Source organism: Coptis chinensis, chromosome 2 (genome assembly GCF_015680905.1).
Source record: "Coptis chinensis isolate HL-2020 chromosome 2, ASM1568090v1, whole genome shotgun sequence".
NCBI classification, from domain to species: domain Eukaryota; kingdom Viridiplantae; phylum Streptophyta; class Magnoliopsida; order Ranunculales; family Ranunculaceae; genus Coptis; species Coptis chinensis.
In genome coordinates, this window is record NC_141457.1 from 6,290,841 (window position 1) to 6,362,929 (window position 72,089).

The following is a 72,089-nucleotide window of genomic DNA, read 5'->3' on the forward strand; positions in this document are numbered from 1 at the left end:
AAAAATGAATTTGCACAAATCCATTAAAATATGAATGAGTAGTTTGTCTCCTAAGTTACCCCACTTGAGATGAAATGGGTTTTTCTTGAAACAGTACGTAAAGTGAGAAAAACCTTTTCAAAAGGATGCACTTGTTCGAAACAGTGCATTATGCCAAAAAGGTGCGACCTTTCGAAATGTGCACTGGTTCGAAACAGTGCATCATGCCGAAAAGGTATGACCTTTCGAAATAGGCATTGGTTCGAAACAGTGTTTTATGCCGAAATGGTGTGTCTTTTCGAAACATGTGGCTTTTCAAAGAGTTGCTTACTTTTTCCCAAGAGTTACTGTGTTGTTTCGAAGAGGCACCACTCACCTATAAATAGTGGATGAATTTGGAGAGAAAGACACATCAGATCACACAGAGTTCTGATCTTTCTCTCCTCCTCCTGTTCTTAGTCAAATACTATGTTGTGTTCACTGATTCTATAGAATTGAAGTGCTAGCTTTCTATAGAAGGAAATATGTTCTATTTTGGGAGACAGTTTTCCATAAACCTTCAAGCACCGTGAAGGGGAAAATCTGTCTTAAGGACATAGTGTATCTACACTAGGCTCAGATTTAACTAAGAAGTACAAGACACGTACAAGACAAAAGATTTATATAGTTTGGTAATTGGTAAAGAGTAAGTACAATTAAGTTGTATATTCCTAACAGAAATATTATACCAATAATTACTGTTTGATGCATCATTTTAAGCCATATAACACTGCTGAAAATAAGTACCTTTAATGTTTTGACTTGTTTTGGTTGAAAGCTAATATATGAACCAATAAAGCACGCAGTTGAGGTGTTTTATGGAAGTAGCAATTAGCAGGTCAATCAGTAGAGTTCGTTATTGTTAAGTTGACATTGATACGCCTGAAACTTCACAACATCCCACTAATAAGTTTAATTTTGAACATCATCTTTCGTGGTTCATATCTTCACGAAAAAATCTTAAAAAACTTAATGTTGTGTTTCCTAGAGTGGATCATCCCACTTAGTGTATGTGCTTCCATATGTTTTAGTAAATGGCCATAATCTATTAATCCATTGATATATATCTCCCATGCGTGTTCATCATTTAAGGTTCTCAAAGTGAAATTTATATGAATATAATTAAAGTTCTTTTTTTTATCAGATTGAAGTTGGTCCTTGAAAGAATCAAAATAGTGCGTGATATGAGCCTCGTCTGATTTAGATGAATACGCACATTACTTTGAACTCTTACCACAACTTAATTAAGAGTGTGAAATCCATACATAATTTTAAATACTACAAAAAAAGTTAAATGCTAGATTTTTTAACCCTTTTACAAACTGCACTAACAGAAAGCTGAACATGGCCTTACAATTTTTTTTGGTTGTTTGAAATTAAATCTACATATATTGCTCATAATTTCGTTAACATTAATTCCTAACTAATTAATTCATTAGTTGTCCATAATAATTCTTGTATTAGAGATCTTAATTATAAATATTTTCCATCCTAATATATAGCACTCTATCGAAATTTTGGAGTAAATACAGTTATTAGTTTCCTAATTTTTTGCTCCTTCAATTAGAGAAGATTACCCATAACTGAGGACTTTTAAACAAAAACTATTTAGATCTTCATAACTTCACTAAGAATTTTGTTACAAATCACATGTTTTTTAGTAATGGATCTTCATAGCTAAATTTTTTGTTACAAATCACCTATTTTTTAGCAAATTTTTTTATTTGGTAAAATATATATGAAGTTGAAATATATATACTCAAATTTTTCAAAGAAGTCCCACGTGACATTGTAGGCTATTAGAAAAGTCTATCTCTCGTTAGAGTGCTACCTAATAGAGAGAAAAATCACTATTAGAGACGGATATATTTCATCTTTAACAAAACTAATTGTTGAATTTCTTTTATAAAAAGAATTCGTAGCCCTGCTACTCTGTCTCTTTCCACCTAAGCTACCAAGAGCAAAAAAAAAAACCTAAAAACGATCAACTCATTTAGGATTTGAGGATCGACTACGATGAGTGTGCTCGATCAGCAAAAAAACCCGGATGATGGCATGGGGGATTATACGGAAGATGACGAAGTGAGGAGGTTGGATGAGCCATCTATATACAATAAGGATGGACTGCTTGAGAAGCATGAAGATATAAGGTGGCTAGATGTTGTTGAGTGGATTCATAAGTTGACCATTTATGTCATCAACCAAGGCAACATGTACGTCAACTATGACCTTGCTCGTAAACTGGCCTTCTACAACCTGGGTTTACAAGGAACCAGGAAGGCATTTGAAAAGCTTGAGAAATTATTGGGGCGACTTCCTTTTCTGAGGCCTTGTGACTATTATGCTGAGATCGTTAAGACAGACACTCAAATGGAGAAGGTTAAAACCCGTTTGTTAGTGGAGAAGAAAAATATAGAGAAAGCTAAGGAGAGGAGGAAAGCTAGAGAGGCTAAGAAGATATCCGTACAGTTAGTCACACATCTAAGTTGTCATTGCTCATGTTCTCTTGGCTCTTGCTCAAGTTACAGATAACAAACTTTGGAATTTCCTATGTGGGATTTAGTGGAGAATTTGGAAGTTTTCACAAATGTATTAGTTGCACGTCTCACAGAAGACCAAATTGTGCTTACAGAACTCACTCAATTTTGGTCTTAGAGGTTCCAGCCTCCAAAACCTCATGAGTACCACAACATAATAAAACATCAATCAAACAATTTTTGTTAATCATCAGCATATTAATAACTTATTGGCTACCAAAGAGTTGAGAAACGAAACAACACTCCAATGAATAAAGAAAAACCCCAGCAGTATGATTGTGCAATTTGCTGAAAAGTATTAACTCACAAACAACAAAAGTATGATTCTTACAATTCAACGGGTATCCAATAATTCATTAGCAAAAATTCTGTTTAGCAATACTAGTCTTTGTCCACTTCTGCACAAAAGCAATTCAGTAGTGCAACATGGTTCTGTACCTTCTCAAATATCAAATCAACAGATCGATTTGTTGACAACATATTCACATTAGAATGAGTTGGAGTAGGATCAGGTCCAGACCAAACACCTGAATATTAAACAAAAAAACCCATATCAGAACAACATTCCGTGAAGTAATATTTTCACCCTTAACTCTAGAATAGAAATTCCGCGCACGTAGAAATTGCTAAAACCATTACAAAAATCATAGGCTATGCCATTAGGAACAAAACATAATTGCACGCTAAACGGCACGAGGCCTGCAATTACATGTTTTTCATGCCAAAAACATACAAGAACCTGCAAATGAGCATCCAACAGTCCAACACTGATGGTGTTTACTCGTTTTTATATAAGATACAAGCCTAAGCCTAACTATGAATTTGTTCCAACCTTTAGAGCACTATTGAGCATCCAACAGTCCAACACTGGTGGTGTTTACTCGTTATGTCGGCATGTGCTGTGTGGCTCTGTTTTCCTGCAAAATCGTGTTCTATAGTCTTAATAGAGCATTATTCTTAGGTACTAAAAACGTGTTCGTATGCCTTATGGAAAAGACCACACCATGGTAGAACGCAGTCCAAAATTTGATTAAAAAGAGTGCTCTATTACAATTGACCACAGTTTAAAAACGTGTTCTATCGACCTTTATGTGTAGTAGTGCAGGTTGCTGGTACTATCTGACCTCAGTCATTTCTGTATTTGCGCAGGAACCCAATTATGAGGATCCTCATAATCATAATGCAGCTGCAGTCTTGAGGGACAACCCAAATGTTAGAAGGGCAATGAGTGGTGAATATGTAGGATAGACACGCTTCACCCGGTGCACGTGTTTAGCAGCAGTCAGTTCCCATTTTCCTGTGTTTCAAGGTCTAAATGCTGGGAAAATGGTTAAAGGTCAACTTTTGGGTTTCTTTCTGCATTCAGGACCCTGTGAATTTCTTCAGAAAAATTTATGGGAGAAAGCGGTGTCTGTATACTGGTGTAACTTCAAACTTATTTGTGATGTTGGTTGGAAAGACTGTTCTTATGTCAAACAAGGATCCGTTCAGAGAATGACTTATGTTATTGCATCATATCAATATTTTAGTCCATTCTCATACAGCAGGATCAGAACTATTTGCTGCATTTTGAAATTGTACTTTTTTTAGCCTATAAGTCGATCTAAAATCCCATTTTCCGAGTCATGGAACAAAGTGGGTGACAAATTCACAATGACCATAAAATTCAGCTTTGGTGTGCATGCTGTACAACGTTATAGCAGCACATTCCAGCAGAAATACTTTGTAAAAACCTGATTTTATGTTTTGTCTCGTACTGGGAGGAAGTATAAATAGCAGCACGGAAGGGAGGCAATATTGAATTTCTGACGATGAAATAGTCTCTGAGGTTTATGCGTGACACAATTTAGGAGAACTGCAATTAATGCTACAAGATAATTGTGCATTAGGACACAATATTCTTGCATAGTTGGAAAACAAACCTTGTTTTAGTATCGCTCCTTTCGCACATTCACTTCCACTTCCAGGGTGGCTCATGGATACTTGGTGTTGACATCACGCAAAAAGGTCTGCCAGGAACTTTGCTCTAACCAAAGCAATTGGTGAATGAGTACATAGCCATACGACTTATCATTCCCTACAAGCTAGTTGCGTCCTAGCACCTAGTGAATAAAACAATCGAGAACTTGCATCTAGCAATAGGCGAACAAGCAAATAAGCTAGGATGCATATCATCCATCGCAACTAAAGACACAAAATGTGTAACCATAGCTCTAATATAAGACTTTTGCCCTGATCCCGAGCAACCAAGGACCTAACATAAATTCTTTTGATCGCATAATATAAAGATGACAGTATCTTTAATCAACAACTAGGATGCTAGTCATTAAGTCAGTTTATTATATTTCAATTTACAGCTCCACCTCACAAGTCACAAGTTACAAAAACTAAAAAAAATTCCATCGGTGGTTTGCTAAACACGTACCTTTACAACAATTACCCCGAGAGAAGGTAAAGCAAACTCTTAAGCAGAAAAAGAAAAAGAAGAAAAGAAACTTGAACATAAAATTCTGCCATTAACAACTCGTCTACAAAATAGGCTTTTCCAGTGGAAAGAAAGAATCACCTTGTATCATAAATCGTCTTGAAGTTTTTAGCTATACTAGTTGCAGTCAATTTCACCGTTAGGTACTTGCATCCCTATCAGAAAGACAAAGTCTCTGGCTAACATACATTACAGAACATACAGATCTTCTTTGGATAATAGTCATGTTGGTTAGACGAGGGAGCAATGCAGAAAGACCGAGCTCTAGATTTAACTAAGACTTCTCCGCCATCTCTTGCTCTTTCAAACTTGCCAGTCGAGCACTCTCTCGGTCTCGTTTAAATGTAAGATACAATGGGCTATAGAACAGGCTGCACAAGCCAAATGGCAGGGCCATCACAGAGAAAAGACCTCTTGAAAGTGCAAAAGCCTCCTGTTTGGACCCAAACAGTGGATTCACAGACTTCGGATCATAGCCATAAATCTTCTCTGAAAGAATCCCAACTATGGGGGCTGCAAATGATGAGAAGGATCCTTCGAAGGCACGATCAAATGCATATATCATCGTCCGATGCTTAGTAGGAACCACCTCAGCGAAGATTGGATTATTTGCACATGTGGCACACCAACTAATCATAAGTCCCATGAAGAAGAGGGTTATGGCAAAGGTGAACCAGCTATTTATTGTCTGTGGAATAACAATCAGAAGGAACCATGAAAATGGTATGCCCATGAAGGCACTAAACTGAGCACACATGATGCGACCTGAGTGTGGATAAATGCGAGACATCTTATCTGCTATTACTCCACCAAGAAAAGATCCCATAGCACATCCAATTGCGAACAAGCTGAGGAGGCCAGCCGCATTGTTATTGTTAAAACCTGCAATTGGTAAAAAGTAGTATTTTATCAGGTTGGATTAACAGTACAGACTATTGTAGACAGAAGAAGTCACATGATGATATTTCAGCAAAAATCCTACACACCATACTATTAATTAATCCCTGTTATTCCTCAAAAGATCAATGGCACCAAACAGTTCTTGCATGTAGTTTTTTCATTTTTATTTTTTATTTATTTTATTTAAAAAAAAAACAAGAGGCAACCTTAAACGAGTATAGAAGGACTCCAAATAGAATATTAAAGGTAACATATTTTGTTTAACACGTGTAAATGTTAAAGAAATTGATAAAAAGAAAGAAATTGGATAAATCTTAATTCAATATCACCTATTTAATTTCTGATAAATCTACAGTTTCAACATTGCATACTATAAAGTTAGACAAATTGTAACAGAGTTCGGTTGAGAATGTTGTTTCCTGTAAAGGTAATATCCCTTATAGTGGGTTTTCCATGCAAGTAACTTTTTTTTTTCCTACTGCAGTTGACAAAACAAAGAAAACATGTCCAGTATTTCTGTGGAAACCGATATAAACATTTTCCTAGTGTATGGAAAACCAACAAAAGCCTACCTACCTCAGCTCATTTCCTCCCCCTCGAAACAATGTGTGACTCTATATGGGTGGAAAAGATATGCTCACTGGTTTCCATAAACCAAACAGAACCTACTTATTTGAATTTACATATATGCTCACCAATTAGTTCGAACCACATTGTAAAGAACACCATGGCAGTCCATGGTAGTGACCCAACAATGCCTTGCAAGACAATAATCTGAAAGGTTTGCACTCTTATTACAGCTTTCATGGCTATCCAGGAATCCATCCAAACGGATGGTGAACCAGCATGTTCCTTCTCTAGAAACTCATCTCTGCAAGCGGAAGAAAAAGATAAATATCTACATACTAGGAAGGAGAAAAAAAACAAACGTTGCAGCCCAAGATGATAATATTGGTAAACTGGTCATAGTCAATCTGTTTCATTTATTTGGGAAGTCAAAAAATTGGGAAACAACCTACTGCATCAAGATATAGACAACTACTAGACCAAGAGACTTGGTAGGTCATAAAAACAATAAAAAGTAAATTGGTACCTCTCAAAGCTCTCATTTACTGCACGATTAGCATGTAGACTTCTCGGGTCAACAACAAACAGGAAGACAAGAAGCCCAATCAGGGAACTTAATAATGCCATCAAAATAAAGGCACAGCGCCATCCAGGTATTCCCCAATACTCCTGACCTGCCATAATTGTAGCCAGAACAGATCCTCCAATTCCACCAACAGAACCAACAAGGTTTAACATCCCAAATCCTGCCCCTCGTGCACCATCCAAATAGCTATCAGCTATGAAGGACTGCAGTGCTGGTATCACGATGGCCAGCCCAAAACCGTTTATGGCTCTCCAGAACATAACTTGCATGAAATGATGACTTGCGCCCACTGCGGCTGTTGATATGGCCCAGCACATAGTGCCCATTGCAAGAACTGTAGGGCGATCATAGTGAAGAACTAGTATCCCCGCCAAGGGTGATGAAAGTGCCTGAACAAAGTTTCTTGTGAACGTGAGATATCCCAAATCAGTAGGCCCAGCATTGAAAGCTTCACTGACTTCTTTGTAAACAGCCGGAAGGAGATTCTCATCAGAACGTTCCATTATAGCAGCCATGTTGATGAGTATGAGAGACAGAGAAATCCCAAAGATTTTCCTTGTTCTGTGAGTTAGAATGACAATAGAATCATATTCAAGCAGACAGTTATTGGACAAACAAGAAAAATGCTCTTCTTGGATGATAAAATGAGAATTGAGAAAAGGCACAAATTCCATGTCAACATTCTCATGAGAATCATTTAGTCTGTAAGTGCCAGTTTGATGGGTAAAACTAAGAGATGGTCACTAGAAATCCTTTAGTGCCCATAGTTTTTCTTAACTTCCAGAATTAAACTAAAAATCCCCAGAACTTGTGATTGAGCGCCTCATCAGTATCAGTTTTTGGTCTAAATTAGATATATTAGTGCCAATATTATAATTCGTCAATTTGCCAATTTCTCCATAAGCTCAAACTTATGTACAGTAGAGGGGCAAATTCTACAACTATGAGAGGAGGCTCGGGGAGAGAACAAGGTGAGACATACCTAGAAATTGGGGTGGAATAATCTCAAACATTATTAGTTGTCGTCGTACACAGTTACATGTACTTTGCATTTCTTTATGTACCTTGTCATTTTCACGGCTTCCAACTATGCCCAGATCGAAAATTAATTAACCATTCGAGCAACGGTACATACCCCTCTTTTTAGGCTGAGTCCTATCCCCTTAAAAATAGAGTTAAAGTCAACAAATTTTACTCTCTATCATTAATTTCCTCAATCACGTACATATTAGGCTCGGGGAGAGAACAAGGGAGCCATTGGACTCAGCCTTATAGGTGTTCAACACCTTATCCCTTAGCTTCGTGACATAAATCGAAACCAAGAATTCAATCACGTCGAAAAAACCTACCAACAAATATCACTATATATATTTTGGTTTTAAAGTACAGTGCACTGACATAGACATGGTATAGTTATTCAGAGAATACATGAACATGCCACTAAGCAAAAGTTCCTGAAGAGAATATTAAATATTTAAATCTATGATTGGATTAATATTTGGAAGCAATATATAAATACTCACTTCATATTTGCAAGACTTTTTGAACTTTGATTAACCGTAGGAGTTCTACGAAGGTTCATGAACAGGTAAACAGATCATTCACTATCAAGTACAAGGTGGTGGATCGAGAGATGTTGAAGTAGTGATGAGTGGATAAGAACTAGGAAGAAGATGAAGGGGGACACATATGGAAGTTATTATGGCAAAGCAAAGAAAGAAAGAAGATGCATCAAACAAAGATAGAATCAACAATAGCGAAATGAAAGTTGAATATTCAAGTCACTCCTCCACTTAATTTTTTTTTTTTTTTTTTTTTTTTTTTTTAATGTTTAGAAAGAAGAGACTAAGAGAGAGGAAAAACAAAGAGTTGGGGTGTTCAAACGTGGGCGCCAGTTGATGACGTGGACGCTTTGGAGTTAGAGCTAGATCCGAATCCTCTGCTCTCACGAACACACTCTTTACTTTTTCTGTTGGCAGTTTGCTTCCGAAGTTTACTTGTGTAGTTTGGTTCCGAAGGGAATGGGGGAATTTGTCAAAATATCGAAAGTAAACTCGTTTCCTTATTATTTTCCTTATGGCTGTTAGTTGTTTACACCAAGGTTCAAAATATCGATATCGATGAATATATCGGTGTACCCAAAAACCGATATATATCGGATATATCTATTTTTTTGGTGATCAGTTCAAACTATTTAAAATATCGGAAATATAATATCGGAAATATCGAAAATATATCGGAAATATATTGGAAATATCGGATTTATATTAAAAAATGGTCAAAAAGTCAAACGATATATATCGTAAATATCGGATATATTGATTATATCGGCGATATAAACTTTTATATTAGAAATTTCGATATATATCGAAAAAAAAGAATACTATATTCGGTGGATATATATCGAAAATATCGATATCGGTGTACCAAAATACCGATATATATCGGTGATATATCGGATATATCGTCGATATTTTGGTCCATGGTTTACACTCCCAATCTATATCTATGGAACTTATCCATCATGCACATATGATGCCCAGAGCAGAGGTGATTTAAGGTGAACATGTAGACTTGTGCTAGTCGACTGACCTAAGCTGTCAATTGAAAGTCTAGGTACTACTAATTGACCTTGTTATGTCGCGGGCCCATTCTGAGTTTTTAATGCCCTGTGCAAACGGCGAAATGTGGCATTTTTCCTGTTTTCCTTCAACCCAAAATAGATCATCGAAATATTTATCTTATCGCATTTTTAGGTGCAAAATTATCAATGAAACTTTCAAAGTTAATGTTCTTTAAAAATTCATTTTCAATAGATATTAAGTTATTAATGCTAGCCCATTTAATTTGTAATGCCTACAATTAATATATATATATATATATATATATATATATATATATATATATATATATATAGTATAGATACGGGCTGACTACATCGACATACTATTCTAAATTTCTAACATACTATCTTGACATACCCAACCGACCCTCAGATCAAACAAAATCTAATGGCTAAATCTACTTCTAGAAAACCAAGCAAATAAAAGAAAATGGGCCACAAATAATGGGGGCAAAAATATCATTTTCTTTTAGAAAAAAAATAGAAAAACCTTTTCATCTTCTTCATTCACGTTACGTTTTTCACAAAAACCAATGGGTCTTCTTTTTCAAAACTTACAACGGTTCATTGACACTCTAGTTGACTTAGAAGCATATTTATCATTATCATAACCACTGCTTTTTCCCATTGCCCTCCGCTTTTAGGTAATTCACTGGAAAAGATGTCAGAGTTTCTTAGCCAGGTGAATGGGTCATGGACTCGTGTGTGACAACTGAGAGAAAATTCTTTTGGTCTTGTTATTCCACGTTATGGGTTGGGTGAGTGGCCCGGCCGAGCACCCATATGTAATTCCAAACTTAAGTTTAAACACACAAAACTAGTCCAACCCTGAATATCACAATATTTGCTTTGTAAAAACTTTGATACTGGAGCTCAGAAGATGGAATTCGTGATAGGAAAGCAGCTCTGAAGTTCCTACCATCATATAATACACTTCAAGTCTTCAATGATACTTGTCGCCCTAGCAATTTCAAACTTTGTTTCTAATAGAATGTTTTGTTTTTAATACAAAACGTAACCATACGTTGGATCTATGGGCAGTAGGCAGGACGGTGATTAAACAATGCCGATATGCATATCGTATTTTGATATTTTCAACTAAAAGCAAGAGAGCCAATACCAGATATTCAAGTAGCTAGAACAGTAATAAGATATTAAGATCTAACATTGAAATAGCCATTAGGCAAATCTGTCTTTACAAAAACCAACATATAGTCTGGTCGCAACCCCACATTAGCTCCGAGTATCTGGTTTCATTTTTAACGTATATCGCCCTAAAAGAATCAACAAAATGTGTGGGCACTGTAAGAAATGAAAAAAGTGATATCGCAAAGACAACATACTACTGCACTTATACAAAATATCAAAGGATCCTCATAGAGACCATAGACTGATCATGATAATGATAAATATGCTTCTAAGTCAACTAGGGTGTCAATGAACCGTTGTAAGTTTTGAAGAAGAAGACTAAGGGTGGAATTCGAGCTAAACAAGCCGAGCTTTACCATGCTCAAGCTCGGCTCGCTAATTACATGAGCTTTAAATTGAGCTCAAGCTCGGCTCATATATAAACTTGGCGAGCTCGAAATGAGCTTAACGAGCCAAGCCCAAGCCGAAGCTCGAGCCCCTCGGTTATTTTACACTATAAATATGCTATTTGAACTAAACGAGCCGAGCTTCATCAAGCTCATTTGTTACACGAGCTTTTATTTGAGCTCGAGCTCGGCTCATATAGTAAACGAGCGAGCTCGAACTGAGCTTAAACGAGCCAAGCCCAAGCCGAGCTCCGAGCCCTCGGCTCAAATTCCACCCTTAAAGAAGACCCATTGGTTTTTGTGAAAAAGCAACGTGAATGAAGAAGAAGAAAGGGGTTTTCTTCTTTTTTTCTAAAAGAAAATGACATTTTTACCCCCATTATTTGTGGCCCATTTTCTTTTATTTGCTTGGTTTTCTAGAAGTAGATATGGCCATTAAATTTTGTTTGATCTGAGGGTCGGCTGGGTATGTCAAGATAGTATGTTAGAATAGTATGTCGATGTAGCCGGCCCGATATATATATAAACTAAATTAGATTAGATTGCTTTGGAATTAAATTGAGTTATTGAAATAAGAAAGGGAAAATTTATTTCAATCTTTAATAAGAAGAATCAAAAGTTAGGTGAATAAGTAATTGAGATTGATCCAAGTGAAAACTAATACAATAAAAAAAAATATTGAAAACGAAAGGATACTAGGTGAATTAGGGTTTTTTTTTTTTTTTTAAGTGAAAATTTTATTGATAACTGATAAGGATTTTTACAAATAATTAGGACAAGCATGCAACAAGCTGCGCTGCAAGTCCTTTCGGAATAGCAAATCATATTCTTCTAAAAACAAACTCGTTAGAACCAGCTGTCATAACGTTACTGTCCATAACCTTCTGAAGTCTCTTGAGAAGCTCAACCGACTGTTGTTCCAAGAAACCGAAAGTGTCAAAACTAAACGGAATGAAACAATGCTGGTTAGCCGTGCAAGCTTCCTCATGCTTCTCTATCTTCCTTGCCGCTGCTCTCTTAGCTGCTTCTCCCACCTCAAAGACTCCATTTCCAAGCCCTACCAATGGAGAGGCTCCAGTTACATCAACACACGCATGTCTCCCCTCAGACCAACTGTAGATCAATACATCCGTAGGCCGAAGTGTAGATCTTCTCTCATTCGGATCAGTGAGAAAATTAACGGGAGCCTCCTTTTTCATTGTACCCCAGCCCTCCAGACTGCATCACATAAAATATCTCTGACATGATCATGTCGGTATTTGAAACTTGAAAAATGTCTATAATGTGCTGCATAGTCCCCGAAAGCATCTAGTCTACTCTTTTTGCAAACAGTGCATAGACCACCATCAGAGAACAAAAGAATCATGAGATGGTACCGGAGAATAGAACGATACTCCACCAGCGACATACGCTGTCCAAGTCCCTCCATCGGAATAGCAAATAGAAAATTCTTTGCGTGTTTGGACTGCAAGCATCCAATGACTGCTTTCTGACGAGCAGATAACACAAACTCCCTCTCAAGCAATTAATTGGAATGATTTTTTTTTAAAAAAAACTATTAATTAGGAAGAGAGAGAGATATATATCTAGTCGTTGAGAGAATCTATTATATCTATTATTCTTTTTTTTACTAAAAAAATTAATGAGGAAAGAGAATATTTTGTCTTTAATATTATTTTTCGATTTTTTGGGTTTTTGGTCACTTTGGGCTTTTGTTTTGCCAAATAGGCCCTTCGGTAAAACTAATTTTTGGGGCCTTGTATATTGGGGGCATGTGCAGTCACCCACATGGTACCTACTGAGGGTCAGGCCTAGTTATGTCTACAATATATATATATATATATATAATTGCAAACTTTAGACATCCAAAATGAGATATAATCTCAACAATGTAATGCTTGACGAGGATAACTGACAAATCTATGAATCAATTTTTTTTAAAAAAAAAAAAAAATAGTGTTGGCACAATCTGATAAAAGAAAAAAAAACAAAGTAGCCTAATATCCAAAATTCAAAACCATGGTAAAAGAAGTACAATTCTTCTTTGAGAATAGTAACTTAAGAACAAAAGATAACCTCAAGAAAATGATTCACATAATAATAAGTCTTTTTTCCTTCGATAATAAGAACTATATATATCAGAATAATTGATCGATAAGGGAAATTAGTTAAGATCTAACGAATCGTTTGTTTATTGTTTTTTTTAATCAACATTATATGTATATATTTCGGCAATAACCTGCTTCAACACAACGAGAGCAAATGATAAAGAACGCACTAAGAAACAGAGAAATTTGATGTTGGGGGAGATGAAATTGAACCAAGATAATGGCTGCCTACGTACCCAAGATCTATTCTCTAGGGATCAAGTTTCAACATAGTTCACATTATGAGAAAAAATAGTTTTTATATGAATGAAGAGATTGAGTCCTACGAGAACTGTGTTTGTTTGTGTCAAAAGAATTGTTATCTCTTTGAACTTCTATCCTTATCTTCCGCAATAATGAACCTGGACATATTCATCAATAGACCAGTAATTGGATGGGCTAGGGTTAAGCACGTGGGCTTAACTGCTGGACTAGGCATAGTATTGGGTTGGATTCGTGGGCTTAATGCGGCACAAAGTGGGGGTCTATACACCGCTCTCTCTTTGGTGGATGGGAAAAACCCATGTGACAAAGAAGTTAATATAGAAAAAAGAATGGAAGAACATCAATTTAAAATAAAAAAATAAAATAGAATAAATGTTACCAAGTATTGGCGTACGTGATCTCATTATTAAAGACGACACTGGGCGGTGACAGGAGGCAAAAATTATGAGCGACAAATGACGGATATAATTAGCAAAAATTATTGGTAGAAAGAATTATTGAAAATTATTGGTGGAAATTATTAGTGGAAATAATTAGCGGAAGTAATTAGCGAAAATTATTAACGAAAGTTAGTGGCGGAAGGGCGGAAGTTATTGGCGGAAATAATTTGTGAAAATTATTGGCTGAAGTTAGTAGCGAAAATTATTGGCGGAAGGGCGGAAATAATTAGTGAAAATTATTGGCGAAAGGGCGGAAGTTAGTGGCGGAATGGCGGAAGTTAGTAGCGAAAATTATTTGCGAAAATTATTAGCGGAAGTTAGTGGCGAAAATTATTGGCGGAAGTTATTGGCAGAATTAATTGGCGAAAGGGCGGAAGTTAGTGGCGGAAATTATTGGCGAAATTGCGGAAGTTTATTGGTGGAAATAATTGGCGGAAGTTATTAGTGAAAATAGTTGGCGGAAATAATTAGTGAAACTTTGTATATGGATACTGTTAAAAGTTGCTCCGAAAGGTGTGCCTTTTCTAGAGGGAAAGTAATAGAACAATGATTGTGTAATAAAAGTAGGAAAAATAATACCAACCTTTACTGGAAATGCAACATCACTTCTTGTTTTTGATCTTGTGTTATTCGCTGCATGTTGATAGGTAATATTGATAGAAAAATATGATGGCGATATAATGGAGGAATACAGACACCCCCAATATAAAATCAGTGTAAGAAAGTGTAAGTCTCACCCCCATTGTTGTCATTGAAAAAACTAAGGCAAAGGGGCCATGGTGGTCCTTAATGACCTTAGCTATTTTGGTGTAACAACACATGTACCAAACGTGAGGCAAGGTCTGGAATTTTCCGCAGGTGCAAGGTTGTCATTCTTGCACTTGGGCCAAACACAACGTCGTTGCCTTAGTAGTGGCATTAACATGGATATTAAAATTTGAGAGTATTCCAATAACCGTACCGAGCAAGAATAACCATCTTATTGACTCGGATTTCCTTCAAGCAGGCATGAATGCGACATACTTGGACCTAAGAAGGCATAATATGGATGACCTCTTTGGAATTAATGCTAATGAATGACAATATTGTTGAAAGGAAGAGTACAAAATAATAGGGTAATGTAATAAAGGACAACCAAACATATAAGAACGGAAATTGAATGTCTTTATTGATGGATAAAATGTAAAAATGTAAAAAAAAACTTTGTAACTGTACAGTAAAAATGTCGTTTACCCAATTCCCCTTGTGATATGACACAACTCTTCATGCCCATGACCATTATTTATGGAAGTTATATCAAAGGGACTTCGTGTTAAGCGGGGTGAAATCCATTTTATCCAGAAGATTTAAACAGACAAATAACGCCCTCGGTAGAGCCTATGTGGAGGATGACACCTGCCATTATCTCTTAAAAGGGTTGGAGATTTTAGGCGGTACACACGTTCGGGTCCAACTGGAGATTGTCTTTTTCTTTGAGTGTAACCAGCCTATCTAGGCTAGTAGCTTGTCTGGGTTCGTGGTCTTCCCTCTAGTTGCTTCTGTGACACCTTCCTTCCCTATCGGATCAAACCTGTCTAGGATGGCGATTTTCCTCAGGTAAAAAAGGTCGGCCTTCCCTATCAGGTCGGTCTCATTTGGGATATTGGTCTTCCTTATATTTTCTTCCATGACGACTTCTTTCCCTGTCTGGTCAGACCTGTCTGGGATGGTAATTTTTCTCAAATCTGTGAGGTCGACCTTCCCTGTCAGGTTGGTCCGGTCTGGGATGACGGTCTTCCTTGTACTTTCTTTCGTGACGCCTTCTTTCCCTATTTGGTCAGACCTGTCGAGGATGGTGATTTTCCTCAAATCTGCGAGGTCGGCCTTCCCTGTCAGGTTGGTCAGGTCTAGGATGATAGTCTTCTTTATAGTTTTTTCTGCAATGCTATTTTTTTTTTGTTAGGTCGGACCTGTCTGGGATGGCGATTTTCCTCAAATCAGCGAGGTCGACCTTCCTTGTTAGGTCAGACCTGTCTAGGATGCCGGTCTTCCCTGTCAGATCAAACCTATCTGGGATGACGTTTTTTCATAACTTATCAAGTACCCTTCCTTGACCGTCAAATTTTAAATTCTGACATCCCTTGACTCTCTATCATTAAGTTCTTTTGCAATCAACTATTTCAACTGTTGTTCCGTCAGAGTTAAAGTATTTGCTCGAACAGCTAGACACCCTCGGTCGTGCCCATGTGGAGAAGAATACCTTCCATTGTCTCTTATTGGAGTTAGAGATCTTTTGCGGTATGCACAATTAGGTCCGACTAGTGATTGTCTTTCTCTATTCCTGTAACCAGCCTGTCTAGGCCAGTAGTCACCCTTGGTAGGGTGGTCGATATAATTATACCGCTCCTCCATGTTTTGTTGCTCTTGTCTGCGATGCCCACCTTCCCAGTCATGTCGGGCATATCTCGGATGGTATTCTTCCCTTAAATTGCTTCTTAGAGGTAAATCTTCCCTTTGAGATCAGACATGTCTTGGGTAGTAGTTATCCCTGCCAATCCGATTCTCCCCATAAATTTGGGTAATAGGGTCATTACTCTTAGAGTGTGCATTGTTGATTGTGCTTGAGAAGTAGCACATTGCTGAGGACTACAAGTGGATCTTCAAGACAGTCCCATACACTGGAATGTAGTTGAATTGACAACATCATCCACCGGCCTTTGTCTCTTTGCCAGCTTCCTTTTCAAGTTCCTATTCAAAATTTTGACTCGTTATAACTCACGCTCAACCGTATTAGGGGTGTATTGGCTGTTACCATCACCTGTTCCGTTAGTTGGTGTGAGAGTAATGTCCACGTCCATATCCGTGTCAACTGAAGGATCAACATAGATGGATGGAGGACCACGTAGAGGATTACCTACTTGTAGGTTTTCTTATTGCAAGACTGTAAGGGGTGGTGGCGGCGACACTTGTACTATCGTTTGCGGCGGCAGAGGCAGAGGTGGTGGCGGTAGCAGCGGTGTTACAGTTGGATGTTAAAAATTAATCCTACCACTAAGAGCAACTCGATTGTTTAACGGTTTTTGCATTGGCCGAGTTGAATTTCGAGGGTTATGATTCCTATTGGCAGGAGGAATATGTTGATAGTTCGGTCTGCTTCTTGTGCTTACCATCTTGATTGCTTTACGTGATAATGGATTCTAAAAAAACCCACAGACGGTGCCAATTATGTTTCGGCAGTAACCTGCTTCAACACAACGAGAGCAAATGATAAAGAATGCACTAATAAACAGAGGAAATTGATGTTGGGAGAGATGAAACTGAACCAAGATAATGGTTGCCTACGTACCCAAGATCTACTCTCTAGGGATCAAGTTTCAACGTAGTTCTTTGTTGTGAGAGAGAATGTTTTTTATGAATTGGTAGAGATTAAGTCCTAAGAGTATTGTGTTTGTTTGTCAAAAGAATTGTTATCTCTTTGAACTTTTATCTTTATATTTCTACAATAATGAACCTGGACATATTCTTAAATAGACCAGTTATTGGGTGTATAGCTAGGATTAATCCCTTGAGCTTAATTGATTTGGGCTGGATCCATGGGCTTAATGAGCCACAAAGTAAGGGTCTATATAGTACATATAGATAGAAACTATTTACATGTTCAGGGTTACAAATTTCTTTCTTTTTCTAGTATGCAATGTCCATTAGACAAGGCAGAGGCATTTCTAGCCATTCCACATCACTACCTATAGTTTTTCCAAAATAAGCAATCTGGTGTGTTTTTTTTGATAATCATCATCATCATATATATATATATATATATATATATATATATATATATATATATATATATATTACATAGGATCTCTCCTTTTCAAGAGTGTCCATAAGTCAAGGTGGAGGTGTTACTAACCATTCCACAAAGTTAGGGAGAGAAGGTAAAAAAAAAGCAATCTGGTGTGTGTTTCGACCAAATATGATCAAAACACTAAGTGGTAACGAAAGAGATGAATAACGTAGAAAAATAGTGAGAAAAGTGATAGTTATTGAGTGAATTGATAAACGTAAAAAATAAATAATTCTCCTCACGAATAAATGATGAAATTCAAAAGCAAGTAAAACTAAAACTTTTACGAAGACAGTGTTTATCAAAGATTTCTACTCTCGAATCTATCGAAATAGAATGGAGTAAAAGATTCGTTCCACTCCTAGTTCTTTAGTATTCGATGTTTTCTACGACTATCAATCCTACCAAAGTCAATGAGAGTTTTACGAAGGGAATTATACTACGATGTGAATTCAAATAACAAGATACTAACTATAATGATTCAACTACGAAATGCTACGGAATACTAAGGTTTGAATCTAGATAAAGAATTAGGGGGGATTGAATCCACCTTGAATCCAACTTAATAAACTAGCATAGATTGTTGTAATCCAATTCTTACGTTCTTACGATAAGAATTGGTCGTTCTAATCCCTAATCAATCATGGCAATCTCTACCAAATAATGACTAGCATGTGAGGAAGTCTAACCCATTCTCATGGTGAATCAACAACCTTCTAGAGTGGAATAGACTCTTACAACGATTCTACACTACACAATCAAGTTTTTGTCAAGGTTTCATCAAACCCCTCTAATGGAGGTTTAGCCTTGATTCATAAAACTATCATTTCCATATAATATTGAATAAGACATAATATAAAGATTATAACTTTACTATATCAATCTACTCAAGAATTCAATTCGAAATTAAACAACTAATAAATGAATAACAAACAAGAATCGAAATTAGATCTAAGTAATTTTAAATAACAAAATCGAAATTATCAAGAACTAACTATTTTTATTAATCTAATGAAAGAATAACAATGATTCAATAATCTAAATTAAAACAAGGTATGAAAACTAATTAATTAACTAATTAAAATTCTCAAAACTAGATCTAGAAACTATCTCCAATGGCTCCTTTCTATCTAATCTAATCTATTTCTTAAGAGCTAAGTCTTGTGTGTGTAAATGGAGGAGACCAGATCCACATTTTCGTGCATGGGCTGAGGAGCCATGTAATGGGCCGGAAAATCGAGCCCAAAGTCCAATTTCTTCAGTCCACATAGCCTTTTTCAGCTAACTTTGACTTCAATAGATTTTTTGTCCACTTCTACTTCTCTGATTGGATCAAGGTTTGGACCATTAGAAAGCTGTTTCCGAGTCGATCGTTTTGACATAAGGTATGCCCAATTCCGAGGCCTGAGTCCAAAGATACGGTCTTCGGAAGTTCTGCTAACTTTTATGTGTTGTTTCTGCCCGCGTTGACTTTGACTTTTCTGCTTTTGACCGGGATTTACAAAGGCATTTTCTTCTTGAATCTTGGCCTTTAATCACAGAATTTCTTAGCAACCAACCCTTGCTCCTTTATCTTGCCAAAGTGGCACATTTTTGTACATAATTGACTTCAATGCCTGAAATACATAAAAGCACGTATGAAAACTACAGTTTTATTACTCGCATAAGTGGTCTAAAAGTATTATTGTTAAGGGGTTAAAACTACAGTTTTGGGCTCTTATCATGAATGATGAGAGTGTACCTTTTGGTTGCCTACGTACCCAAATTATCGATGGGATCAAGTCTCAAGAACGTAGTTCTGTATGAAAAATAGTTTGGTATTTATATAGGTAGAGTAGAGACTCCTTGTAGCTCAAGTATTCTTGTAGCTTAAGTAATTGTAATTAAATATAACTCTCAACTGATAATTATCTCTTTGATAAGAAATGAATCTGGACATAAATTAATGTACATTAGTACTCTCAACTAATAATTATCTCTTTGATAAGAAATGAATCTGGACATAAATTAATGTATATTAGTGGCAAACCATGTGGCTAAGGTTCAGCCTTAGATACATGAGTTAATGAACCTATACATTGATCCACGGTATTGCAAATTGGGCTTTAGCCCTGTTGATTAAACGAATAAAATAGAGACCCCTACTAATGGATGTTTGCCATGTAGGTGGGGGTCGAAACACCGCCCCCTCTTTGGCATGCAAACAAAGTTCATATGGCAAATAAGAGAAGAAAAATCAAGGAAAAAAATGGAATAAGAAAAGAGTGAGTGGAATCTAATCACCACCACGTAAACGATCCCACATGCAACTATGTTGTTGTCGAGTGTTATGTTGTGGTGTGACAGATACAACACCATTTTCGAGAACTCATGGATGACCGTACGTTGTAAATAACAGGAATCTCATGCTCACCATGTAAATGATCCCACACGCTACGATGTCGTTGGCGTGTGTTATGTTGTGGTGCGATAGATTTCACATCATCTTCGAGAGGAATGGTTTGTTTTAGACAACGCTTGTAGTAATTATTTTGTTTCCGTACACACTTGAACTATCGAAGAAGTACTTCGCGAGACATTGGACTTACATTATCCACATCAAACGATGGAGAATCGTCAGAGGCAATAACTTCACGCTAAATAATTTGGTGTATCGGTGGAACGGCCGTAGGGTCACGTGCAACATGTTGTTGAAAAGGAGTGGAAAGGATTAGTCTGTTATCGCCAACTTGACTTTGAACATCATGTACGCGATGATCGACAGTAATTGTATCGGGAACTTGAGCTCTTCTAGTATTCGTCATAATTTTTACAGAACGTGATCGAGGGTGTTGAATAGGAACCGCAAATGACGCTAATTATGTTTCGACCAAATATGATCAAAACACTAAGTGGTGACGAAAGAGATAGATAACATAGAAAAGTAGTGAGAAAAGTGATGGTGATTGAGTGAATGATGAGACTGTACCTTTCGGTTGCCTATGTACCCAAATTATCAATGGGATCAAGTCTCAAGAACATAGTTCTGTACGAAAAATAGTTTGGTATTTATATAGGTAGAGTAGAGACTCCTTGTAGCTCAAGTATTCTTGTAGCTTAAGTAATTGTAATTGAATATAACTCTCAACTAATAATTATCTCTTTGATAAGAAACGAATCTAGACATAAATTAATGTACATTAGTGGCAAGCCATGTGGCTAAGGTTCAACCTTAGACACATGAGTTAATGGGCCTTTACATTGATCCATAGTATTGCAAATTGGGCTTTAGCTCTGCCGATTAAACGAATAAAATAGAGACCCCTACTAATGGACATTTGCCACGTAGGTGGGGGTCGAAACAGTGTGCTGCCTTGTTAGCAGTTTTAGGTACCCAGTTGCATGAAACAATCCCAAAAGTGGGACATAATACTTAGTGCATCATCTAATATTAACATAGAGTTCCAGGAGAGACTAGAATGAAGCCGTTTTAGGTAGTTAATAGCGGCTTGAGCATCCATCTCCACTGTAGGGGGGATTTCCCATCATTGAACAGATGATACGTGTATGGGAAATAACCTAAGACTATAGATGTCCAGAATGAGACGAGGACCATCAGATCAGTCTGTGAATAAGTGATCTCGTGCTCAGCACGAGTGTTTAGTAGACATCTGCCAAGCACATGACCGACCGCCTTCAAGCATAACAGTTACCTAGTCATTAGGAACTGATATAGACAGTTCCTGAACAGAAGGAAACTGAAGATGGCGATCTTTGATGATAAGAAAAGAATCGTGATAACATATCTTAGGAGTTTCCTTCTGAGATATAATATTCCCATACATGATGGGACATTATTATCAACAAGGAAACTTACCTCTCGTAAGATATGGTCTAGATTTAGACTTCCATAAAAAGAGGAATTCTAATAGGAAGGCAGAGTCCAAAGATGGAAGGGAACTCACAAGCGGTGGGGACAGCCCTAACCCTAGGACTCTCGTAGCTATTCCTATATAAACTAAAAGGATTCGCTCTTAGGAACTACGCAAGATAGGGTTTGATTCTTCATAATAAACAAAGAGATACGTAGGCAGCCGTCAGACGGTTCAACCCTGAACTCATAATCATCTCATCCCTTCTCTATTCATTTAAAGGTTCCAAGATCACACGACACAAAGGAAGATCAGGGAAAACTCAAAAAATCCCCTACATCTAGTGGCGCCGTTTGTGGGGACGAAAACAGGTAAATATTCATTTCAGACGATTGATTTAGCCTAAAAACTCTTATATACTGTTGTGATGGCAGGAGCAAAGAAAACAAAGGGTGGTGCTACCACATGCAGCGTCGCTGTGAGAGAAGAAGAGCATGAGACACCTGAAGGAGGGGACAACGCTGGTCACCACGACGCGAACAACCCCCTCCAGAGACCCATGACTAGCACTGACACACCAGCAATTCCCAATGCAGGCCCCAGGAATAATGCTTAAGAAGAGCGTCAAAATGGTGAGAATGCTGTCCTCACCAACCCAGAGTCTATTCAGGCAAGCCAGGCAGTACAGGCTCTGGAACAGCAAAGGAGCAATCTTGAACGAGAAGTATAACTGCTAAGGCATTTGTATCAATCTGACACAGGGAAGGAGCCGCTCATCGATCTCGATGATGACGACCTTCCAGAAGGTGGTCGTGCAAAGACCCCAAGGCGTGGGGGTCCAGCTCAACGCAAAATATCTGGGTTGGAATGCAGCAACTCAGATGAGGACTCGGATACAATATTCAAACCAGAGTTAACCGATCAGGATCGTGATATCGACCCTCGACACAGAAAAAGATATCAGACCAAGAAGCATTCTACCAAATAAGCTGCATGGGAAACTGAGAAGAATGACATGATCCGTTAGATGCATCGGATGACAGGCAAGGAGAGAAAAATACAAGACTTCCTTGCTCAATCCACCATAATGGGGGCAGGCAGATCTCCTTTCGCATCACGGGTGATGAGGAAACCATATCCCCATGGATACAAACAACCGAAGTTCAGTGTCTTTAGTGGCAAGTCAAATCCAGTGGATCACGTATTCAGGTATCGTGCCACTATGGGACAATACGAGAGATACGACCATGTCATGTGTCAAGAATTCAAAGCCTCCTTGTCTGGATCTACACTCTAGTGGTACCATAGATTACCTGAGTGTCAGATTAGGTCCTCAGAAGAATTATTTAGGACATTCATAGATAGGACTCATGCAACAAGCATCAACCTAAATTGATCGATGCACTGTTCAACATCAAGAAAAAGGATAGAGAGGCACTGAGATCCTACATGCAACGGTTCATGGAAATTTCCATCCAAATAGAGTCTTGTGACGAATAGACTGCTATAATAGCTTTTAAACAAGGGTTGGACGAAAACAATGCCTTATTCGGATCTCTCTCTAGGAAACCACCCCGTGATTTAGAAGAACTTCTTGACAGTGTTGAAACTCATGTGGGGTGGGAAGAAGAAGCGAAGAAAACTAGTCGGATAGTTCCTGGAGTTCCTCAAGAAGGGAATGGAAATTCTTCCCCTCAAAAATCAAAGAGAGACCGTAATCGTGGTCACCAAAGGGCCCAATCCCCATCAAAGGGACGAATGCCCAGAGGGCAATACCAAAATGTAGCTAGTAGTGCAGATGGAAAGCAATAGAGGAAGCCACGTGTGGAAGGAACTGAAGAAGTTCTTCCCTCAATGGACATAAACTTCGCCCCTCTGAACAAAATGCTAGACGAGGTTCTGGACTCGATAAAAAATCAGAGTTACCTCAAATGGCTAGCTCAACTTAAGCCAGGTTCCCTGGGTACCAGAGACCAAAGAACCTACTGCAAGTTCCATAAGAGTAAGGGTCACAACACCAGAGCCTGCAGGACCCTAAAAAATGAACTACAAGATCTGATTGAAAGGGGGTATTTGAAACAATTTGTGGCACACGAGCAGGGCAAATCGCGATCTGACTGAGGAGATCGAAGACGTCGATTCGGGACCCCCAGTCTTGGACCGCTCAATGGTCGACTCTAGATAAATATGATTTCTGGTAAAGCAAGTAAACGAAGTGAACAGGTCACTGACAAGGGTGCGCGATATCAAATGCGCATCGCCAAGCAGATGAGGATCATGAACAACAAGCTGACTACATGAGCTCAGGTCAATGCGGTACCCTAGAAAGATCCGCTCATTCTTTTCACTTAAGCCGACTGCTTTAACATCCAAAGCCCACATGAGGATGCGCTGGTTCTCACACTCCCTTTTGGATATTATGATTTGCATCGCATATTAGCAGACCCAGGCAGTTCAGCAGATGTACTCTACTATGATGCATTTAAAAAGTTGAAGATCCTAGATGCAGAGATGGTTGCCACCAGCTCCAACCTGTATGGATTCAGTGGAGACAAAGCTCTCACAATTGGGGAGATCCAGTTACCTATAGCCACTGGTCCGGTAACTCTTATCATAAATTTTGTTGTGGTAAAAGCTAATACACCATATCACATGATTTTAGGCAAGACCTGGCTACATAGACTCCGAGCCGTTCCCAGCACCTATCACCAATGTCTAAAATTCCCACATCATGGGAAAATTGAGACAATCAGAGGAGATCAGGTGGCTGCCAAGACGTGCTATGCTTTAGCAACAAAGAAGTCCCCACTCCCTCTTGAACCAATAGAGGTGGGGCAACCCACCAAATAGCAATTACAGTTGGATCCCCCTCTCCCGGACCTGGTCCCAAGAGAGAGGGAGGATCTCCCCTCACTGGAGCCATTAGAGGAAGTGGATATTAGGGGAGGCATCTCGCTAAACACCACTTTCATCAGTACCATGTTGAGTTCTGGAGAGCGCATGACTCTGATACAGTTCCTCCGAGAACACAAGGACGTGTTTGCTTGGTTGTTTGAAGAAATGCCAGGAATTGATCCCCATGTGGCATGCCACTGACTCAATGTCCGTAGGGATGCAGTAGTAGTCAAGCAGAAACTAAGGAAAATAGATAATGACAGATCCAAAGCTATAAAAGCCGAAGTTGAAAAGCTGAAGGCAGCTAAATTTGTCAGAGAAATCAATTTTCCCACTTGGATTTCTAATATTGTCCCAGTAAGAAAGAAGAATGGGTCATGGAGAATTGTATCGACTTCACAGATCTGAACCGTGCATGTCCGAAGGATAGCTACCCTCTGCCACGAATTGATAAATTGGTGGATGCAACGGCTGGACATGAACTGTTGTCTTTCACAGATGGGTCGTCTGGTTACAACCAGATCCCCTTGCATGAAGAGGACCACAAACATGCCAGTTTCACAACTGAGGATGGCCTATACTGCTATCAGGTCATGCCGTTCGGACTGAAAAATGCAAGGGCTACATACCAGCGATTGGTAAACAAGATGTTTAAAAAATTGATAGGTGACATTGTGGAGGTGTATGTAGATGATCTTTTGATTAAAAGCCTAAGACAAAGAGATCATCTCTCCCACCTGAAGCGTGCATTCGACATTCTCAGGAAGTATCGCATGAAACTCAACCCTACAAAATGTGCTTTCGCTGTCTCATCAGGGAAATTTTTTGGGTATCTAGTTACTAAAAGAGGCATCGAGGCAAACCCATATCAAATTCGGGCACTCCTAGATATGCCCTCACCTAAAAATATGAAAGATGTTCAAAAAGTTACGGGCAGGTTAGCAGCTCTGAATAGGTTCATCTCCAAGAGTTTAGATAAGTGCAAACCTCTCTTTCAGTTACTGCGAAAGAATACCTCATTTGCATCGATGGAAGAATGCCAGAAAGCATTTGATCAACTCAAAATATACCTGGGGGCACCGCCAATCCTTTCCAAGCCAGTTGAGGGAGAAGTCTTGTGTGTTTATCTCTGTTCGTCTGACGATGGTATCAGTTCTATACTAATACGCGTGGATTAAAAGAAGGTTGAAAAGCCTATCTATTTCTTGAGCCGGGCACTTCTTCTAGCAGAAACAAGGTACCCAAAACTCGAAAGAGTCGCTCTAGCACTTGTTTTTGTAGCAGAAAAGCTGCGACTATACTTCCAGTTCCACACTATCGGAGTAATCATAGAGTACCAATTACGGTCAGTTCTAGAAAGACCAAACAGGTCAGGGAGGCTAGCAAAGTGGTCTGTGCAACTGTCATAATATGATATTATTTACGTCCCCAAAATCTCAGAGAAGGGTCAGGCACTAGCAGATTTCTTGGGAGATTTCCCAATGACCTACACAAGGTATGACTCAACTACCCCCAGTTCAGATGATCGCATCTAGCCTGAATCTCCATAAAACCGTCTATATCCCTGGGAGCCAAGCTCCGGGTGGCGGTTGTTTGTGAATGGATCTTCGAATGACAAAGGCATAGGAATTGGAGCAGCGTTATTCACTCTTGACAATATGCGATTGGAGAAATCCATCCGGTTCGGTTGGAATGCTTCCAACAACGAGGCAGAATATGAAGCCACTCTTGCTAGCCTCACAATGGCTCTCGATCTGGGCTTGACACATGCACCTCACAGTTTTTAGTGACTTACAGTTGGTTATTTTTCAAGTTGATGGTGGATACGAGGCCAGGGATGAGCAAATGACAAAATACTTGGAACTGGTAAGGGGCCTTCAGAGTAAGTTTGAAAGCATTCAGTTCTATCAGCTGCCTCGGTCAACCAATAGGCACACAGATGCTTTGGCATATGTTGCCTCAATGTTGGGCAACAGCAAGTCTCGTTCAATCCCTATCGAGTTCCAGGAGAAATCTAGCATTCAAGTCCTAGTTACAACAGTTTGTGTTGTTCCAACCATTACTCCAACTTGGATGGATCCATATAAGTCCTACCTCAAAGAAGGGACACTCCCTGAAGGTAAGAATATAGTGAGGCGTCTGCTTGCAAAGATACAAAGATTCACCCTCGTAAGAGACGATCTGTACAAAAAGTCCTTTCTGGGACCTCATCTCAGATGTCTCTCCTCAGATCTCGCTGAACAGGTTATACGAGAAGTTCATGAAGGAATTTCTGGCAACCATACTGGGGGCAGAACTCTAGCTCTCAAGATCCTAAGGCAAGGATACTTTTGGCCTTATATGCAAAAAGATTCACAAGTTTTTTTCCTCAAGTGCGAAAAGTGTCAACGATTCGCTCCACTTGTCCATACTCCAGCAACAGAACTTCTCTCATTATCCAGCCCATGGCCATTTGCACAATGGAGAACCGACATTTTAGAACCCCTACCACCCGCTCCTGGTAATGTCAGATTCTTGCTGGTCGCAACGGATTATTTCACCAAGTGGATAGAAACAGTTCCCCTTGTCTTCATTCGAGAATAAGACATCAGAAAGTTCATTTGGAACAACATTGTCTGCAGGTTTGGCATACCAAAGTTATTATTTCAGATATTGGGCAACAGTTCGCTGGAGGACTGGTTGCTGAACTGTGTGAAGAGTTTCACATCACCCATCTGTTCTCAACTCCAAGGTATCCACAAGGCAATGGCCAGGCTAAAGCCTCTAACAGGGTCATCTTGGATAACATGAAGCGTAAATTAGATGACGCGAAAGGTTTATGGGTCGAAGAACTGCCTAAGGTCCTATGGGCGTACCGAACTACACCCAGGTGGTCAACTGGTGAGTCTCCATTTTCACTAACCTACGGAACTGAAGCTGTTATACCTCCAGAACTGGTAGTTCCCACTAAGAAGTCAGATGTTGTGCACACTCTGGACAACGAGGAACTGTTATGTAGAGAAATGGATCTCCTAGATGAAAAGCGAAAAGGTGCTGCACTTCGCTTAGCTGCTAACCAACAGACTTTGAAGAGATCATACGACAAGAAAGTCCGGATTCGATCTTTCAAAATGGGCGATCTGGTTTTCCATGAGATCCCAGAGCCCAACGGCAAACTTGGACCTAACTGGGAAGGACCATACATCATTGACAAGGTTGGTCGAACTGGTTTTTACTACCTACGCACTGTTGAAGGTGATGTTCTTGTCAAACCATGGAACGGACATCATCTTCGCAAGTACTATCAGTAAATTGTTATTTCATACTTTGTTAAGCATATTTTACCATCAATAAAGTTCTTCACCTTGCAATCGAATATATTCCTTGCACGTTCTTTATTATCCTCAATGGACTAAGTCTTTAGGGAATTATTTGCTCACTATCTGTTCAAGAATATTGTATGCTAATTTGCTTTGGAACCAGTGATACTGAGTAAGGGAAAACCAAACTGTCAGTTCCTTTCTCAGCCCCATACAGCTAGAACTGTATGCCAGTTCTTTTAAACTGCAAATATCCTTGATGGGTTAAGCCTGTAGGGAATAAAACCACGCTAATTGTTCAGTAAATTGTATGCCGGTTTGACTTGGAGCAAGAGATAGTGTTCTTGCGAGCCTGAACTGTATGCTAGTTTCGGGCGCTCTCAAAACATCAAACGCAGGGGTTGCTAGGAAGATCTGGGTGGGATCCAGATCCTAGCACACCACCATTGGCCTGGAACTATATCGACATGATGGTGTTGAGGAAGACTCCTCCATTGATGTTCAGGCGATACCTTTTTTATTTTTCAAAAATAAATTGGATCTGTCGTTATTAAACACAGTGTTGTACTCATGACACCAAATTGCTTTCGCAAAGGCATATGCCTCTATGCGATCGAACTCTCAGTTATAGTTAAGTTTAAATGGCTCCCATGAGATCCTGATCAGATTGTGGTTATGCCTCATCTTAATCTGTTTAGCCTGTTAGGGTCACCTATTGTTGTTCCAAATGAACTTTGGGGGCAACAGGGGTAGAGTATGCACAGTAATATATATAATGTAACATAAAATACTTAGAAGGCATACATAAAATAGAAGAGATGTAGAGCTCAGTAAGTAAATAGCATGTATAAAATAGAAGAGCTACAGAGCTCAATAAAGTAAATTGTATATGAGCTACATAGCTCAATATTACAGACCCATAGAATAGTTGTTCAAAAATAATTGTTTATGTGAATCATCAACTAAAAGGCTTATGAAGCAGGGGTAGAATCAAACTTTGGTTCACCATCAGTGCTTGTTGCTGCACCATCAGACTGTGTGGTTGGATTAGCTGAAACGATTGGTTGAACAAAACATTCATCTGAAGCTATAACTAGCAAAAAAAGAAGTTGAACTGGAGGCAGGTCATCATCGGTGTCTTTTTCGGAAGATGAGGAGGCATCAGGCATAAGTTAAACTTGGATAGCATAGATGATGGTTTTCAAATCAGGGAACAAGACAAAAGGGTTGGTTACCCACCCTTGATCATCTAGCTGAGAAACGTATCCAATAGCCTCAATTGCCTCCTCGAACTTAACTTGTTTGGCCGCATTGAAAGACTCCTAAGAAACATCCAGTACCCTCAAAGCAAAACGAATGCCATTTTCGGCTGATCTCTTCTTCACCTCCTACACCACCTCGAAATAGAACTTGGAAGTCTTAGCCAGGAGGTCATCAGCCTTCTTACCAGAATGAAGACGTTTCTCCTTCAGAGCTCTCTCATAACCTGACATGACCTCATTTGCATGGGTAATGGCTTGGACAAGGGTCTTCATCTTGGTGTTCCTACAATAAAGCTCCCCTTGGACCTGGTCATGTTTTGCTTGCAGGGTAGTGAAGTGGGCGCGCAGTTCTAAGAACTTCACTTTCCAAGTGCCAGCATCAGTAGCTCCTTTTTAGGCTTTCTCTAGAGAGCTCCGAAGGTTGGAGATAGTATCTCTCATATTCTTGAAGCCAGTATCAGATTTCTTTTCTTTCGCCAAGAGCTGGTCAACCTGGATCTGCAGCTCTGTAGCTCTTTTCTCAGCAGCTTCTTTTGCCCAGATTAGCTCACCAGTAGCCATGGCATCAGTGGATGTATCGGCGGTGGCCGTAAATATGGGATCTTTCATGGCCAAAAAGTTATTCACTAACTGGAAAAGAATATAAGATATGTAAGTAACACAATGAGAGAAACTGAACATTGAATAGGAAAGAAAGTCTTACCTTGGCAAGGTGAATAGCAGATCGGCAATAGGACAGGTTCAAGGTCCCAGTTATATTAGCTTCAGCTTTGTCAATAGGAAGTCGCGCAGCTTCCAAAACTCCAAGCGCGATATCAACATCTTTAACAGAGTGTTTGTTGGTAACAGGCCGGTAGTTCATCAGTTCGTCCCCAACGCCTCATCTCCACAATCATCTCCCTCTCAGGGGAATCTGAAGATCTTGGCGGATAGGGAATGTCGTCACTTACCCCCCTCCTATCACTGGACTGAGGAGGGGTGAGAGCGACAGTTATAGTGGTAGTTTTAGCAATACCCTTCTCCTTGCGATTATCAGGGAGGGAGGGGTCAACAGTTAGAGGGACATTATCACCAGTTTGTTTAGAACCTATAGAAGGATCTAGAACTAGTGGGGGTATAGCTACATTCTCAAAAAGACTGAACAGGTGGGGGTATAGCTACATTCTCAAAATGACTGAACAGGTGGGGGAATACTAGCAGGAACTTTAAAAAGTGGGTCTTCATTAACAGATAAAAGGCGAAACTTCGTTTTCTTACCAAATGGGGCAACATCAGAAGCAGTATTAGATCTCTTCAATCTAGAACAGTTGGACGCACGAACTCCCCTTTTAAAATTGATGGCCATCAGCAGTTCATGAGGCAGTTCAGGGCCCCTTCCACCAGTGGTCACACAATCATCATGTGATGGAGGTTCCTAAAAACCGAACTTGGCCCTTGGCATCACTAGAGAGCAGACCTCGAACTCTTCTCCTTGCGGTTTCCTCTTCTTCTAGTAATCAAAGAGGATTCATCCTAAACTGAAGGAGGAAGAAGTTCGGCATCCTGATCAACAGGAGGAGGAAGGGTTGTGCACCCAGAATTCATAGTATCTATCCCAAAAGGGGAATAGCCAGGAACAAGTTGCAGCAGTTCTTTAGTAGACATGTTGAGATATTCAAAAAGATAGGTGGAATCAGGAACTATCACCCAAGGCATCCTTTGTTCCTTGGGGATCTTCTTGATAATGTCTACCGTAGCAGCATCAGTTGTAATTAGTTGATTTCAGGGGGAAGAGTCACCTAAGGAATAACAGCAAATGATATTCAGGCGAAAGACTCTTATATCAAGTTATAAAGTACCTGAGTAGGAAGATTTACTGGTTGGAGCATGGGTGTGTTTTTTGGGACCAGGAATTCCCATTGGCTCACCATCAGCATCGGAGGGGCGAATATCCCACTTATCAACCAACACACGGAGGTGGTGATCAGTCCAGCCTTCGTCACTTTGCTTCCCCTAAAAAAGACGATCGGAGAGTTCTTCTCTCAAGTCATGAGGTAATAGTACGACTGGTCTCGAATACGCCGGACCTCATAAAAGTAACCGAACACCCAACGGTTTAAAGCAAACTGACACTCACTTCTTTTTGTGTATAGATGGTGTATGGATGATGTAGATAGATGATGGTCGTTGAACAAATAGAAGCGTATCAAAACCTAATTATCCCTCAATAAGTAAAGGATGAGTAGGGTATCGTTCCACTTTTAAGTGTATGTTATGTGAAGGACAGGACTGGAAAGGGGGTTTAAGGGATTAAAAACTATGATTATAGAGATTTAGATTCTAATGCTAAACTAAACTAAATTAACTAAACTATTGGGAATTTATAAGAGAGAGAATTCAAGAGATTAGAATCCACCAATACTTTTAATCTATGACCTTCTGCTTCATGGCTGTTCTTACAAGTAGACTACAATTAGGCAATCGAGCAAGTGTCGATGCCCTCTTGGACGAAACATCGTTAACAATTAACTCTACTTAAGGTTGTTCCTATGTTTATGCTATTAATATCTTCTTTCCTTTTATGTAAGCTCGGGCAGCCATTCAATGTATTACCAAGAGCAACATCAAGGAGTACTTCCTAATAGGGCGGCCATTCAATGAATCACCACTTAAGGCAAACACAAAGAATACTTCCCCAGGCAGCTCCCCGAGCTACCCTTCTAAGGCAACACAAAGAATACTTCCCTAACTCTAAAGAATTATGCTACTAGAAGAAAAGTAAAGAACACTAGCATGATATTAATATTGCAAAACATAAACCCTATTCTATACTTCCATCCCTGGTGTGGGCAATGGAACTAATAACTAAAACATAAAGAACTAACCCGATTGAAGAACACCATGAACCGGAAGAATCATTAAACCTTAAACATCGGGCTTCATCTCCTCCCTCCTTGAAGGAGAAGATTAGCCTTCCATATAGAAGGAAGAACACTAAGAGCGAGAAGAAGAAGAGTCGAAGAACATAAGACTAGAAAGACTAATTTATTAAGACTCACCTAGTTAAAACCGATCTTTTATTATTAATCTCTCTCAAGTTTAGGAGACAAGAATATAAGTGAATTGGCAATTTACATGAGACACTTAGGTCCTCTATTTATAGGGGTTACAATGAGCTCTAGAAGCATTCCAAACCGTCATTTGTTTCCTAATACAAATAGACTTCTTTCAGAGTTCAACTTCATCTCCAAAACTGAGAAGGAATTGGCTACAGTGTCGATTCATACGTCTAGACGCACTATTCATGCGTCCCAGACTTAATCAATGCGTCTGGATGCTTGATCCATGCGTCCCAAACTTGATCAATGCATCTGGACGCTCGATCCATGCGTCCCAGACGCGTAAGCCTATTTTCTCTCTTCTGCTCTATCCTTCTATCCTCTTTTGCGGGCTTTGGTCCAAGCAACGAATCCTTTGGCCTTGGGCTTCCAAATAGACTTTAAAATAGGTCAAAGTCGCATCTTTAATAGCTTCAATTCCTTGGCCTTCACCATGATTGTCCACGGGCTTCCCATGTGATCCTTAATGCTCCGAATTGCTCCATTTTATCCCTTTTTCTCTAATATTCTACAAAACTCTCTTTCTCACCTGTAGAATCTTAAAACATAACTTACAAACACTATTAGTCCACTAAGATGGCTAAACAAGAGGCATAATCGAGGGTTAAATAGCACTTTTTGAGCACTTATCACAAACCCATGTCTCTTGGCAAGAAGGGTAGAGTACATAACAGTTCTGTAAAACAAGGGTGCTGCTTGACCAAGAGCAAGATTGAAGTGAATCAGACACTTTCTTAGCAATGGGTAGAGGGGAAGAGTGAGTCCGACCCTAAGCTGACCAATGGTGATAAGTGCCACCTCCTTGTAGGCTAACTCGTCAAATAACCTCCCCCACTCCAGACCAATATCTTCAGGGATGTGAAATTTCTAGCGGATCAGTTCCAGCGAGAAAAGATCTCCGAAGTTTACAAGTGACCAGTTGGGATTCATAATCGAGAAAGAGAAAAAGTTTCAAGTTTTTGGTTAAACCCTAGCGGGAAATCAAAAGGTTCAGTATGCAGAAATAGGTAGCGGAAGAGATAATGAAAGTTCTCTCACCAGATCCTTTATATACAGATAAGATGGATAGTTAGGATAAGCCCAAGCGGTGCGTCTTTTCGGGATGGAACTGCCATCATCGCTTTTTTTGGGAAACAGCATGTATGTTCGAGTCGTCTTTTCAGAGTTTTAATTAGTTGGGTATGTCAGCAGTTCTAGCAAATAGTTTTGGAAAAGTATTCTCGCGCCAAAAGCAGCATCGCTTCAAGCGCCCATGTGCTAGCTGGCACGAGCCGGGGCATCTGTATGGGGGATTTCCCATCACTGAACAAATGACACGTGTATGAGAAATAACCTAAGACTATAGATGTCCAAAATGAGATGAGGACCATCAGATCAGTTCTATGAATAAGTGATCTCGTGCTCAGCACGAGTGTTTAGTAGACATTTGCCAAGCACATGACTGACCGCCTTCAAGCATAACAGTTACCTAGTCGTTAGGAACTGATATAGACAGTTCCTGAACAGAAGGAAACTGAAGATGGTGATCTTTGATAATAAGGAAGGAATAGTGATGACATATCTTAGGAGTTTCCTTCTGAGATATAATCTTCCTATACATGATGAGACATTATTATCAACAAGAAAACTTACCTCTCGTAAGATATGGTCTAGATTCAAACTTCCATAAGAAGAGAAATCCTAATAGGAAGGCAGAGTTCAAAGATGGAAGGGAACTCACAAGCGGTGGGGATAGCCCTAACCCTAGGACTCTCGTAGCTCTTCCTATATAAACCAAAGGGATTCGCTCTTAGGAACTACGCAAGATAGGGTTTGATTCTCCATAATAAACAAGGAGATACGTAGGCAACCGTCAGACGGTTCAACCCTGAACTCATAATCATCTCATCCCTTCTCCATTCATTTAAAAGTTCCAAGATCACACGACAAAGAGGAAGATCAGGGAAAACTCGAAAAATCCCCTACATCCACATTTAGTTCTGGGCAGTTGAACTGCTTGCACCATTCCAAGGCTTTAAGTAGTCCTTTGCACTCTGCCTGTTCTGAATTGGTAGCTCTATCTCTGAATGCTCTTGCACCAATAAAAAATCCCTTTGAATTTCTTAGTACAAACCCATAAGTAGAAGTCAAATCAAGTTTTGTAAAGCTTGCATCCACATTAAGTTTAAAACAATTTATGTAAGGTGGTGTCCAATTGATATGGCTTAACTCCTACTGATGTTGAACCTGCAAGTTAGTATTTTCTTTTTCTCCTTCAAATTTTTTTTTAACTAAATATTTTTTATTTATTTTTTGAAGAATTAATCGGGTTCAGCTGACCCTTGGACCTGCATTAGAATCTGAGATAAACCTTCCCTCTTACATCAGTGGCTACAATCTCTGGTAGTGTAGCATCTAGAGGGGGGATATTACATGTACATTGCTTATTAGCGGAAGGACTAAATATTTAGTTTAAAGAAACAAGGTTTCCTATTTTTATGATATATATCACATCTTTTTAACCAAATTGCCTAGTAAAAAAATAAATAGAATTTCTTCCATATATATTTTTCTATTGGCTAGTGTTTTGGTGGATTGAACCATTTATCAATCCATAAAGTAACCTGCAAATGCTCAAAATGAGTTAGTCTGAACTACCAAGGAGTAGCATACCATAGAGACTGTGTGAATGAACAACTCAGAAGCAAGTGATGTATGGTTTCAACATTCAAACTACATAACAAACAAGTTTTATCAGGAACATAAATGATTTGGGTTAGATGGTCTCTAGTAGGGATCATATTGTTATAACGCTTCCACGCAAAGAGAGCAGCTCTAGGTTGGTTATCATTTTGCCAGAAACAAAGATTTGTTTTGTTTGGAGGCATGGGAGATTGATCACTAAGAACATGATACATCGATTTTACACTATGTTCCCCTTTCCTAGTATTATTCCACTTAAGAGTGTCTTGTAAATGTCTTCTAGATTAGAAAATATTTTGTATATGCATGCTAGTATTAGTGTCAAAAAGCTGATTAAGGATATCCACTTTCCAAGTTCGAGTACAAGAATTTATAAGGTCAGAAACAGTATTATAAGACGGATTAACAATGTTTGAAGCAGGAAATTTTCCTTCATGTATGACTGGGATCCAAGGATCTTTCCATATGTCAATAATTAGACCTAAGCCTATTTTCCAAATAGAGTTAACCATAATAGATTTAATATATTTTTGAAACTCATACCAAAACCAAGATGCTCCATGTTTTACAGTATAATGAACAACATTAGTATTGTGGAAATACTTACCTTTCAGCTGCTGGCAGAGGAAGGAATTAGGATATATATAACCTGCCAAATTATTCTATTCATATGTGCATGATTATTAATAGACATATCTCTTATACCCAAACCCCCTGATTTTTTAGATTGGCAAATGAATCTCCAACTTTTGAGATAAAGGGGATGAGTTTTACCTTTGTTTGCACCCCACCAATAGTCTTTTTGCAGCCCATTAATAGTGGATGTGATGTGAGATGGTAGCATGAAAGTGGACATGTGAAATGAAGTGATGGCAGAGGATATAGATTTAATCATAACAGTTCTTGCTGCTTGTGAAAGTAATTTACTTTTCCAACCAGCAATTCTTGTGTTTACCTTTGAGATGATCTCATTAAAAAGATGTGATTTTGGTTGGCCCAAGAACAAAGGTGAGCCAAGATATTTTTCTCCAATGACAATGGACCTCATGTTTAGAGATTTCATGGTGCATGATGTAAGTTCAGGGTGAATATTTTTGCTAAAATGAATACCTGATTTTTCATAGTTAATCTCTTGTCCTGTTATGTCACAAAAAAGATTAAGGGCATCTAGAAGCTCCTCAGCCTCATTCATATTAGCCCTACAGAAAATAAAAGCATCATTAACAAATAAAAGATGAGATATATGTTTACTATATCTAGATATGCTGATGCCATGGATACTGTTATCTTCTATTTTCTTTTCAAGAATTCTATATAGAACTTCCATAATGAGGATAAAAAGGATTGGAGATAAGGGATCTCCTTGCCTTAGTCCTTGATTGGATTTGAAATATCCAAAGGGGGACCCATTCACAAGAACAGAAAAATGAGGAGAGGATATACAAAGATTTACAAGTTTGACTAAGTAAGGGTCAAGCCCTAACGAGTCAAGGATAAAAAGAAGAGCATGCCAATTTACTCTATCAAAAGCTTTCGACATGTCAAGCTTTATAGCCATGAGTCTAGAAGTCCCCTGCTTGTGCTTCATAGTATGAATAATCTCATGATCCAGAATAATGTTATCAGTTATTTGTCTATTAGGTACAAATGCCCATTGATAAGGTGAGATGAAAAGAGCAATGTATTCTTTCAATATATTAGCCAGAAGTTTAGAAATAATTTTATAAGAAAGATTACATAGACTAATAGGTCTGAAATCTGAACATATGGTGGATTAGAACATTTTGGGATAAAAGCAATGTTTGTTTGACCTATATCTTCTAAGGAATGTCCATCATTTGAAAAAAAAATTGACCATATTAACAACATCATGTCCAATAATATCCCAAGAAGATTGATAAAAAATTGCAGGGAACCCATCCGGTCCAGGTGACTTAAGCCCCCCAATACTGAAGACAGTATTCTTCACTTCTTCACTAGTTACCACCTTTAACATGTCCTCATTATTGTCTAAGGAGATAACACTATAAAAAAGATTTTGTATATGAGACAAATTAGCAGTTAAATGGTCCAAGCTATGATTAGAAAGAAGAGACTCAAAATGCGAGACTAAGGTTTAGCCAATCTCTTTATATGATGTTACCCATTGATCATTAGAATTTTTTAACCATTCAATCTTATTGTATTTCCTATGTCTCAAAGTTTTAATATAAAAATATTTAGTATTCCTCTCCTCTTCACTAATCTCTTTATCCCTAGATTTTTGTTTCCATATCATTTCTTCACAAAGAAGAAAGATGTTGCTAAATGGGATAATTTAAGCTTAAGTTTGGGGTGTAGATGGATTCTATTCTAGGCATTATGGATAATGTGTGGGTATCCTTGATGTTCTATCCACATTTTTTGAAACTTGAAAGGTTTAGGGTAAGCCTGGGAAAATGGATGGGTATTGAGGAGAAGAGGTGTATGATCAGATTCAATCGCTGGAAGATGGTAAATGATTGTTTCTGGAAATAGAAGACTCCATTCTGAATTATTAAACCCACCCCCTATCCAATCTTTTTTGAATATTATCAGGTGCAATCCTCTTATTAGACCACATGAAAGGGTACCCTTTAAAGCCTAAGACAAGAAGTCCCAAATCTCTAATAATGGTAGAAGCCGGTTGACAATCATTTTGTTCAAAAGGTTTTCCTCCAATATGTTCATATGCTGAGAGTATGATATTAAGATCACCTATAATGAGAATTAGTGTATTGGGAGGAATGTTTTGAAGTGCTCTAATAGAATCCCAACTTTGATTTCTTGATGTTTTGTGTGGGTTGTCATAAAAGAAACAGGCACTCCAAGGAAGAGAGAGAGGTCCTAAGTTTACAGTGGTGGTGATGTGATGGAGGGAGAAGGTGAGAATAGAGAGAGAGTAATCCTAGATTTCCACATTAAGCACAAACCCCCTGCTGTGTTAATCAGTGGGACATCAAAGAAATGGGGGAAATTTAGAAGATGATTAAAGTAGGATATAGAATTAGAAGTGACTTTTGTTTCTGAAAGAAACAAAATATTAGGATTATGTGTACTAACAAGATTAGTAAGATGTCTTATGCTTGCTGGATTCCCACACCCTCTACAATTCCAGCCGAGAATCCTCATCTATTCACTACTGGTGTCTATTCTGGTACAGACACAAACCCAAAGGGCACAACATTGTTCAAAATCATATCTTCTTGTTAACCATTCTATATCAGATGCATGAAAAAGAAGTTTGACTCTTTCTGACCAATCCATATCATAAAGATCCCTAGGTAGCATCAACTGAAGAACCAAATATATCCATTGTATCATATTGGTGTAGCACAGTATATTCAATTTTTGTATAAAAGCAACATGCTTGGTACTATAAAGTATGAATCCTATATTGTGTTGTTCCATATAAGAGGTGGAGGAAAAAAAATATAAAAGCAGAATAATAATTATTGGAGGTAGTAGAATAGGAATTCATGCACAGACTAGACCTTAGGATATAATAAGTAACACAGTATCTAATAGATAACCAAGGAATATGAAGAATATAAGATGAATGATGTATTAGTAATAAACAGAGATAAAATTGTGAATGAGGGAGGATATTGATATTGGAATGATGTGAGGTGGGTACCTGAACAACATTAATAGATAGAATCTCCCAATGCGAAGCATAAAATGCGATCAAAGCCTGGTCCATATCAACCTCAAGTTCAGCATTCAAATTGGTATTTACAGAGAAAGGGATAGTAATGGGATTGGCTTCAACAAATGTTTCTTCCATAGCATCATTCATGATTTGGGTTTGTGAAGTAGATTCACCCACAATTGGAACCTCTTCCATAGAATGTTGGTTGTCTATCCCCCAGATTGATTGCAAGACCACCCCTTGAGAGAGCAATATTTGATTCACCACCAGATTGGTGATCATATCCCATACAAATTCTGCATTTATGTCTTTCATATTGATTTTAGAGCTAAACGGCGCTTTCTTTCGGAGATCTTGGTGCGCTGGAAGCTGTATCTGTGTTATAGGGGTCTGAATTGAAGCAGATGCCTGCTCATTGATAAAAAAACAAAGTTTTCCTTTTCTTTGGAGGTATTTCATCCTGATCTTTGAGTTTTCCTTTCCCCTACTTTTACGGCCGCCAGATTTGGTATTTGGGCATTCAGATACAGTTTGAGTCTGTTCCCCTTAATGTGGAATTTGATTGATTTTGGGTAAAGTTTGAGTTTTGATGATTTTTTTTGTTGAGATTTGCATTTGGGGGATGTTGATTAAGTTCGGTGGTGGTTTCTATTGTGTGGTAAGGGCATCTCCAATGGGGGGTGTAAATTGTTTAAAGTGTAAAATTTACACTTTAAATGTCAAAAACATGTTTCCAATGGGGGGTGTAAATCCTAGGTGATAAGCTAATAGTTAATAGAGGGGGTTGGGAATTCTCCATCCGACTATTAGTTAATAAACATCTCGGGCGTCACTTGAAGTAACGTCCCAACTAAAAAGAAATTCGGACGACACTTAAACTCGCGTCTGTTTTATTTTTATTTAGAATTGTAATGTTTACGACGGGCCAAGACCGTCATTTATTGGTTGGGACAGTTTTAAGTAAACCACGAACGTTACTCAAAGTGACGTGCATTTTATTTTATTTTTAGTTAAACCACTTGCGACGGACTTTGACCGTCGTTTTTTCTCAGTTTTTTAACTTTACAAACTTTTAAGCTTTGTTGCATTGGATACCATTTTGGGTGTGGAAACTATTAGTGTGTAAGAGGGGTCATAAAATCCTAGTGGCACTTATGTGGAGGTGTATATATACACTCTCCATTGGAGATGCCCTAAGAAGGGTATACATATGGTAGGTTAATTATAAGATTTGGGTTAGGTTTCGGGCTTTGAGGGAAAGAAATTATTGGTTGGCCCAATATAATACCTTGTGGGTTAGCCGTTTCCATGGGGATAGCTTAAACCTGATCTATTTTGGTGAGTCCATGAACCAAATTTGGTAAGCATGTGTACCTCTCACCAGATGGAGAGATTTGAGATGATGTGTTTCCCACTTGTACATCACGTGACTGCATTGATACCTCATTAGGTGACGTCAACAAGTGTGACACAATTCCTCTAAATAGTGCATTGAAATGGTTTCGAGCTTCATCTGTCATATTTGGCGGCGGAGGATGAACTTCCACACCACTAGTTCTGGTTGTGGTTGTTGATAGTACTCCACCTACAAAGCACCCGGTTCCTGTATTTTAGCAAGAATCACGATATTTGTATCAGGAAGCTAAGGTTACAGTAGTAAGTGTCGTGTCCAATCTTGAAACATCTCTTGCATGAGTGGTAAGGCATTCCCACATAGATGAAGGAGATCCACACTGGTTCACGATGTAGAACCAGAGGATTCAATTCAATTCTGTTGTATATTTACTTGATTGAATTCTAAAAAGATTACAATTGTTTTTATAGAGGTTACAAAAAATAGAAACAAAACAATCGGTGGCTTGAGAAATACAGTCGTGGTCGCTCTGTTTTAGGCCGGAGACGAGCGCGGTCGAGCTCTAGCTCTTGGACATCGAAGGCACGGTATTTGGTCGCGCACTCTATACAAGCTTTATCTGAACACAGGTTGCGCTCTATACATGAAAATCAATATACAACTTTCTACACTCCCCCTCAAGTTGGTGCATAGATGTCAATCATGCCCAACTTGTCAACTGAGCTATCAAACACCTTGTGGGATACACCTTTGGTAAGAACATCAGCTAATTACTCCTCTGAGGTTACGAAAGGAAAACGAATAACCTTCCTGTCAAGATTTTCTTTAATAAATGACGATCAACCTCCACATGCTTTGTTCGATCATGCTGAACTGGGTTGTGTGCAATTTGAATGGCGGCTTGATTATCACAATGTAAATCCTTTGAAGCTCGAATCCCAATTCTATCAAGATAGTACGGATCCATAACAATTCACATACTCCCTGTGCCATACCTCGAAATTCAGCTTCTACACTCGATCTGGCAACAACTTTCTACTTCTTACTACGCCAAGTTACAAGATTTCCACCGACAAAAGTGAAATATCCTGATGTAGAACGTCTATCAGTTTTATCACCAGCCCAATCTGCATCTGTGTATCCGACAATATCCAATACATCATATTTTCCAAATTGTAAACCATTGCTAGGTGCCTTCTTCAAATACTTCAAGATACGAGAGACTGCATCCATATGTTCTTCACTAGGACAATGCATAAACTGACTAACCACACTCACAACATAAGCAATATCAGGTCTAGTATGAGAGAGATAAATTAACCTTCCTACAAGACGCTGATACCTTCTTTTATCAGTAGGAACTTGATCAAGATGAATTGCGAGTCCATGATTCATCTCAATGGGTGTCTCCATTGGTTTGCAATCCAACATTCCAGTTTTAGCAAGCAAATCTAGAACATACTTCCTCTGTGAGAGTGAAATCCCCTTTTTAAACCTTGCAACTTCAATACCCAGAAAATACTTCAGTTGTCCTAGATCCTTCATTTCAAATTCTTCCGACAAATACTTCTGCAATTCATTTATTTCCTTCGGATCATCCCCTGTAACGATCATGTCATCAACATACACAATTAGAGCTGTAATCTCACCATCCTTGTGTTTGATAAACAAGGTATGGTCAGAATTGCTCTATTTGTACCCAAAAACTCTCATTGACTGTGTAAGTCTTCCAAATCAAGCTCTTGGAGACTGTTTCAGGCCATACAAAGCCTTTTTCAGTTTACACACCTTCCCAACATCTTTGGGATGGTTCTTCACACATGTATACTTCTTCCTCCAAATTCCCATTTAAGAATGCATTCTTCACATCAAGCTGGTGCAAGGGCCAATCTTTATTTGCTGCAAGCGAAATTAAAATTCGGACCGTATTGATTTTTGTCACAGGTGCGAAAGTCTCCTCATAATCAATTCCATAACGCTATGCGTATCCCTTGGCAACCAATCTCGCCTTATATTTATTAATAGTTCCATCTGCATTAAGCTTCACAGTAAACACCCAACGACATCCAACAGTCTTCATTCCAACAGGCATATCAACTACCTCCCATGTTACATTCTTTTGAAGGGCTTCCAATTCTTCATTCATTGCTTTTTTCCATTTTAGATCTTTCAAAGCATCCTGCACATTATGAGGAATAGATACAGTAGATAATTGATTTATGACAAGTGCATGTGACTCAACAAGGCTATGGTTAGACATAGAGTTAGCTATAGGATATTTGGCATTGGCTTTGATGTCTGGTTCATATTGTTTCTTAGGAACTCCCTTACTAGCTATTTGTGATTATCTAAGTTCAAGACTTTCTAACCCAACAGATTCATTAACGGTTATAGAAGGCACCTGAGGTGGATCATGTTAATCAAGATCTTCAGTTATTGATGTAGAAGGGGAAATGTTGTGTACTACCGTTTCAGATACATCCGGATCATATGCTTCTGTCTCTACTGCTACATGATCAATTTCTGCTTCAGGAACTTTAAATCGTTCCTCCAAGTGTTCCAATTCCCCAAAGACATCAGGATTCCCTTCACCGTCACTCTCCCCCTGAAGGGAAGGCTGGGAAACTCCCCCTGAGTAATACTGGTCGGATTCATGGAATGAGACATCAAGAGATATATGCATCTTGTCAGTCATGGGATCATAACACCTATACCCTTTCTGAAACTCTGCATAACGCACAAAAATACACTTCTTCGCACAAGGATCAGTTTACTTCGTTCTGGTTGTGGGATATAAGTTGTACATCTAAACACCCGAGGCTCCAAGTTAGGCATGGATGGGATGGACAAAAGTGTATGGAGCTTCTGATAAGGATTCTAGAACTCAATTACCCGTGAGGGAGTACGGTTTATAACATAGGCTGCTGATTTCACTACTTCACCCCAATAGGATCGAGGTACATTCATGTCAAACAAGGAGGCACGAACAACTTCCAACAACTGCCTATTCTTCCGTTCTGCTAAACCATTTTGTTGGGGTACCAGAATTGGAGGTTTGATGACGAATTCCAATTGACTGGCAAAATTAAGACATGAGGCCATTCACAAATTCGCCACCATTATCAAACTGATCCTGGTAGATTGTTGATACTGTGTCGCCACCATTTTGTAAAAAATAGTAAACATCCCAAATACATCACTTTTGTGTTTCAGTATTGACACCCAAGTCATGCGAGTGCAATCATCAATAAAGGTCACATATAACGAACTCCAGAAAATGAAGAAACTTTGGCAGGACCCCAAACATCAGAGTGAATTTTCATAAAAGGAACAGGACATCTATTAATACTTGGTGAATAAGAAATACGGTGGCTCTTGGCCAGTTCACAAATGTCACAATGAAACTTAGAATCACTAATAACTGAAAATAACTGAGGTTGCAACCTCTTAAGATAACTAAACAAAAGATGACCTAACCGACGATGCCATAACCACACAACTTCTTTTGCATTCTCGACCCTATTGACCTGATTAGCTTGCCCCAGAGAATTCTTCTGTTTCTCTCCAATTTCTGTCAAATCCAAATAGTACAGTTTCCCCCTTCTAACACCATAACCAAGGACTTGTCGAGTCAGAATGTCCTAAAAAACACAGAAGGATGGATAGAACGTCACAGTACATGCAAGTGCTAGAATAATTTGACAAACAGACAATAGGTTATAAGCAAGGGATGGAACAACTAAGACATATTCAAGAGTGAGGGTTTTGGATAACATAATAGAACCTTCTCCGCTAACCAGAGTTGGAGTACCATCTGCAGTAGAAACAACGATTTGAGGTGAAACTCTATGACTTTCCACAAGGCTAGGGTCATTTGTCATATGGTCAGATGCACCTGAATCAATTATGCATGTACTATTCGAAATAACCTTACCATTCATACCTGATTGAGTTACATTAGCCGAAATATGGTATGGATGTCCATGGACAGCATTAGCAATGGCAGCCTTGCTTATATTCTTTCGTGGCCTCTTTGTGAAATCCCACCAATCAGAGTAGCCAATCACTTCATAACATCTCTCCTTGCTATGACCCAATTCTCCACAAACACTGCACTTTTTATCTGCATAAGGATTGGATTTACCTTTAGGGTGGCGTGAAGGACCAGAGAAACCGGGTGGAGTATTGGTCTTGCTATGAACAGCCAAGACAGAGGATTCAGTGGATACAGAACACCCCATAGCATGTTTCTCTGATTGCACCTTGCGAATGTAAGCATAGCTTTGATCCAAGGAAAATTTAGGCTCCTTGCGAAGAATCTCTCCACGCACCTGATCATACTCCGAATCCAGTCCACGCAAAAACATATAAACTCGCAATCTGGACATTGTTGACGTCTCATGAACTATAGCTGCAACATTACTATTCTGGGATGTCACCCTTTGATCAATCTCCTGGAACATGGCCACCAATTCGTTGTAATAGGAAAGAATAAGTCTCCCATTCTGCTTCGCTTCAAAACACTTCGTATTCAATTCAAAAATTCGAGTTTCATCAGAGTAATCATAGAAGGTCTTCTCCACAGCCTCCCAAATGTCTCTTGCAGTAGAAAGACGAATATATCGATTCATAAGAGAAATCTCCATAGAATTAATAAGCCAACTTTTCACCTTTTCATTATCTATTGCCCAAACTTCATAGTCGGGCAAATTAATATCCAGTTCAACCTTTGCGCCAGTCAAAAAACCAATCTTTCCCCTTACTCCAGTACGCATCCGCATGAGAGCAGCCCATATGGTATAGTTGGACTCATCTAATGAAAGAGTTTTTGGGAACGCGGAGTGGTCTTGTGGGGTGTAGTGGTGATGAATGACGTTTGAAGAATTGTTGTCAGATTCAGCCATTGTAGGAAAAAAAAATGAAAAATTTGGGTTTGAGATTCAAGGATTCAAGGTTGTAATACACAGTTGATTTCAATGGTTTGGCTCTGATACCATGTAGAACCAGAGAATTCAATTCAATTCAGTTGTATATTTACTTGATTGAATTCTAAAGAGATTACGATTGTTTTTATAGAGGTTACAAAAAATAGAAACAAAACAATCGGTGGCTTGAGAAACACGGGGAGCGGTCGCTGGCTATTTTGTCTTGGAGGGTGGTGGCTGGTCGGCTCTCTGTTTTATCTTTGAGACGACGCGCTGGTCGCGCTCTCTAGCATCTTGGACATCGAAGGCACGAGGCATAGGTCGCGCTCTATACAAGCTTTATCTAAGCACAGGTCGCGCTCTATACATGAAAATCAATATACAGCTTTCTACACATGATTGATTGTTTGTACCATTACCCCTTGCCTGATAGGTTCCTCAATATTCACCTCCACTCGAGCTCGATACCCATCGGCATCTTTAGGAGTATTGTCAACAGGATCCACTTCCAAAACCCTTCCAGTATCGGAAGCGATTCGTTCAATTACAATGGAAAGCTGATGTTCGAGAAGCAGTCCCGTGAAGCCAATCCAAATGGGTGTGGTAGTAAAAAGAACTGTCGAAGGTGGGATATTTGGAGAGAAAGCCTTTAGAACCAGCAAATAACCTAAAACTTGCCATGGCTGTTCCTTTATGATTTTGGCTTTGTCAGCTTCTTTTTCAAACCGAAATACAAAGAGATCTCCTTCAAGTACCACAATATCTAGTTTTTTTTTTAGGTTCCACTTTGAACGAACTGCTCTTAATATTTCATTTGGATGGTGTGGGACATCAGAGATGAGCTTTCCAATGAGGGAAGTTGTCCACCTTGCCTGAGATTGTAGTAGTAAGTCTTGTGGAATATCCATGATTTCTAAATCTTCTGGGTTACCAAGAACAAGAGATTGGTTTAAAGAGTGTGTTATGTGTTCCATGATATATAAATCCAGATCAGGGGTCGATGTTGTTGTTTAAATAACCAATAAAATATCAGAAAGATATTTGGTGAGGTGCATTGGGATGATATAGTGTTGTAATTGTGAGTATTATGGGACATATGCATGGAAGCAATCATTTTGGTGGGCGGAAAGACAAAAGATGTGGGGACACGATTCGATGGTTCAGCTGGTTTCAAAAGTAAGGCTTTGACCATTTCCGTGGGATTTTTACCTGATAGAATATTGAACTTGAGCATGAATGTTTGCTTGATGATCTTATGCTTCTCATTGGTAGAATCCGGCCTGTAAACACATGTCAGAAGAAACAAAGAATGTTGGCATATATATGGTTAGAGAGTAAATATTCAGAGTAACTAGCTTTAGATAGATAAGGACTAACAAAAGATCTTGAGAATGATTGGACAGAAAAAAGAAAACTGACAGATTGATAAAGTTAGAAGATGAGGTACATGATTTTGATATGGAAGTAAAGGTTTTGATTGGGAAAAAGCGATAAACAAAAGAAAGATGTAAAGTTTTAACCAAGTTTTGAAATGATTGTGCCACCCTATCTGATTTAATGGATATTGTTGCTCTCAGATGATGCACTTTCATTCCTCTATCAACCTGGTGTAACTTTGCCTTCTTCCATGCATAAGATCTAATGAAAACCTTCCTAGTATCATTAACCATCCCTATCGCCTAACTGAACAAAAAGTTATTTCCGACCAGATCCAGGTCAACTCAGATCAGATCCAGACCACACTACTCGGATTCACTATTTATTCACTATTCACTCACGAGTATTTCTATAAGCAATCTGGTGTGCTGCTTGCCTTGCTTCATTACCAGTTCTATGCACCTAGTTACACAAAACTGTTCCAAAAGTAGACATAATAGTTAGTGTCATATAATATCAACATCCATCTCCATGACAAGCTGGTTTTATGCTGCTTTATTGTTAGGTAAGGAAAACTACTTTGTTCATATTTAACACAAATTGACAAATGAAGTCAAATAAAGTCTTTGCAAACTAAGCGCTAGACACACCTACCCAATCAATTAGTTAAGCACTACTAAAGCGGTGAAGCCCTTGATATTTGAAATCCTGCAGCATTTTTAGTCCCTATATAATACAGAAAGAGCAAAAAAATTATTGGATCGTACGTGTTGATAAATAAATCAAGTCAATTAAGTCGTCCCAAACTAAAAGCTGGACACTCCCAATTAGCTGTTTTTAATTAATTCTATGACATCAAAACCCGTACTATATACGCACACTAGGCTAGAGCAGGAAATATATCGTAAGTTCATATTTTAGTTCTCTCTATGACAGATGAGATGATCATACAAAGTCTGAAGCAACGGTGAAGAGGACAGCGAGAGTGAACCCATTTCATTTCCTGCTGATTGACAAAAGAAAGCCGCAACTGTTGTGGCTTATAGGCTTATAGCCTTGTATTTTAAGGTAACTAGCCTATCACCCATTTTTTCTAAATTTGAAAGATACGACCACTCTGTTTTCTCTGCGAATGATCTAGATTTTAACTTCTTTTGTGCACACCTTGTAGTAGTAATAGTATATAGTACATTATGATGCTCTTTTTTATTACCAAATAAAAAAAAGAAAAAAGAAAAGGAAAAAAGACGAAAGAAGTCATCCACTGCACATTAAAAATTTAAAACACTAGATTAATGTTTTAGCGCATTACAGTTAATTTTGAAGATCAAAGTTAGGTATCCCCAACTCCGCCCGGCCGCCCCCAAGCTTCGGTTTCATACACCACTGTCTATTTGTCTAGAATTAGATCTTAAATGTTACAGACTAGTAAAAAACCGAAAACTGTCCTCTTAAGAGTTAGGACTTAAGACTGCAGGATAAGGTACCAGTGGGTGCCCTGATCCTCCTAAACAGTCAATAGAACTAAGGCCCTTTAAGCCCAAGCTATGGTGTATGAATTTAGAGCGTTCCCAGTACCACATAGGATAGGAGTCACATAAGGTGCCATTACAATATTGTTACCGACATAGTATAGGACTGACTATATATATAGGGTATAATCGACAAATTAAGATCTAGTAATTACTGCTGTTAGGTAAATGAAGTCAATCAAGTCTTTGCACACAATAACTCAGTATATCACCCCATATCTGAGATCATATACTACATATCTAAAACGGTACTATATATTGTCCAGGATTCCAGGTTGTATTATTACCGTTGCGTAATCAAGCTTGGGAGAGCTGTGCGAGAGGGCTAGCTTGTATGAATGATAAAAGGCTGGAGTAGAAAATATATCAAAAGTTCATCTAGCTAGATAGTTTCTCTCAAATTTGAAATGGTAGTACAAATTTGAAGGAACGCAAGCGTTAACCAATTCTATGTCCTATTGGTTAGCAAAGGAAAGCTGCAACTCTTGGGGCTTTAACAGGCAAGTAACTCCGTCCTCCATTGTTTCTGACAAATGATAAACAGGAATAGTATGTCTTCCCTGTTTAGTGGTATTCTACTGTTCATTTGCTTATTTATGATGAGTAGTTGGGCAATAACTTCACTTACGTACAAACAACTGGAACAATTAAGTAATGTTGTATTATCAGTTCAAAACTAGTGATCAGGTTTAGTTTCTTCAACAAATACCATTGTTTTTTGAATTACAAGGTTGGTGGGAACTAGTGATACGGTTCAGTACTTGTGAAACTTCAAAATCCATTCCAGTCCACCAAATGCTTGCATACAGACTAGCACTGTATAAATAATCCATTCTCTGTAGCGTCGACTGGGTCTAGATACTTCATTCATGAAATCCAAGTTCATGAACTGGTAGTAGTGTTGAAGACTTAAAACTAACCAAAGGCCAATTTTATATCGCAATAGAACAAAGTAACGGACACATCCCAGAAGTCACCAGATTCGGTCCCAGTAATCTATTTATGTAGCTCTGTTGAACAAAATTTGGGACATGTTGCACAATTGGTGCCACTTTATGATCACAAGTTCATTTGTAATTAACTTAGATATAGATAGAGTAGATCAGGTGTTTATATAAGGTCTAAATAGTCAAGTGAGCAGAGCGAACGTTATGGGCTAAAAGAGGTATGTGGACAAAAAAGTCATTTGATTGGTTTCTGCTCAGGAAATTGGGTATAGGTAGAAGAAATAGCAAACTTTTTTTTTGTTTTTCCTCCATAAAAACTGAAATTTGAAATCTGTGTCAAATTTCAGACTGACTTTTACAATTATGACCTCTTTTATTAGTCCCAACTAAAGAAGCCAACTACCAACAAAAAAAAAACTACGTACTAAATTAGTTACCAAAAGAGTAGTGGGTTAATCAAAATAACTAAAATTCATCCGAAATCTACAAAATTTCAATTAAAAGTGAGATGAATTTCTAGAGAGACCAAAACAATGTGAAAAACATCAACTTCAAAAACGGAAAAAATGTATGTTGATTACAACTAATTTCAATATAACTTTAACAATTTAAAATGTATCTCTGATCATTTTGAATAGCATGTTTAAGCTTGATGTAATTCAAATTGTGAAATTGTGAAAAGACAAATGGTTATTTTTTATAAGACAATTGTATTATTTGATTGCAGTACATCTTGGAGCAATACACACGCACCCTTGCCTGATGAGTGACCTCGATTGACACACACACGTACAGCCTGCGCAAATTAGATTTTTGTATTATTTATTTGTAGAAGAAATTGGTAGTTACAAATAAAATGGTAAAAAAGAGAAATAAGAAGTTTTAAAAACAGTTAATACACCCAAAAAGTGACGTATTGTTAAAATTGGAATAGAATCAAAAGATAATATTGGTCTTTCTCAAGACAAAAATCACACTAAAGAAAGTGTCTATAGCCCAATTTCTAGATTTATGTCTGTCTATCCTCATTCCTCATCTCTTCTTTTTGTCCCTCTCCCTCTCCACTCCTCCCTCTCCGGTCATGCCCCCACTGCATAGCAGTATACTAGTAGACTAGAAAGCTAGTCGCTCACAAAAATGGAAGACGTACAGCCATATTAGGTTCTTAATCCGAGTGAGTTGCAAATTCAAAAAAAGTTTTAAATACAACTTCTTCTTGAAAGGTCTAATTTACTTCCGGTTCCAACACTGCTAACTAATGTGGAGGTCCATAATTGTGCTAGGCCAGAGTGATCGGTTTGGTATCATTCCCTTTTCAGTTTATGCTGTCTTATGTAGTCATATCATCACATGTATGTTTGATGTAAGACCTATCATTCAGTATTTGTATTTTAACATTGAAGATGATTTTGCAGGCACTATTCTATCCTCTTTGCTAATTTGAGGAGCTTACGTGTAGAAACTCTTAAATGGAAGTAAATAATATACTGAAAACCACAGATAGAAGTGATCATGTCTCTATTGAAATTGAAGATGAAGATGAAGTATTGATTGCAGCTATTACAGAAGAAATTACGTGCAAGCCTTCGTCACAATGCTTCATCTATAAAGTTCCCAAGAAATATCAAACCGAAAGAGATATAGAGACATTTGAACCTCGTGTTGTGTCAATTGGCCCGTATCACCATGGAAAGGTAAGTTTGATAGCCACTGAAGTATACAAGAGATGGTATTTATATGATCTTATTTCTGAAAGGACAACACGGAACACTACTTTAAAGGATTTTGTCAAAGCCATTAGGAAGTTGGAGGTACGTGCCCGTGAATATTATGCAGAGCCAGTCAAGCTAACTAGTAATGAGTTTGTTAAGATGATGGTATTTGATGGATGCTTTATCCTTGAACTCCTCTACAAATATATAGAGAGGGGGATCTCAGAGGATGAAGGAGATGAGAATGAGGACAAGGATGACAAGGAGGGGTCAAACAACAAAAATGATCCTATATTTGGTACAACTTGGATGATTTATAGGTTACGGAAGGACTTGGTATTACTTGAAAACCAAATTCCTTTCATTGTGCTGCAGACATTGTTTGATCTGGCCAAGGACCACAATGGTGGGTACTTCCTCAATGAACTTGTTACAATTTTTTTCCAGCCTATATTACCTTCAATGAGACCAGTCACAACCAGCTCTTTCATCAAAGGCAAACACATATTGGACTTACTTCGCAGTCATCTCCTTCCCTCGTCTCGTCACATGAAAGGTGGAAATTATCCAGAGTGGGAGTACATCCGTAGCGCCACAGAGCTTCGAGAGAGTGGAGTGAGATTTAGAAAAAAAGGTGATTTGGCTGATGGTTTATTGGACATCACATTTACTAAAGACGGAGTACTTGAAATCCCTCCATTCTTTTTTGGAGAATCGTGGAACATTCTCCTCCCAAATCTCATTGCATTGGAGCAGTCTCGTTGCGATTACACAGATCAAATCACATCTTATTTCATCTTTTTCGACAGCCTCATCAACACCGAAGATGATGTGAAATTACTACGTACTCAAGGAATTATGGAGGGGTTGATCAACGAAGATGAAAAGGTCGCTGATGCTATTAACAATCTATTCAAAGGAGCTGTTGTTGATAAATTCTATTATGATGGACTCTTCACCAGAGTGAACGCATATTGTCGAAACTGGAAAAGGAAAAAAGCAAAAATGCATAAATGGAAAGTGAGCTTGCAGCGCGATTATTTCAGTACTCCATGGTCGGTCATTTCAGTTTTCACTGTTTTTGTAGTACTAGTTCTCACTTTGACACAAACCATATTTTCTATCCTGTCGTATTCCCCATGAAGATATTCAAAGATTCCACGTTTTTTCAATTGTTTATGTTAATGAGAATATGCTTATTTTGATTTAATTGTTGGGTACCCTTAATTGTTTATGTCTATATATTTTGATGCAAATTTAGTCCACGTACATTTCACAGTTTAACTTCAATTGTTTTGAGTTAATTGAAGGTATTTAGCCTCAGTTAAATGTTTTATGTCACAGATTTGTAGTGTTTATTTTAACTTTAAGGTATTTGTTAAAATATCACATGGTTTGCAAGTAAAAACATATATATAAGATGAGAAAATTATCTCTGTAGCCGAGACACTTTACACTCATATAGTTGGTCATTTTCCGAATAATTCAATGAGATATCCTATATTTAGGACTGTAACTACTCTCCGTTACGGGTGCAAACGGATAGGTTCGGATGCGGATATGGCTGTATCCGAATCCGAATCCGAACATTTATACCGATATCCGAATCCGACGGATATTAAAAAAATGATCCGAATCCGATTTCAGATATCCGAAACGGATATCGGATAATATCCAATCCAAAATTTAAAATTTTATTTGTTTTGAATAATTCATTTTACCACTATAAAAACTAGTATAAATATTATATTTGTCATTTATTATTATTATTTTGTTATTATAGTTTTATATTATTAGTTTATGATTTTATATAATATTTTGTACAATAAAAAATGAATAAATTAATTATATATAATAACTATAAATTTTTTAAATCGGATCGGATATTATCGGATGCGGATATGTCAGTATCCGAATCCGTATCCGAAACCAGTTCGGACATAAAAAAAATATCCGAATCCGAATCCGAAATTTTCGGATAATATCCGATTTTTCGAATACGAATTCGAATCGGATTCGAATATTTGGATATCCACTTGCACCCCTACTCTCCGTTCTCAAGCATTCACTACATCACAAGTGTCCATCCGCCAGGTCATACTACGCTACAAGGTTGTAGTTACGACCCAGAACCAGGACATCCAAATATCAGATACAGACACATATGGAAACAAAGGATTTACAACGGTTCTGAAGATCAGTCAAAGCACCACATAAGAAGACATATATGGAAGTAATGGCGAATCATCAAGAGAGCGCACAATATGGATCTACACTTGACAATGGTCTGGAGCAAATAAAGAAAGTCAGCTCAACACCTATAAATAGAGAGAGATGAATTACATAAGGCTTGATTCAGATTGAGTGAAGGAACCTGATACGTAGGCAACTCTTCTTCAATGGAAGGGCACAACCATTTCCATATAATCTCAATCTAAGTTTATTTGTAGGTAAATATCCATACCAAAACATTGGCGCCGTCTGCAGGTTCGTTTTCTTGAAAAAAACACCCACACCATTTTCTCAATCCCACAAAACTTGGTAAAACCACCATGGAAGAACAGCTCAAAGCTCTCGTAGATCAAGTGAAACACCTCCAGGACTCATTTACCACGCTCCAACAAGAGAACCAAACTCTTCGCAAACAAACCACTTCCAACACCAACAACATGGCTCCAGACGCCATTGACAACAATGCGGTCACAGCCCTTACTACAACCACCAATCAACATCTTGACGGCCTCGCCCAGCGGTTGGAGAAATCAAGCGAAAAAGGCAATGCAGCCCAGATCATCCAGAAGATTCTCAAGTCATACAAAGCATCACCATTCACCGCTGAAGTCAGGGACAAGTAGCCTCCCACTGATTTCATCCAGCCAAAGTTCCCAATGTACCATGGCAGCTCGTGTCTAGGACAACACGTAGCTTGCTTCAGCCAAATCTTGACGCTCTATAGCGCTCTAGACTTTGACTATCTAAAATGCAGACTTTTTCTAGCCAGCCTGAAGGACGGAGCATTAGACTGGTTCTATATGCTAGCGCCTAATTCAATCCACAACTTCGACAAGCTGGCCGAAACATTCGCAGCAGAGTTCGTCCACAACAGGAATAAGCAAGCCGACCTAGACTCATTGTTCTAGCTGAAGCAAGCACATTGAGAAACTATTCGGGCTTTCTTAGGTTGCTTCAAAAAGGAATTGCTATCAATGGAGCCAAGCCTCAAGGATAGCTTTGCAACCTCGGCATTCACCAACGCCCTCCTAGACGATTCTGAACTAGTAGGGTCACTCATGCGGAATAAGCCAGATCGCCTAGACGACCTGTACCACAAAGTCTACAAGTACATAAAATACGAAGAATGGATGGCCCAGCGCAATGGCAAAGAAGTCTTCGTAGTAAGCGACAAAAGAGAACCCAAAGAAAGCAAGCAGTACTCAGGCAATAGCAAGGGCACCAACTCCCAAAAGGCATCTTACACCAAGAGAGAATTCTCCAACTTCTCCAAGATGCCAAGTCATATCTTGAAGAATTAAAGACAGCATCTTACTTCATGCCCAACATCAACAAGGTCATAGAAGTCCCAGGACACCCATACTGCCATTTTCACAAACTGCATCACCATGAGACAGACGAGTGCTAGAGTCTCAAACACTACTTCCAAGATCTGGTTGGGGAGGGCAAGTTGAAGGATTTTTTACCAAACAACGATCTAAGGCACAAATTGGATGCGCAACGAACTCGTAACAGAAGTCGCAGTAGGGAGCTACCTGCCAAAACAGCAAGATGGTCTAGGTCTACAGAGCGTTCAAGGTACCACAGACACCAGCATTCCTCAGATCGCGAAGAGAAAAAAGTGATCCACATGATCACCGACAGCTCCAATGATGACACTACCAGTCGTGAAAAGCGGAGATGCATAGGAGCATTGCAAGAAATCTATCACCTTTCCCATAAAGTTGAGATGATAGCTCCCGCAAACTCTCATTCTTACACAACAATATCATTCACTGAGGGCGACATCAAGAAAGTATGCCTCCCTCACAACGATGCACTAGCGGTGCATGTGAAAATCAATGACTGGACAGTCAAGCGTGTTCTAATCGATCCAGGCAGTTCGTACAACATCCTCTTCTATCAGACATACAAAGACATGCATCTACTAGACTCCGTAATGATAGACTCGAACGCGCCACTCTATGGATTTAGCGGAGAGCGCACAGATGCACTTAGAGACGTCATTCTCCCAGTCTACATTGGCGAAAAAGAATATATGGTCAATACATCCACTCGCTTCAGTATAATCAATGTCAAGTCATCTTACACAGCCATTTTGGGGCGTAGATGGATGGATTCACAAGATCCAAGTAGTTCCATCAACCCTACACCAAATCCTTCGGTTTCTCAGACCTCGAGGAATCATGGAACTTATAAGCAACCAACTAGAAGCTTACCAATGCAATCAAGTGAGCACAACAACCAAAGTCAAGTTTCAAGTCGCCAATCCAAAGGATGTCCTGAAGCCACAAGATCCTCAAGCCTCCAGCCCTCCATCATCAGAGGCAGAGAAACCACAGACCGAACCAGGCGAAAAAGTCAATTTGGGCACAGCTGATGACCTAAAATTTATACATGTTGGGGCTGATTTAGACCCTACGCGCTCAAGGAGTAGTTTGTCAAATTTTTATCTCTCAATAAAGATATGTTTGCATGGTCGTACATCGATATACCAGGAATCGAACCTCAGGTCGCTTGTCACAAACTAAAAGTAGATCCAACATTCAAACCAATCAAACAATGACCTAGGAAACTAGCATTCAAATTTCAAAAGGCAATTAATGAAGAGATTGAAAATCTTAAAAATGTTGGCTTCATTAGAGAAGTCGAATCCCCGACCTACTACTAGTTGGCCAACATTGTTGATGTCCCCAAGAAAAATGGGCAGGTACGACTTTGCATCGACTTCACCAACGTCAACAAACACTGTCCAAAGGATAGTTTCCCACTACCACGAATCGACTGACTTGTAGACCAGACATGCGGTCACGAGCTGCTATCATTCATAGACACATACAGTGGATACAACCAGATACCCCTAGTAGAAGAGGACCAAGAAAAGACCGCTTTCATCACCGAACAAGGAACGTACTGCTACAACGTCCTACTATTCAGACTGAAGAATGCAGGCGCGACCTATCAAAGACTTGTCACAAAAATGTTCAAAGACATGCTAGGAGACACTATGGAAGTCTACATAGACGACATGGTAGTCAAAAGTGCCAAGGCTGGCGACCACATTTCTCACCTATAGGACGCCTTTGGAAGATTGCGCCAAAACATAATGAAGCTCAACCCAGCAAAGTGCGTATTTGGAGTAGCCTCGGGAAAATTCTTAGGATACCTCATCTCACAGCGATGCATTGAAGCAAATCCATAGCAAATACGAGCTCTCCTTGAAATACCAGAACCAACCTCCAAACAACAAATATACAAGTTATATAGCATGGCCTCAGCCCTCAACAGATTCATCTTACGTGCATCTAACAAATGCAGACCGTTCCTTCAGATCCTGAAGAAAGGCGCTACATTCACATGGACAGAAGAATGCCACAAAGCTTTTAACGACCTGAACACCTACCTATCAACTCCACCCGTTCTGTCTAATCCAAATGAAGGAGAAACACTGGGACTTTGCCAAAAGCTCAATTCTATTTCGCGAGAGTGAAAGAGTCAAAAAGCTAGTTTACTTCACAAGCAGAATGTCATCGGAGTCAGAGAAGCACTACTCCACAATAGAGAAAACGATGCTAGCCTTGTTGTACTCTGCCTGCAAATTTCGTCCATACTTCCAAGCTCACGCAATTAAAGTTCTCACTGAGGTACCCATCAAGTAAGTGCTCAATTCCAGAAATAAAGCAGCTCACACAGCCAAGTGGGCTGAGAAACTCGGTGAACATCACATCGAGTTTGTTTCTAGAACGTCTAGGAAAGGCCAGGTCGTAGCCGACTTTCTAGTTGATTTCCCTGTTGAAGATGTCACTTGGGAACCCGAGCCAACTACCACCCTCCATCAACCTACCACGTCAGACACCTGAAAATTACACGTTGATGGGGATTGCAATAACAAGGGCAGCGGACTGGGGGCTGTGTTAACCTCACCAGAAGGAGCCCAATTACAAAAATCCATCAAAATCGACTTCGCAACATCCAACAACAAAGTGGAATATGAAGCATTGATCACAGGGCTCCGTATGGCAAAACAGTTGCAAGTACGCAAGCTCAAATTAAAGCTCATAGTGACTCTCAGTTAATCATCAAACAAGTGGTCAAAGAGTATGTCACAAATGGTGCAAACCTATCCAAATACCTTCATGTCGTACACGATCTAGTGAGATCGTTTGACACATTCTCATTAGAACATATCCCAAGGGATGACAACAGACATGTGAACAGTTTGGATTTCTTGGCCTCCAAAGCTGAAGATGCATTCCCCAAAACAATCTACATCGATGTAATCGAGCAACTCGCCTACCAACATGAGAGTATTAATAACCTCTCAGATCTCCAACCAGTATCAGAAGAAGTGATCGCACAATCATGGGTAGGCCCATTCCTTAAATTCATTCTGCATGGCGAGATCCCAGCAGACACAAAAGCAGCTCGTGCTGTGCAATTTTGAGTTCACAGATATACAATCATCAATGGAAGATTATTTCAAAAATTAGTGGGAGGTCCCCACTTAAGGTGCATCACTCCACAAGAAGACTTGCTAATCTTCGATGAAATTCACAAAGGAGCTAGAATGTGGAAACCATGCTGGTGCAAGATTGCTGGCCCATAAAGTAATCGACCAAGGATACTACTGGCCAGGAATGCACATTGAAGCAAAGAAATACGTTCTCAAGTGTGTCCAATGCCAAAAGTTTGCCACAACCACCTTTGTCCAGTGAGAGAGCTGATCAATATCGCCAGCACATGGCCTTTCTATATGTGGGGCTTGGACATCATAGGGCCATTCATCCCACAAAGAAGGACATAACTGAAATACGGCCTAGCTGCAACAGATTACTTCACAACTTCAAGGAAATCCCATTAGTGCTAGGTCAAAGAAATCAACGTTTCCAACTTCATCTAGACCAACATCAGCACAAGGTTTGAACTGCCTCACACCCTAGTCATGGACAACAAATCACAGTTTGCAAGTAAGCAAACCAAAGTGTTCTTACAAAAGTGGCATATCAACTAGGCGTTTTCTACACCTAGATAAGCACAAAGCAATGGACAAGCAGAAGCCACAAACAAAGCAATCAAAGAAAATCTACAAAAAAAAGATAGAAAGCAATAAAACCCAGTGGCCAGATCAACTCGAAAATATTTTATGGGCATACAAAACAACAGCCCGAGTCAGCACTAGAGAATCTCCTTTTACACTTTGCTTTAGAACTGAAGCAGTCATACCATCAGACCTAACAATCACCACCACACGGTCTGATCTCGTCGAATCAGGAATGAATGACGACATCTTGTCCAAAGAAATCGACCTCTTGGAAGAAAGAAGAGAAAATGCTACAATCTCCCTAGCTCGTTATCATCAAACCGTTCAACGATCTTACAATAAGAAGGTCATACCAAGAGCGTTCCAAACAAGCGACTTACTGCTCAAAAAGACATTAGAACCAACTAAGCTAGATCCAACTTGGGAAGGACCATACATAATCCATAAAGTCGTGGGGAATGGGGCTTACTATATCAAATCTCAACTTGGTGATGTGCTCCCTCATCCATGGAACACAGCTTTACTCAAACAATTTTATCAATAATTCTTGTAAATAATGTTTCAAGAAATATGAATAAAATTAGCTTGTTTCTTCAATATCTTATTCGATCTCCAGGAATTAACAAGCAACTACACTCATTATATGACCTGGGCAAACATTGATCAGACAAAGCCAATCAAAAGGACCCCCAAAAGGTCCACAAATCATCTTAAGGCCTAGGAAAGGGTTAAGTGATTCAACTATAACTATCACTCAAGGGCTAGTTATCAGTTAAATCCAATCAAAAGGACCCCCAAAAGGTCTAAAAATCATCTTAAGGCCTACAAAAGGGTCAAGTGATTCAACTATAATTACCACTTAAAGGCTAATTAACAGTCAAATTCAATCCAAGGTTCTCCAAAAAAGAACCACTCAATCAACTTACACACCTACAGGCACAAAGTAATCTAGGCGCCGACTAGGCGCATCTATCAAATCATGGACAAATATTTATGACCTACAAGCAACAGGCAATCTACCACTATACGACCTACTACTACACACCATAAGCAGGTCATCAGATAATGAACAAGAAACCAAGAAGACAATCAAACTCATATCAAATTCGTAGATATTCTCAATGTAAAGCAAGTAAATTAACTACTTTGCTTATTACATAAATAGGTTAGACACTAGAGGCCCCCATGTTATCCTAGGTAAAACAACCTCAGTATCTCCATCAATAATAAGTTTGCACAACCTCAGTTTTACGACAAAACCAAAATTCATCAGTTCACACGAGATAAATTCTTCACATTTAGAGGTTCAATGCCCTGACCCTCTTCCACAACTTTCTCAACAGGTGACTCAACAACCACATTAGTCACAACATCAAAAACACCATCAAATCGTTCTATATCCTTACCAGTACACAAGTCGTCTGACATCTCAGGACGTTTATTCGCAACTGCAGTAATACCTCCCACAGCACTTGCCCCAGCCCCGCTTTCAACCGACCTCTTCAAGGCCTTGTACTTCTGTTCCAGCTCGTTGTAATCCTCCACCAGAACGTACACTTCACCACCCTCGATCTGGTCAACCAGCTCGTTGTACAAATTTTCAGCTCTTTCTACAACAACCTGAGATCGCTTATACTCAGCAATCCAGTGCGCTACCTCAACCCGAGCAGAATCAAGAGATGGTTGCAACAAGGCTAGTTTATCGGACAAAATCAACGACCTGATCCCTCAAGCCAACAACCTCAGCTCGTTCCACTTCTTGGACAACCACCATTCGATCATACAGCTCCTTAACACTCTCCAGCTCTTTCTTGTACATATCAAAGATTATAGCCATTTCCCTCAACTTTTTATACCCAACAAAAATCTACAAAGCCAACAGGAAAATTAAAGTTCAATAGCTTACATCACAAAACAAAACTTAGATCGGAGAAATACTTACAAAATAGAGAGATTGATCCATGTCCTTCAAATTATCCTCCATATCTTTCCCCTCATCAAGCTACTTTTGATCTCCATCCAGCAAAATACTTTCAAACAAACCATTGGCAATCAAATGTGACTTAAAGCTACAATCACTATTTTTCACCAAATGGGACTTACCACTTACAGGATCAGTATAAGTAACCGTCCTATCCAACAAGTTAGAATTACCTTATTACCTTTCTCCTTCCCTTCATACCAACCCCCCCCCCCCCTATAACACCCGTATTTTTCCTTCCTATTTATTAGTGCTTAGAAATAAAATATTAACAAAAAAAAAAATTAAAGCAAAGATAATGATAAATATAAATATAAAAAGAGAAAAACTTGGAAGTGGGATAAGTACAGTTACCAAAAATAAGGGGTGGGGTTTTGGTTTTACCAAACCTTCGTTCTTGTTTTTGGGGGAGTTTTTTCTTAAGAAAAAAGAGAACCAAAAGAAAAGGAAAAGAGACGAGTGTGAGAGAAAATAGAGAGAGTACAAAGAGAGAGAGAGAGCAAACCTTTTTGTAGTGAGGGGGAAAGAGAGAAAGGAGCCGAAGGAAGAAGACAACCTTCTCAATACGTAATCGATTTTCGAGTTCACCGGATTTTGAGTTTGTTACATAAACAAACGTTTTTGCTTTTCGATTAATTCCGGAGAGTAGTCTAAATCTTTTTATTTTAAAATTTTGTTTGATTGATGTTTCGGCAATAAACTGCTTCAACACAACGAGAGCAATGCTGACGAACGCACTAAGAAACAGAGGAATTTGATGTTGGGGGAGATGAAACTGAACCAAATAATGGTTGCCTACATACCCAAGATCTATTCTCTAGGGATCAAGTTTCCACGTAGTTCCTTATGAAAAATAATGTGGTATTTATATAGGTAGAGTAGAGAGTCCTTGTAGCTCAAGTAATCTTGTTGCTTAAGTAATTGTGATAGAATATAACTGTCAACTGATAATTATCTTTTTGATAAGAAATGAATCTGGACATAAATCAATGTATATTAGTGGCAAGCCATGTGGCTAAGGTTCAGCCTTAGACACATGAGTTAATGGGCCTGTACATTGATCCATGATATTGCGAATTAGGTTTTAGCCCTGTTGATTAAATGAATAAAATAGAGACCCCTACTAATGAACGTTTGCCACGTAGGTGGGGGTCGAAACACCGCCCCGTCTTTGTCATGCGAACAAAGTTCACATGGCAAAGAAGAGAAGAAAAATTCAAGGAAAACGTGGAAAAAGAAAAAAGTAAGCGGAATGAGAACAATGTTTCGTGTGAACGTTAACGATAGGAAAATGGACACCCGGAAAAAATTCGTGAATTATCGGAAACGAAATAATGGCATAAAAAAAAATAAAATAAAATAGATATGTATATATATATATATATATATATATATATATATATATATATATATATATATATATACATAAATAAAATTGCAAAATAAACTGATTGCCGAAAACTGTACCGAACGTATCACGTAACAATACGAAAGTTGATTACGACGATGCGTGCCAGCGGAATAGCGATACTAGGAATAGACCGTTTGAAATTAAACGTAGGGGTAATATAGTAATATAGTAATAAAAGGAAGTTAAATACTAATTGGACTCAAATGTTTCGGATGAGATAAGAATTGAGAGTAGAGATGAAATTGGAATTGGAGAAGAATTCCACCAACACTGGAAAACCCGCTCGTAAACCTATATAAGTTAAACTTATACTCCTTAGACTCAGCTATAGCAACAGTATGACCACCAAAGGTCCAATTACTAGCCCAATAGGACAGGCTAAAATCTTCTTCTGTGCTCGTCTGTCAATGACGATAATGGAGACACGAACTCGACGAAAAGCCGCAGAATTATTTTTGGGCACGAAACTAACCGCTTTTATCCAGAGACTTAAAGTAAGCAAAACGTCAAGGGGGAAGGCCTCTTAACTAAAGTGTGCATGTGAGGCAAGCCACCAAAGGGAGAAGGTATTTTGGAAATTGGAATTAAATTAGATCTTTAGAATTTGAATTTGTGTGGGTGACAAATAGTGACGTGAGGATGTATTGAAAGGTGAAAACCAACTTGAACTTGGAAAGGCTATTAGTGCAACCTGAACTTGGACTTGGGTTTATAATGGGACGTAAAATAAATTGATTTGGGAAGTAAAATAAGTGTTGGAAACTAACAGACTTGTATATAGATGAATTAAGACATGGCAAGTCCGGATGTCGCAAGGAACATTACTTCAAGTTTCGAATAAATTGCATGTTCCCTCTGAACAGTAGCCAGTTGAAACAAATATTAAAGCATCTTTTGCTAGGATTTCTGTTGAATTTTATGTGAACGATGAAGATGAGACAGCTGGATATGGATGGCAAAGAAGATAAAATAAAAAGAAACCAAAACCATGGCTGCTGCATACCAAGTTGGAAGAAAGCATTCTGGTGAATCAAGATTTAGAGAAGAAGGCGAGATTATTGACGGTACGGATATTTCGTCAAAGGATAAGAGGAAATCTGGTGAGATAAATCGAAAATCATCATCCCAATATCATCCAACTTATCAAGGCCTAAATTTTCGTAGAGTGACCAAGGGCCAAGGCGTATGAATTAATACCTTGTGATGGAGATAGGGAGAAAAGTTGTGGAAGCAGAGATAGGGAAAGAAAACGGAGAGAGGGAAGGCATGGGAGTCGGGACTGCAGTGAGAAGGACAGAAAGAGTGAGCGAGGGAATCTTGACTTGGAATTGAAGCTTTTGTCTAGTTGGACGAGATGCTGAAGAAATTCGAACCCATCCTCGTCGCCACGGCTGGTATCATTGCTCAGGAAACTGCTGGTGACGTTAGGATGACAGATACCCGCGGCAGATGAAACAGAGCGTGGTTTTACAATTAAGTCTGCTGGAATTTCTTTCTACTGTGAAATGTCGGTAATTTCGAATTGGATATGCAACTAAAGATTGGCCGACATAATCTAGGTCAGGATTGATCAGTTTCAAATTGGATCTTCTAGGATATTAAGTTCAAATTATTGAGTTTCTATAAAAATTAAATTTGGCCTGTCGAAGAAGACGAAGAAAACGGAGAAAAGTGCGGAGAATATGACAAAGTGGTGTCGGAAACAGATATGTTAGTATTTGTTATCAGTTATCTTTAAAAGTTTGGTTATCTGAAAGATTGACGAAAAGTTTATTCTTGTCGTCGCAGGTAGAAACAGTGGGACGACGGGAGAAAGAATATTTCCGAAAATACCGCGAAGAAAAGTTTCGCTCCGCATGATCTCAATACCTTGTAAAAAATAAATAAGGTGAAGATAATTTTCAATCCGCTCAGAAAGTTCGGCTTAATGCCTTAAAAAAATAATAAAGCTGTCAAAAATTTTCACTTGGTAAATTTCTCGTAGAAAGATCGGCAGAATGCCTTCGAAAAAGTAATGATGCTGACGGAAATTTTCACTCGGAAAATTTTTCGGAGAAAGATCAAAGACAATGCCATAAAAAAAATAAATGGCGAAAATTTTTTCGCTTTGGAAAATTTTCAGAGAAAGATCGGCACAATGCCTTAGAAAAAATAATGAAGCTGGAGAAAGTTTTCGCGAAAAAATGTGACGTAATCGCGATTTCGCCGACGGAGAAACGGCGGTATTATGAGCAAATTATATTCATAAAGAGTCGATGGAGAAAAATTTAGCACGAAAAGACGCCAATTAATGTCGAGAAGAATTAAAGAAGTCGTGAAGTTTCGTTGAGAAAGAGCCGCACAATGCCTTAGAAAAAGAATGATCGGAAAATAGTTAACCAAAAAGCTAAAAGTTTAATGCATATTTCGATAGCGGAAAATAGTTAACCGAAAAGCGGAAAATAAAAGAACTGGATTGTAAAAGGAAAGAATGATAGAGAATGTCGGGTGACTATTCAAAACCAATGGCTAAAAGAAAAAGTGTCGTTCAACGTGGATGAACTCTAAAAATACTTTAAGCGGTGCCAATGATTATTGACAACATGAAACAGGTATGTTAGTATTTTTTTATAAGTTGTCGTAAAATTTTGGTTAAGTCTGAAAGACTGACGAAAAAATTTGTATTGTTGTCGCAGGTTGAAATGGCGGAATTACGAGCAAAATATAGTTACAAAGAGTCGACGGAGAAAAGTTTCGCGCATAAAGATGTCAAGTAATGTCGTAAAAGAAATTAAATAATGAAGCTGTCGGAAAGTTTAACTCGGAAAGTTGTACTCAGAAATATCGGCACAAGGCCTTAGAAAAATAAGGAAGATGAAGAAAGGTTTTGCTTAGGGTGATCGCGCCGCAATGCCATAGAAGAAATAAAGAAGTCGGAGAAAATTTTCGCTCAGAAAAATTGATGAAAAATGTCTCTCAGAAATATCGGCCCAATGCCTTAGAAGCCGACGGAAAGTTTCGTTGAGAAAGAGCGGCGCAATGCCTTAGAAAAAATAATAAATGCGGAAGATAATTAACCGAAAGTGCTAAAGCGGGTTTAATGCAGATTTCGAAGAAAAAAAATGAAGATTTAATTGGCGACCGTGAAGATAATCGACGGGAGACAATTGATTAGGTAATTGTGTGAATGTAATACCATAGAGCTAAAACTTCTTTTGATGAAAAATAAATAAAAATAAAGTATCGTTTGCTATTGAATGTTGTTGTTGTGATAGATAACATACCGTGGAAAACTCACAATGTTGTTGATTTATATAGTTGAAATGAAATAGAACGAGATGCCCCAAGTAGAGAAAAAACGCCTAATGCATACTTAACTTTGCAAAATTAGGCTAAGCGAGCATAAAAGCGTTCAAACTTAGGTCGACAAAGCTAAACGTGGTAACCTCGTCCGATTTTGTCGAACAATAGTAACGAACTAAGCGGCGTAAAAGCGTTCAAACTTAGATCGCGAAGTTAAAAGTAGTAACTTCGTCAGATTTTGTCGTAGCGATAGTAATGATGAAAAGTGTTTAAACTTAGACTGGCGAAGTTAAAAGTAGTAACTTCGTCAGATTTTGTCGTAGCGATAGTAATGAGTAAGCGTAAAAACGCGTTCAAACGTAAACCGACGAAGCTAAATGTGGTAACTTCACGATTTTTTAAATAATGATAGTAATGAACTAAAAGCGAAAGTAAAAACGCGTTCAAACGTAAAACCGACGGAAGCTAAATGTGGTAACTTCGTCAGATTTTTTCGTAATGATAGTAATGAACTAAGCGAGCATAAAACGTTTAAACTTAAACTGACGAAAAGATGACTGCAAAAGTGATGTGTCAAACCCTTCGCTTCTAACGGCGGCGGAGAGATAAGCCAATGAATCTGCATGACGTAAGTCATTTCGGGGTCTTTGAGTGATAGATATGCTATCAAATTGTCGAGCAAGACTATGTATCAAACTAAGATAAGCCGTCATACGCTCATCTCTTGCTTCAAAAGACCCACCAAACTGATTTGCAACAAGGCGAGAATCTGTGTATAACTGGAGCTTTCGCGCCCCCAGTGTCAAAGCTGTTCTCAAGGCACAAATGGCAGCCTCATACTCGGCTTCGTTATTTGAAGCGGCGAAACTAAGTCGCACAGATTTCCCAATCTTTTCTCCGCCGGGTTTAACAAAAAAAAATGCATCCAATTCCAAACCCAGATTACTATGGGAGCCATCTCAGTAAACAATCCATAAGTCAATGGGATTAGGAATTGCGTTTTCATGTTGGTCTTCGTCGCCCCCAGTTATTGGCCGCAGAATGTCTTCCATAGATTCTTCTTGGCGCAAGAAATCATCAATAGGAGAATCATTAATCGGAAAATCAACTATCAAAGAAGCCAGAGCATGTCCTTTTTCAGTAGTATGACTGTCAAAGATAATGCTATATGCACTAAGATAACTTTCCTATTCGGCTAATCAACTTGATTCTGATAAAAAAGACGGGTCTACCATCATCAATGAAAAGAACAACACTAACAGCTTGAGTTGTAGCTGCCAGGTATATGCCACTAGGTTGACCCGTTGAAGGACTTGTCAATATAGGAGGACTGACCAAGTATTTCTCGATCTAGTTGTTGCAATGCCATCTCACAATCAACGTTCCAAGTTGTCGCCCCCTTTAAAGTCTGGAAGAAGGGATGACAACGATCGGAATATTTAGAAATAAATCTATGAAGAGCGGCAAGCCGACCAGTAAGTCGTTGAATTTCCTTCTTTTTTTTTTTTTTTTGGTGATGGCATATCAATAACGGCGCGTATCTGATCAGGATTAGCCTCAATACCTCTACGAGTCATGAGGAATCCCATAAATTTTCTAGAAGAGAGGCCAAAAGAATATTTGGCCGGATTGAGTTTCATGTTATACTTGTTAAGCCTATCAAAAACAAGTTGAAGAACAGAAAGATGATCACCAGTATGTTTCGATTTAACGACTATATCATCAATATAAGCCTTCATTATTTTTCCCAGCCGATCGGAAAAAATTGTATTGACAAGCTTTTGGTAGGTTACACCGCATTTTCGCACCAAAAGGCATAATAGTGTAGCAAAAAATGCCTTGGTCGGTGATAAAGGCGGTGAACTCTTGGTCATCCACATTCAAAGATATCTGGTAGTACCCTGAAGAAGCATCCATGAAAGATAGGCGTTGGAAGCCCGAAGTGGCGTTCACCAGTTCGGAAATTCGTGGCAACGGATACGGATGAATCGGACAAGCTCCGTTAAGGTTCAGATGACCTTTATGATGAGTGTGAAGTTACATCAAAGGGACTTCGTGCTAAGTGGGGTGAAATCCATTTTATCCAGAAGATTTAAACAGACAGACGCCCCCGGTCGAGCTTATGTGGAAAATGACACCTGCCATTACCTCTTACAAGAGTTAGAGATTTTAAGCGGTACACACATTTGGGTCCGACTGGAGATTGTCTTTTTCTTTGCGTGTAACCAACCTATCTAGGTCGGTAGTTTGTCTGGGATTGTGGTCTTCCCTCTAGTTGCTTCTGTAACACCTTCCTTCCCTGTCTGATCGGACCTATCTATGATGACGATTTTCCTCAAATTTGCGAGGTCGGCCTTCCCTGTCAGGTCGGTCCAGTCTGGGATGAAGGTTTTCCTTATACTTTCTTCCGCGACGCCTTCTTTCCCTGCCTGGTCGGACCTATCTAAGATGGCGATTTTCCTCAAATTTGCGAGGTCGGCCTTCCCTGTTAGGTCGGTCCAGTCTAGGATAAAGGTTTTCCTTATACTTTCTTCTGTGACGCCTTCTTTCGGAGGCATTTGTACCACCGTTTGTCGTAGCGGCGGCGGCGGTGTTGCGGCCTTCCGGAACATAGTAACAGAAGTACGTAACTTTTTGTCACGTTGTTGCTTGATGTTTAAAAGTGAGTCGACATCCTTTGGCGTCTTGCAATTGTGTCGAAAACGATTAACAAACTGATTTTCTAGTTCATTGAATTGGTGAATTGATCTTGAAGGCAACTCACTAAACTAGCGTAATCTTTCTCCCTTTAGAGTTGATGGAAAGAGCTTACATATGAGCGGATCATCTCCACCCCATAACACCAACTTATTTTTGAACGATAGAACATGCAAGCCGGGGATCTCCTTGGACTCATCATAAAGTTCAAAAATCAGGTTGTTTGAAGTTGGGATGGTGGTAAGCTTCTTGAATGTCGGTTAAAACTTATCAAGTACTCCATCATTGGTATCAAGTTTTTCATTCTTACCTCCCCTTGACTCTCTATCGTTAAGTTCTTTTTGCAATCAACTCTTTCAACCGTTGCTCTGTCGAGTTAAAGTATTGGCTCGAACAATTTGGGCCCCCGGTCGTGCCCATGTGGAGGAGGATACCTTCCATTATCTCTTATTGGAGTTAGAGATCTTTGGCGGTATGCATGATCGGCTCCGACCGGTGATTGTCTTTGTCTCTCCCTGTAACCAGCCTGTCTAGGCCGGTAGTCACTCTTGGCGGGTGGTCGGAATAATTATACCACTTCTCCATGTTTTGTTGCTCTTTGCGGGATGCCCCCTTCGGTCATGTTGGGCATATCTCGGATGGCGGTCTTCCCTGAAATTGCTTCTCAGAGGTAAATATTCCCTTTGAGATCGGACATGTCTAGGATAGTAGTTATCCCTGCCAATCCGATTTTCCCCATAAGTACGGGTAATAGGGTCATTACTCCTAGAGCGTGCATTGGTTGATTATGCTTGAGAAAGAAATAGCACGTTCGAGGACGGCGAAGTGGATCGTCAAGGCGGTCCCATACTTTGGAATGGCTGCGTCCCCCGTGGCGCCTTGATGTTGTTGAATTTGCAACATCGTCCACCGCCTTTTGCCTCTTTGCGGCTTCCTTCTCAAGTTCCTATTTAAATTTTTGACTCGTCGTAACTCCCCGCTCAACCGTATTAGGGGTGAATTGGGTACATTACTATCACCTTTTCCGCTAGTTGGCGTGAGAGTAATGTCAGCGTCCATATCCATGTCAACCGGAAGGATTGACATGGACGACGGGCGGCGGACCGCATGGAGGATTACTTGACTTGGACGATTTTCTTGTTGCAAAGGCGGTTAGGGTTGGTGCCGGCGGTTGTCGGCCCGCCTTTAGCGGAGGCGGTGGCGCTGCTACAGTTGGATGTTGAGAATTGATTCTACTACTAGGAGCAACTTGATTTTTCAACGGTTCATGCATCGGCCGATTTGAATTTCACGGGTTGCGATTCTTGTTAGTAGGAGGAATATGTTGACTATTTGGTCTGCTTCTTGTGCTTACCATCTTGATTGTTTCACGTGATAATGAATTCTCTAGTCCCCACAGACGGCGCCAATTATGTTTTGGCAATAAACTGCTTCAACACAACGAGAGCAATGCTGACTAACGCACTAAGAAACAGAGGAATTTGATGTTGGGGGAGATGAAACTGAACCAAATAATGGCTACCTACGTACCCAAGATCTATTATCTAGGGATCAAGTTTCCACGTAGTTCCTTATGAAAAATAATGTGGTATTTATATAGGTAGAGTAGAGAATCCTTGTAGCTCAAGTAATCTTGTTGCTTGAGTAATTGTGATAGAATATAACTGTCAACTGATAATTATCTTTTTGATAAGAAATGAATCTGGACATAAATCAATGTATATTAGTGGCAAGCCATGTGGCTAAGGTTCAGCCTTAGACACATGAGTTAATGGGCCTGTACATTGATCCATGATATTGCAAATTGGGCTTTAGCCCTGTTGATTAAATGAATAAAATAGAGACCCCTACTAATGGACGTTTGCCATGTAGGTGGGGGTCGAAACAATTGATTTATACATATTTTAGTTAGTAATTTGATTATTTGGTTAATTGGAATCATTGATATACAAAGAAATGATTTAGTTTGATCAAAGCCATAATGAGTTATTAACGACCAAAAATCCTTTTGCTATATATATAATTCTTCGTGAGTGTTGTCTACCGAATCGTATGCAGGCCTATTTTTTGTAGTTGTTTCAAGTCCCTCAAAATAAAATAAAAGGTATGGGTTGTTATATTTATCTACTGGTGTAACTTATTTGAATTATAAAATATAAGTGGTAATGATTAATTGTCATACATGCTATAGAAACAACTTTTTAGAATACTACTTCAATTAATGATATATGTGATCAATAACAAGAAGTGCTTGACTGTTAAGTATGAATATATATATTCATCTATTCCATGTATGGTTAAATACAAAATTGTCTTACTTGACATGACACACAAAATGATATCTAGCATCTGGAAAGCGATGATTATGTGTGCTTGAAATACATTGTCGACTATTTGTTCATCTTGCTTGTGCACTGGAATGTTTATAAGAAATAAATCATGATAGGCGATGCCAACGTATTAGTATTTTAGACGAGTTTTGATTACTCAGATGGATGCTACAAGGCTAAGTCGTCACACTTTAGTAATGCATTAGCTTAATCTTATTTTAGTTTTGAACTTATCTATTACCTTTGCTTTTGTGTATAGGCCCTAGATGAGCATGACCCTTCCTATTAAATCATATGAGGTCTCAAATCGTATATATCTAATACTAATAACGGATATATAAGTACTGACATGGGTGTCTATGTTGTTGCAAAATTTGGTGTTGTTTGGTCTTGCTCAAGTCATGAATTTTGTCTGATTTGAAGACGAATTTCAGTGTGTTTAGAGATTGATTTTTGTTTTCTTTAAAGCACTTTAAGTAAGTGTTATCCGCCCCCTTCCAAACTCAAAAAGCCCCATAGCATTTTGGTTTATGTAGAAGGAGTTACACCCTTTGGAAGTTGGCACGTCAGAATTTTCTGACTGTAGAAATCTGGTCTGTGCCTGGTTTGGAATCGAATTTTCACATAGTTAGGGTCAGATTCAAACTCTCTCCAAAACATAACAAAACGTGTTTTCTGAGTCTTCTTTCCTACCCAATTGGACTCGACGCATTCCGAGGTCTGTGGAGATAGATATAAGGTCTGGAAGTTTGGTTGACAGAAAATAGTGCGTCAGAAATCAGTTTCTACGCACTGTGTTCAAGTTCAGTTTTAAAATAGTTAGGTTGAGAGTTAGAATTTTTATAAAATATAAAAAAGTAAGATCTGGAAGTCTGCTTTCTATTCCAATTGGCCTCATCGCATTCGAAGGCCCGTGGAATTAATTATGATGTCTGGAAGTTTGATTGGCCGAAAATAGTACGTCAGAAATCAGTTTCTGTATACTGTATTCGAGCCTAGTTTTTGCACATTTAGAATGAGATTGAGTATTTTTGTAAAACATAAAATATTAAGTTCTGTTTGTTAGCTTTTCAACACAAAAATTCTCGATATATTTGGATACATGTGGAAAGAGTTGTGTCATTCGGAAGATAGTCCGTCAGAAATCTAGTTTGCTGAAAATTATGATTTTTACCATTTTCAACCTAAGTTTTCTTCTAGATGGGCTGAGATTGGGACTTCGAGTTCTACATGAAAAATTAGGTCTACATGCCCTAGTTTCTAAATAATTAAGTTACATGTCATTTGGATGAATTTAGAAAAAAAACTATAGGATAGACAAGTTGGCTAGAAAACATATTATGTTATCCTTTATGTGCATGAACCTATTTTGGGAAATATGTCTAGTAATGAATTAAGAGTTTCTTAAACTCTTCTTGGGTGTTTTATATAGTGTTTTTAGCTTACTTTTAGACTGTAGTTTTATTTGGAACCGACATGGTTCATAATATCATTTTTTTTTTAATCAAAAGTAGAGAAATATCCATTTGTGAGTTTTTGGATTTAAAGATTCATAGTGTATCTCTAGATATGAAACTTTATGTATATGATTGTGAGAGTATTTGAAACTTATTGTATGTGATTCTATATAGTATAAATTGTTATTTTTCTTAAAGGTACATACAAGGATGTTGATATTTATTGGTTAAGAGCTACATAAAGCTTGATTTTAATCTTGAAAGATTGGATACATAGGCAGCCTTATGTATAGGTGCAGCCACTATATTATATATTATATATTAGTTTTTGTGATAACTATATGTGTATAATGTTAGTATTTAATTGTGTACGTGATTGTAGCTGTTTGAATTGTATTTGATTGATGACCATTCGTGTTGTGTTCAATGATATTTAAATGCGTGATTGATTTGCATTGATGCGTGAAAATAACTTTCTACACATGTGATCAATTGTTGTGCATGATTAATGCTAGTACAATGATAAGTGAGCTGAGAATAATATTTTCAACGAGTCGACCACACCTTTAGAACTCTCCACGCCTCAGGATTTGGTAATGATATATTATGACTTGAGATGTCATGTGATAGGAAGGTATTCATTGAATGTGCCATGAATATAAGAAGGTATTCATTGAATGTGCCATGAATGACATGTTAGTGTTATGATGGGTATTCCTTGAATGTGAGGAGAATGACCCAAAGTATTCATTGAATGTGTCATGAATGACATGTCAGTGTTATGATGGGTATTCCTTGAATGTGGCAAGAATGGCCCAAGGTATTCATTGAATGTGCCATGAATGACTTGTTAGTGTTATGATGGATATTCCTTGAATGTGGCAGGAATTGAATGACCCAAGGTATTCATTGAATGTGTCATGAATGACCTATTAGTGTATGATGGGTATTCCTTGAATGTGGCAGGAATGACCCAAGGTATTCATTGAATGTGCCATGAATGACCTGAGATATTGAATGCCCATAAGAGGCTGTGATTATGCGCATGGAAAGCTCAGAGATGGTTGTGACTCACAAGTTATGAGTTTGCAAGATGTAAATATGTTCCTGGAGGCAATATCCTCACTTGGGACATATGTCTTGTAGTGGTACTCGGTGTGAGAGAGTC

The 72,089-nt window shown here is 38.7% G+C and overlaps 4 protein-coding genes across 5 annotated transcripts; 1 reads left to right on the forward strand and 3 right to left on the reverse strand.

Annotated features, from left to right (window-relative positions):
• Window positions 1–4,854: 4,854 nt before the first annotated feature.
• On the reverse strand, window positions 4,855–9,157 carry LOC147514567 (uncharacterized). The gene is made up of 4 exons (XM_086584041.1): window positions 8,617–9,157; window positions 7,034–7,654; window positions 6,636–6,811; window positions 4,855–5,922 (listed from the first exon to the last, which is right to left on the reverse strand). Exons 1-4 carry the CDS (start codon window positions 8,673–8,675, stop codon window positions 5,315–5,317), a joined length of 1,464 nt encoding a protein of 487 aa, XP_086440167.1. The 5' UTR covers window positions 8,676–9,157; the 3' UTR covers window positions 4,855–5,314.
• Window positions 9,158–41,032: 31,875 nt separating this feature from the next.
• On the reverse strand, window positions 41,033–44,901 carry LOC147514568 (uncharacterized). Its single transcript, XM_086592624.1, has 5 exons — window positions 43,795–44,901; window positions 43,490–43,638; window positions 42,904–43,073; window positions 42,465–42,724; window positions 41,033–41,464 (listed from the first exon to the last, which is right to left on the reverse strand). Exons 1-5 carry the CDS (start codon window positions 44,899–44,901, stop codon window positions 41,033–41,035), a joined length of 2,118 nt encoding a protein of 705 aa, XP_086448750.1.
• Window positions 44,902–45,311: 410 nt separating this feature from the next.
• On the reverse strand, window positions 45,312–45,896 carry LOC147514569 (uncharacterized). Its single transcript, XM_086592625.1, has one exon. It carries the CDS (start codon window positions 45,894–45,896, stop codon window positions 45,312–45,314), a length of 585 nt encoding a protein of 194 aa, XP_086448751.1.
• A 1,283-nt stretch (window positions 45,897–47,179) lies between these two features.
• Window positions 47,180–51,700, forward strand: LOC147514570 (UPF0481 protein At3g47200-like). 2 transcript variants are annotated; one of them, XM_086584050.1, is made up of 3 exons: window positions 47,180–47,367; window positions 48,098–48,331; window positions 50,194–51,700. In XM_086584050.1, the coding sequence occupies exon 3, from the start codon at window positions 50,248–50,250 to the stop codon at window positions 51,631–51,633; it is 1,386 nt and encodes a 461-aa protein (XP_086440176.1). In that variant the 5' UTR covers window positions 47,180–47,367; window positions 48,098–48,331; window positions 50,194–50,247; the 3' UTR covers window positions 51,634–51,700. The 2 variants fall into 2 exon arrangements, with proteins under 2 accessions (XP_086440176.1, XP_086440184.1); XM_086584058.1 differs by having other exon boundaries at window positions 48,106–48,331.
• Window positions 51,701–72,089: the final 20,389 nt, after the last annotated feature.

Coding starts and splice junctions, on each gene's coding strand:
- LOC147514567 (XM_086584041.1), bottom strand. CDS start 8,675: ATGAACCTTCGTAGAACTCCTACGGTTAATCAAAGTTCAAAAAGTCTT. Junction 7,655..8,616: donor AAAAGTCTTGCAAATATGAA/GTGAGTATTTAT, acceptor TCTAACTCACAG/AACAAGGAAAATCTTTGGGA. Junction 6,812..7,033: donor GTAAATGAGAGCTTTGAGAG/GTACCAATTTAC, acceptor TTCCGCTTGCAG/AGATGAGTTTCTAGAGAAGG.
- LOC147514568 (XM_086592624.1), bottom strand. CDS start 44,901: ATGGCTGAATCTGACAACAATTCTTCAAACGTCATTCATCACCACTAC. Junction 42,725..42,903: donor AGCAGCCTATGTTATAAACC/GTACTCCCTCAC, acceptor TGCGTTATGCAG/AGTTTCAGAAAGGGTATAGG. Junction 41,465..42,464: donor ATCCGGATGTATCTGAAACG/GTAGTACACAAC, acceptor TCACTCTCACAG/AGGAAGTATGTTCTAGATTT.
- LOC147514569 (XM_086592625.1), bottom strand. CDS start 45,896: ATGGAACACATAACACACTCTTTAAACCAATCTCTTGTTCTTGGTAAC.
- LOC147514570 (XM_086584050.1), top strand. CDS start 50,248: ATGGAAGTAAATAATATACTGAAAACCACAGATAGAAGTGATCATGTC.